This window comes from Nyctibius grandis, chromosome 18, assembly GCF_013368605.1.
Source record: "Nyctibius grandis isolate bNycGra1 chromosome 18, bNycGra1.pri, whole genome shotgun sequence".
Taxonomy (NCBI): Eukaryota; Metazoa; Chordata; class Aves; order Nyctibiiformes; family Nyctibiidae; genus Nyctibius; species Nyctibius grandis.
Genome location: NC_090675.1, coordinates 4,092,817 through 4,144,587, shown reverse-complemented (window position 1 = coordinate 4,144,587; position 51,771 = coordinate 4,092,817). Strand labels below are relative to the sequence as shown.

The 51,771-nt window shown below is 54.8% G+C and overlaps 1 protein-coding gene across 1 annotated transcript; it reads left to right on the top strand.

The window, feature by feature from the left end:
• Positions 1 to 819: 819 nt before the first annotated feature.
• Positions 820 to 51,509, top strand: ATP2A3 (ATPase sarcoplasmic/endoplasmic reticulum Ca2+ transporting 3). Its single transcript, XM_068415426.1, is given in 23 exon segments — positions 820 to 995; positions 20,337 to 20,354; positions 20,808 to 20,890; positions 21,992 to 22,096; positions 22,838 to 22,976; positions 26,441 to 26,521; positions 27,502 to 27,587; positions 28,130 to 28,594; positions 34,319 to 34,407; positions 36,608 to 36,710; positions 36,947 to 37,078; positions 39,336 to 39,461; positions 40,526 to 40,744; positions 41,219 to 41,554; positions 41,646 to 41,866; positions 42,597 to 42,799; positions 42,905 to 42,990; positions 43,615 to 43,748; positions 44,185 to 44,302; positions 44,966 to 45,083; positions 47,020 to 47,045; positions 47,048 to 47,092; positions 51,071 to 51,509. Coding segments are annotated over 23 exon segments (3,075 nt in total). The 5' UTR covers positions 820 to 877; the 3' UTR covers positions 51,095 to 51,509.
• The last annotated feature ends 262 nt before the right edge of the window (positions 51,510 to 51,771 follow it).

Genomic DNA, 51,771 nt, shown 5'->3' with positions numbered 1-51,771 from the left:
GGAGCAGCAGCGTGGAGTGCGGTGCCCCGGGATGTCCAGGACACGCACAGCGAGGCTGGTGCTCAGGTTCCACCATGCGCGACGTGCCTTGGCTCCTTCCTGCGTCTCCCTGCGGTGACATTTTACGTTTCACATCTCCGAAGGCGGCGCAGCACAGCTGCCTCTCTCCGGATACGACGCATCGGTGGGGACGGTGGCGGTTTGAACGAGTGTTAGGCAGTGATTCCTGCTTCCAGGGCTCCCGCTGCCATCAGACGCTGCCCCTCATCCCGCAGAGGGATGTGGACATGGGCAAGGGCCTGGTCTGCTGCCAGCAGGGTTGGGTCATGCCAGCGCTGGGCCACGCTCTGGTGGGAAGAGGGGTGGCAGAGGGGACCCTCCTTCCCCACACAGACCGTGCTTCGCCTGGACAGGGGCTGAACGACCCCTTCCCATATCTCCCAGCACCTGAAGGAGCAACCAGTAACCTGGGGGTGTTTCCCCTTGGGCGGGAGGATCCCCCGGCCGCCAGCACCGCTGCCGGGAAGTTCGGCGATAATTAAAATATATTATAAAGGCGGAGGGGAAAGAGGCACTTGTGGGGGGCGCCCAGCCTGGGCTGCACAGGCAGACCCTGGGATCCCCGCCCGTCCCGGCGCTGTGCCCCGGGGCTGCCCCGCGGGGGGGGGGGCGGTGGGCGCGGCGGCCCCGGGGGAGGCGGGGGGAGCGGCGGGCAGGGCGGTGCCGCGCCGCCGGCAGGGGGCGGGCCCGCGGCGGGGCGCCCCTTCCCGCGGCGGGCGGAGAGGTGCCGAGGCAGCGCCGGACGAGCGGCGCCCCCAGTGCCCTCCGTGCGCCCCCTGTGTGTTCCCCCCACCCCACCCCGGGCTGCTGCCGGGGCATGGAGGCGGCGCACAGCCTCCCGGTGCTCGACGTTCTCCGCCGCTTCGGTGTCACCGAGAGCTGCGGGCTCAGCCCGGAGCAGGTCCGCCGTAACCGGGAGAAGTACGGCCCTAATGGTTAGTGCTGCCGGTGGGGACGGGAGGGGCTGGGGAACCCCCGGTTGCGGGGGTGCCGGGATGGGGCAGCCCTGACGGGGCACCGGGGGTGGCTGGGACCCTCCCCGCCGGGACCGGGCAGGGCTGGGGTGCTGCCCGGGGGCCCCCCGCAGCATCCCCCCCGCCCCGGGACTTGCCGCGGGGCACCTGTTGGTGAGGGGAGCATTTGCCGGTGTGGGTGAAGGGGTAACGACTGCGGGTGTGGGCAATGAGCGGGGGGTTAATTCCTCCGGCAGAGTGTTTGGAAGTGGGGGGGGCCGTGGGTATGTGGCCAGGAAAGAGAGGGGGAAGTTTCCCCGTTGCTTGTTGGTGAAGGAGGGAAGCCCCAAAATGGGGGCGAGGGGTGTCGCGGCGGGGGGACCCCGCTCCCGGCTCGCCGCAGCCGTGGCTGGGCCGTGGGCGCTGGTGGGGAAGGGGAAGGGGTGGTGGGGGGAGATACGGTGAGGGGATGTGGGCCGGGGAACCCTCTGCGAGCAGCTGGGTGTCTCCTCGGGTCTGATAAGGGGAATTTTTAAACTCGTGTGTCTGAAGCACTCAGTGTGCACGGAAGGGACTTGCTGGGGTGCCTGAACCTACCCGGGTAAATAGAGATTTTGATTGTTCAGGTGTGACGGGAGGTAGGTCGTTAGCTCTGTATACGGAAACAGGCAGGTTTTAGGGTGAGTTTGCTCCGGTGCTTTGGAGTAGTAAGTCCTTTCTTGAAGTTGTGCAAGGAGATAAGTGTGTAAACTCTCTCCTGGGTTGGAGCTTGTTGCATCTGCTTTTCACTTGATCCTCATGGATGAGGCTAAGGAAAGCCCGAGCAGATGCTGGCAGGATTGCTGTCTACATCTTTATTCATGGGCAGGGCTGTGTTAGGTGGGATCTGAGAGCTGTGCCTCCTCCAGACCAGCCCTGCAAGCAGCAGTGCTGTGTGTTGGGCTGTGCTCGGGGTCCCCCTTCCTACCCTCGCTCCCCGTACCCAGCAGCTTCTGCTCCGTTCCCTAAGTCAGCGTGGTCAGGGCTGCACTTGGGAGCTCTTCCCACGGAGCACTCTGCACAAGGTGTAGGCAATGGGCCATCACACCTGCCCTTGTCTGGCCTGATTTTGGAGAAGGGGGGCAGCTGGGGACCCGTCTGGTTAGCCGTGAGGGGAGCAATCCCTCTGCTTTGGGGGGCTGAATGCAAACCTAATCCTTAACGAAGAGATGTGCCGGTCTGATTTCAAGGTGTAATTGCTCCCAATGTTTCTGCACCACGGGAACGGGGGGATGACGGGCCGTACGGGCGGTCTGCAGCAGTGTGTCACCTACAGGCATTGCCGTTGCGGGGCTCACGGTGCCTTCGTCCTCCCGTTTGCCAGGTGAATCATCCTCGCTGAGTCAGGCACATCGGCTGCTTGGCAGCACCGGGCCCTCTGCCTTGGAAAAGGTAGCTTGGACGTATGACGTAGGTGCAAAGCAAAGGGTTAGCGGTGGCAATTAGTTTATCTTTTTTTTTTTTTTTCCTTCTTCCTTCCCCCTCTTGCAAGCAATGGCTCTGTGCTCGCCTCTCTCTGCAGTTTTGCTGCCCATACAGTCTAGTCTTGGGTTTCTTGCAGGCTGTTGATCTGCAAGAGCTTCTGACTTTGGGGTGTCCCGTGGCTTTTGCCTTCAAAGCAGAGCTCTGCGTCTCCTGTACAGCACAGCTCACAGTGATGTGCACAGGTGTTGAGAGCATTAACGTGGGCAGTGCAACCGTCAGTGAAAATGTGGTTGAAGGTTTTTAGGAATTCTGAATTCTGGCAATTTTTGTGCAGTATTTATATTTTTCTCATGGCACGGATGAGATATGGACAGGTTAGCACAGCTTAAAATCATGCAGCATGGGACCCTGTGTGGTTTGTTTGATGTTTTTGGGTTTGTTTGGTTGGTTTAAAGCCTTGATATGAAGCAAATAGCCTTTTTCCCAGCGTGGCGAGAACTTGCAGGTTGTGTCACGGCAGCGATGGGGTACCCTTGGGTGCCCTGTTTGGGAGAGCCGCTGTGGGAAGCAGCGTGGGACAGTGAACTGGGCTTGTACCGGCGTGCAGGTCTTAAGGATGGCCTGTATTAAATTGCATTTTAATTTAGGCTTAAATTAAGCTCCGGCAGCAGAAACACAGGGCAGTTTGGTGACTCGCTTGAGCTCGCGCAGAAGGGGGAAGAAAATTCAAATCTTGCGTGGCTCGAAGCGCAGAGCAGACCTTCAGCTCCAGCTAGTTTCATTTTCGCACCCTCCTGTCTCACATTCATTCATTTCCTTCTAAACCTGAAATCAAACTGCCAGCGTGGTCGTGAATCGCAATCTAAAATACATCATCTTTCTTAAAAACTGCCTCCCAACGTAGAGAGCTGCTGTCTTGCTGCTTTTTTTTTTATTGTGTTGATGCATTTCAAAAATATGAGCTGCAACGAGCTCCAATGTTGAGTGAGAAACGGTGGCCAATGGCATGTTTTATATTAAAAAATATATATATATTTTGGAGGGGGTATTCTTTTGGAGCATAAGATTGCTTTTTCAGTTCCAGTGCTCACATTTACATTTGCAGGAGGAAGCAGAGAGCAATACTCATTATTTAATATCTCCAGTTTGTGGCTTGGCAGCCAAGCAGTGAGATATGGATTACTGGACTGGAAGATGATATTTCTCCATTAGGAAGAGCTCTCGTTCTAGTTTCAGATCTGTCATTGGTGCTGTCAGCGTGGCCATTTCGTTTGCCAAGGAAACTGGAGAAGCTGCAGAACGTTTAGGTCTCGCCATGGAGATTCTCAAAAGGCTCCTGAATCTCCAAAGTTGATTTTAAACTAATAAAAGCTTTGGATGCTCCACGTGGGCTGGGCGGGCGCTCCCCTGTGCCCCCTCCCATCTGCCAGCACCAGCTCCACAGGTTGCTTTTAGACCACAACACTTAAAAAAAAAAAAAAAATACAAAAGCAAAAAAATGCATATCTCTTATTTTATAATAAGCTGAGCAGGGGGAGAGAGGGGTGCAAACATTTTTCTTTCTAAATGTAAAACCAGGGGCACAATGTACCCTGAAATGATTTCAGTTTTGCCAAGGAATGACAGATGTAAACGGGAGTTGCCCCACGGACAGACAAGTGATTTTTCTGTTTTAAATATAGCTGTGATTTCTCTCCTCTAAATGGATTTCCATGTGTAAATGAGCATACATCGCAGGCAGGATATTGCCAGTGGTGATGCATATGCATAATTTTATTTGCTTCGTCGGTAACCTAAATGGACTGTGAATGTCAGTGGAGTCAAGTGCTCGGCTGTTTGCAGCATAGGGGCGTTTATCTCTCCTGGCATTTCTTCTCTTCTGACTCCGAAGCAGAAGCCCTGCTGCTGTCTGCGCTTGGAAACGCCACTGGGCAGGATCAGACCCTGCCCCTCAGCCCTGCTTGGGGTCTCGCCCATCCCCGCCTTTACCCTCACCACCCCTGGGGCTGACCCCCAGAGTGGTACCCAAAACCTCCCCGCAAGGTGCGATGATAACAGTATTTACGTGATGGATGATTTAAGTGTTATTCAAACCAACTTCAGCTCTGGGCGAGTTCAAAGCCACGAGTAAATTGGCTTTTCTTTTATAACGTGCCTCTCTACGTCTCCGTAAGCTTTATTTCAGGATCTCGGAGCCCTTGTGTGTATTTTTGCGCGTGTGTGCCCGAGCCTACCTGGGCGGGAGGAGGAGACGTCCCCGAGCCCAAATCCAGCCCCTGATGCGCTGCCGCTCTCCCGAAACCCACCGAGGCTTGTTCACGAGGAGCTTTCTGCTCTTCAGCATGAGCACGTGTTTGGGCCCCTGCTTTGCTAGAAGCAGCAGCAAAAAACACGGATATATTATTTATTTCCATCCTTTTCCCAGCCTATACCCAGCGCTGTGTGTGCGCGTGTATACACATCCATCGGCACACGCGTGTGCGTGCACACACCCCGTGCGTACTCTAATTGCGGCGCATTATTTAATGTCTGATTAGCTGCCGGCGGTTGCTAAGTCTCTCTTGACAATAAAAAAAAGAAATAAAATTTCTATTTCATGCTGAAATATTTGAGATGCCGGTAAAGAGAGGAAAAGCAGCATTTTCTGACTCATCTAACTCTGCTCTCTGTTCCTCTGCGCATCGCCCACCTTTTCCACCCCCGAAACACACGCTTAACAGTCTGATTCATAAACATGCTCCGGGGTTGTGTGTTTTTTTTTTTTTTTCTCCTCCTCCAAGTTCTTTCCCTTAGGAGAAATGCTGAGGCATTAAAACCTTGTGAGCGTCTTCAAATCTGGGGAGAGACTACACAAAATTTTTCTAATTGGACAAGAGGAAACTCAGGATGTTCATCCCTGTGCCGTCCTCTGAGGTTACCTGCTTTCGTACCTGCCTTTAAAAAAAATTGTGAATAAAGAGCAATGTTCAGAAAAACTGATGTCTGCTCTTAAAATGGTGCAGGAACCAGAGAGGGGAAGATTTCCAGGGCGAGGAGAGGCAGGGGCTGCGCTGGGGGGGAAGGGGTTTTGTGTGCAGGTCTCATGTTTACCCCTGGGGTTGGCCTCCGCTGTGGCACAAGTATTATTTCATGAATATTTTTATTTCATTGCTGGTTTTAAAGCTGGGGGTGGTGGAACCAGTGCTACGAAACGCTGATTTAGGAGGAGTTGGATGCATCGTGGATGCTGGCTTGGGATGCACCGTTTCCAGAAAGGGGCTGGAGCGAGTCCTCCAAAACCACCATCAGCAGCAAAATCCCCCCTTCCCCCAGGGTGATCCTCTTCCCCGGTATTTCGGGTGGTATTTTGTCCTCCTGAAGCCGAGCGGTTTTGGCCCACCTGGCGCAGTCAGGAGCACGGCTGCTCACTCTTTGCCTTTTTAGCAACTTTGTTTTTTCTGTGTGTTTTAAGCCTTCTCCAATCGCCAGATCCCGTTTTAAGCTATTAAGTGGCATTTCTACAGTCATCTTCCTCCAGGGTAAATATCTGAAAAATACTACTGATATTTATGTTGCAAGTATGTTGTTTTTATTTTTAAAGCTTCCCCTCAAAACTGTTTTTCTGGAGTGAACAGCATCACCCGACGCCTGGTGTTGCTTTTGCTTTCTTCCTACCAAGGGGAATTTTAATTTTTGAGAAGCATCCAAGTCACTGCCTTTCGCTCCATGTTTCATCTCCTCCTGCAAAAGGGATGATGCGAAAGCAGGAGGCTCCTGGCTGCTGCTGAATCGCCCCTGTGCTGCGGGTCGGGTCCGTCCTGGCCCATCCACAGCCCAGGCAATGCTTCTGGCACGGCCCCCCACGGGACATCCCTGCTGGGTGCCCAGAGTTGCTGGTGCTGGTGGGAAGCAGAGCTGAGCATGTCCGACTTTGGGTGACTTAAAGCAGATGGTGGTTGTTTTTTTGGTGGTGATAGCTACGAGAGGTATGGCGAGGAGGGATGCACAAAGCCGCCCCCGAGAGCGATGTTCCCATTGCCCTTCTGCTTCTGAACTGATTATCAGAAACCTGGTAGGGCTGGCGGGGATGCCCACAGCCCTGAGACGCTTTCATTTTCCTGGTCCTGGAAAATGAGGTTATTTGATGCTTTTTCACACGTTTAAACCTCTGGAGGAGCCAGCTTTGCTTTTTCTCCTACACGGAGCATTCGCAGACTCAAGTGGGATGCTGAAGCCCCTCTGAAATGTTATTTTTTTAGGGTTATTCTTTCTAAGCCACGAGCCAGACATTGAGTGTTTGCACCCTGTGCCTCTCGCCCAGCTGGTCCAACCCTGCTCCTGGGGAAGGGGCTGCTCCCTGCGAGGCATCGTGGTGTCTGGAACAGCCACAAAATCCTTCTCGTGGTCCGTCGAGCTTGCCTAGCGAGTCAGTGGATGCCTCATCCCCATTAGTGTGTTTGGGCTGTGCAAAGGAGTATTGAGAAGTTATGAGCAACACCTAAGCTGTACCCCATGGGGAATTAGGGCAGTGAAAGCAGAATGGCAAACCTCTTTCCGCAGGTAAGGCTGGGCGGCTGGGTGCTGACATCGCACAAGGGTGCTCTAAAACTCCTATTTCATGTTTTTTTTTCCCCTGAAAATCCCATTAGGACGCTTGGGCACGCAGGGCAGGCTCTGTCCTGCTGCTGCCTCCCCTCTCAGCCCACCCACAGCGGCCATGGGGTCTTCTCCTCAATCCCTCCCACCTTCCCCAGTCCTCCCAGTCTCCCAGCATGAGTTTCTCCTGCTCAAGGTGTACTGGCTTCCCAGGAGGGGCTGCCTTCCTTGCCTTCACCCCATCTGATGCAACGGGAGGTCACCCACGAATGCTGTGTGAGAACTGTCTGGGGCTCAGTCCAACACAGTGCAATATTAATACCCAGAAAGCACCAACCCTCCATCCCACCCCATTTATTATTGTGCATCTGAATTTTTTTTTTTTTTTTTTTTTTTGCCAGTATTGTGACTCGTGGTCATTTTTTATATCTCAGTGTTGGTAGTATTGGAGGTAGAAAGTATAACAGTAACCTATATTAAAAAAATAAAACCACCGGCTGCTCTGTGGAGCTGCTGTCTGTACCAATTACCTCGTTGGAAAACAGGTAGCAGAGATCTGGGCTGGTAGTGCAGAAATGTTGAAGAACCGGAGCCAAAAAGCAATAGAGAAAATTGTGGTTACTTGAGTGTTTCCATGACGTGAGCGTGCGCCGGCGGCTCCTCCGTGGGCGGTTAACCCCTCACGGGCAGGGCTGCGGGCAGCTGCCTGCTCCGCCGGTGCCCGAGCATCACCAAAGGGTGATGGGCAGTGCTGGGGCGGGAGGCTCGATATTCCTGCGGGGATTGATGCAATTAGTGCTAATAAGTCTTTTCCAAGGTGGGTGACTGGCTGTAGTCGAGCCAGTCGTCTCGTGAAAGGAGGGTCGGCTTTGAGTCCAAAGTGTTGCTCTTCTGAAGAGAAGTTGAATTAATCCTTGCTAGCAATTAACCTCCTGTCTGTAACTAGTATTTGCTGGGTTTTTTTTGTGGGAACCTCCCAGTTTTTGAGGTTTGGCTGCTCGTTATCACTCTGTAAAAGCCTTTTCTCTTCCTCACCCGCAGAGGTGGGTAAGCCCACGGTCAGGCTGAGGTTTGGTAGCAGTCCCGTCTCCCTCCTGGGACGGGGTCCGTGTCCATGCGCTGCCTGGTCTAGTGCATCCCCGGGCATCGGGGTTCTTCGGGGCACGCGATGGCATCTCTTTGTGACCCACAGCAGCTGAAATCTGCCATTTTGTACCTCTTTTTGAAGTCTAGACCTAGAGTACCCCTGAATGCAGGGGTGTCTGCTCTGATCATCAAAATCCTCCTAAAATTTGAATGTTCAGCAACCTGCTGGATGTGCCAGCGCAGGTCCTGCCTTCATCACCTGTGTTCACAGATGAACCCATATATCTCTCTCTCTCTTTAAAAATTGATATATATATCAATATATATTGTATATAATATATGCTGCATATTATAATATGTAATATGGAATATATTATAATATATAGTTATACTAATATATAATATTATATATATAAAATTTTCTTTTCCCCACAGTAACATTTTCAAGTCACCATGGGATGCCTTTGGATAAAAGATCCCTTTACGGAAGGGAAACAAACCACAGACAATAAGATGTTTTTTCCCTAGCAAGAGCTAGCAGGTCCGAGCCCACCTCGGGCTCTGCAGGGCTGAAGGGTGAAGGCACTCGAGGACGTGTGACACGGTGCTGGTGGCCTGGCCCAGCCGCACGGCAGGGTCACCGTCACCATCAGAGGTGCGATGTTTTGGGGAGGAAATCCGCTTCTTGCTCCTGCGTGTCCCCTGTGCCCCTGGGTTCCTGCCCGCAGTATTTTTGCTTTGGGTGTTTCCTGCTATTTAGCCGCTTTGTGTATTTTAAACCAGCGTCGGGGGGGAGGCGGGGAAGGGATGTGAGTTAATTCGGACTGAAGGGCAGGGTTGTGGCGGGCATCCTTGTCCGGGCGGCGGTGGGGGACGTGGTGCCGGGGACAGCCCCAGCGCTGGTGGGTTTTGCTCCGTCCTGGTGAAACCACCTCCAGCGTGTCTGTGTAGTCCCCAAAGCCACCAGCCGTGGCCATACTGGGTGGGAAAGCTGTCCCTTGCGCTGGGACCATCCCCACAGCCACTCCATGTCTTCCTGGAGGGATGGATGGCCAAAATGTCTTTTTTTTTTTTTTTTTTTCCCCCCTCCTCTTATTGAACAGGCTGCCCAGGGCAGTGGTGGAGTCCCCATCCCTGGAGGGATTTAAAAGCCGTGTAGATGTGGTGCTGAGGGCCATGGTTTAGTGGTGGCCTTGGCAGTGCTGGGTTAAGGGTTGGACTCGGTGATCTTGAAGGTCCTTTCCAACCAAAATGATTCTGTGATCCTGTGAAAATCCCTGGAGTCCTTGCAGAGCTGCCCTCCAAGCAAATGCAAGGGCTGTGTTTTGTATGTTATATATTTGCTTTATTATATGGGGTTTGTTTTTTCTTCTTCTGGTTTGGAAACAGTTTTTCTTGCATGTGTTTCTGATAACAATCGGTTATTTTTTGGGAGGGGTGTGTGGGTGGGGGAGATTCTCTCTTCTGCTTCCTTCGCCGCGGGAAGTGAAAGCGCAGAGATCCTCGAGGAGGAACTCGGTGAGCTGAGCAGTGACTCCGGCCCCGCCGGCAACGGCCGAATCCCCAGGGCTTTGCCCTCTAAAACGTCGGCTTAGCTGGATTTTGCCGAGCAGGCAGCGCGTGTCCCCGGGAGACGGGCAGCCGTGGCCGGGTAACCCTCCTTTACCTGCCTGTTTGCACTTTTTCCATTCTGCACCCTCCAAGTCAACAGAAGGTCTTAAAATAAGGAAAATGTGGGGAGTGAGTGGAAAAATAAAAGTAAAAAAGGCCGGCTCAGCGGTGTGGGGTGGGAGAGGGGAAGTGATGGAGCTGTGTCCCTGGCCACCGCAGAGGGTTCCCCTCGGAGCACCACATCCTCTGGGTTTTTGCAGGTTTTGTGGGGTTTTGCGTGCTTTGGGGGTCAGGGGCCACCTGTTGCCAGCAGGTAAATGGAAACCCATTAGAAGAGCAGCGGTGTTTTGATCCACTCCCCTCCAGAGAGGAGTCCTGTGGTGGCCCAGGAGGAGACAGGGCTGCTCTGCAGTGCCAGCTTAGGCTTGTTCTGGGGCTCCTCTCTTCTCTATAAAAGCCTAATTCAAATTATGCTTCTCTTTTTCACTGCTTTTTGACATAAATGTATATAGGTATCTGTGTATATATATAATATTTCATCCTTATAGACAAGCACATAGATATTACACATAGTTGGAAGGAGATGATGGACAAAGCCTAGATGGGACTCGTGTTTTCAGGGATCTCCAGGAAAGGAACTGCTTTGACTACACAGAGATGTGTGATCCCCAGAGAGTTCATCCATGAAAAGTATAAATTGTCCAACTCGCTCTTTTTTCCCATCCAGAAGAACAGATCTTTTCTATCCTACAGAAATTTTTTTCTTCTGATCTAATCTAAACTAAGGGCAGCGTAGACTTCATTTTCCATGAAAACCCATCCAAGAGGATGGCTGAAAATAGACCGTGTGCTGAGAACAGATACCAGAAAAAGCAAATGGGGGGGAGCCAGGTCAGCCAGGGCGAGGAGTTCTGCAAAAAAATTAATAATTATAATCTCAGTTTGAGTTAATTGAGTTGCAAAGCAGCTCATTAGTGCCCGTGTGGGCCGGGGTCAGAGAATGTGCTGCCCTGCAGATCCACTACCCGCGTTTTGTCAGCCTGGTTTTATTTACCAGCAGATGGGAGATGGGTTGAGATGCGATATCCAAACTTCCAAATTTCACAAAGGTTTGCCATGGCGGGCGCATTTCCTCCAGAAAACAAACAAATGTGAAAAAAAAACAAACCCCAACCCCACCCCCTCCAGACCTCTGTGCTTTTAGGATGGAGTCGGCTCCCATAAATACACAACCCAGCTCCTACGCTGTATCTCAGCTACAGGTGGCATCAGGATCTATTGAAATATATTTCTATCTATTGAAATATATTTCTATCTATTGAAATATCCATTGACATACCAGCTTTTGGAGCAGAGAGAGAGAGAGCAGCTTCCTCATCTTGGCAGGGAAGGGGAGAAAACGCTGCTTGGATTTAAAAGCAATATCTGGGAATTTTTTTTTTTTTTCTCCTTCTTTTTTAATTGAGGTTACTGGTTTGGGGCTTTGCTTTTGGGGGGGTTTCATCTTGCAAACCCCCGTGGGTCGGCTTTTACAGGTGTCCTGGGAGTTGGTGGTGGCCCTGGGATGGGTCCACACCAGTTGCAATTCAATCCAAAACCTGCCACGTGCAAGAAGTTGAGAGAAAAAAAAAAAAGTGGAAAAGCAAATTATTTGCTGGGTTGTGCCTTGTGTGCTGCAGAGTGAGCCCCTCTTTGGGGGAAAGAGAGGAAGTTTTATGTTGTTTTGTGGTGGCAGGGAAAGGCGGGAGGTGGGCTGGGAGGGCAGGTGTGGAGTGTGAGGGTTTGGTGTCGCACACCAAGGTGGACACCGTGGGGGAAGGTAACCCCTTCCCTGCCTTCTCCTGGAGAGGTGGGTACCGGGTGTTTAATGCTTGAGAGCCCCTGGCCGGGTGGGTCCCCTAGCCCCGGCGGTGGGAGATATGTCCTCTGAGCAGGGATACTGCCAGCCTGAGCGGCTCGGCTGCTGCTGGATGTGGTGACCAGGAGCCACCCACGCTTTCCACAGCGCTTGGCTAGTGGAATACTTTAGTTATGTTTATTCTTTATTTATTTTTTGTTTTATTTATTTTAATTTTTATTTATTTTCTTTTTTCTTTTTAAAAATTTTTTTTATTTTATTGTTTTATTTTGCATGCTAAGCAAGCGTGGTATCCTCAGTGGTTGCTTACAGCCTCATCAAAGATGCTCAGCTCAGCATAAAAACTCACAACATTCTCGAGGTGGCAGTTTTGAGGGGGGGACACTATTCCCCCCACCGAGCCGCAGCAGCCCTTTGCTGTGTGCTGAGCAGCATCTCTCCTCCACGAGCAAACACGTCCTATTTTGAAAATGCATCTTGGTCTCACTTTCTTACGGGCCTTTTCAGCACCAATATCCCCTTTTTCTATTTTTTTTTAGGGAAAAAACCACCCAAACACAGCCCCACCTTGCTCTTCCCCAAGTCTTGCAGAGCTCAGCTGAACGGCGCAGCCCAATTTTTGGCGCTGAAGTTCCTCCCCAGGGACATTTGAAGCCTCCTGGGGCCGTGCAGGGACAGGGACGGGCAGCCGAGCTGACCCGGCAGCGCGGGGCATCGCCGGGGTTCCTGGCACTGCCACCTCCGCGTGTTTGGTTTCCTAAACCGTTCCCCAGCGCTGCCAGGAAAATGTTATTAAATTTTCTGTCGCTGGGTGTTGGACTGGCTGCGAGTGGCCTATTTGTAGCTGTCCGTCGTGCCCGGAAGGGTTATGAATTAGCCGTAGCATTTTTTCCTGACCTGGATGGTGATTTTCTGTGACCGTGATGGGTCGGAGGGGTTTTGGCTCATGGTGGCATCAGGGCATCTCACTTGTGATGCAGGGAGCTGAGCGGCTGAGGGCAGGAGGCTGCAGCGGAGCCCCAAAGGGTGAAAAAAACATTACAGTGCAAAAAAAACCCGATTTAATTAACATTTACCACTTGGGTATCAATGGGAAATTAGCTGAAAAAATAGTTTTAGGGCAGTAAAGGAGGAAATGAAATGAAATCTGTAGGGTGCAAGAGAGGATGTGCTGAAATTGCAGCGTGCCCCTCGGCTGGGGTTGTGGCAGTTCTGGCAGAAGGGTCCCAAACGCAGCACAGTCGCTCCCTTGCTTTTCCCCAAGGTTACAGAAAGTGTTTTCTCCAAGCAGAGAGAAGGAGAAGCTAAAAAAACCCCAACACAACCCCAAAACTAAAAAAACCCACCCCAGCTTAAGCTTTATTTTATTCAAGCTCCTGTAGTGGTTTTATTTTATTTTTTTTCTTTTTTTCCAAAACCTGTTACTATTTAAATGCAGATTTTTAGCTTTTCCACCCGGGAGCCGGAGCTGGAAATTCTTTCCACTGCGTTGGTGCAGGAGGGAACAAACCGCTGCTTTTAGCTTGCTCAAATAATCCATCCCAGGCTGGAGCCGCGGGTTTCCTCCGCTCCCTCCCACTCCCAAAACGAGCCCGGGATCCTCTGCGGGTGCTGATGGGGACGGGGGGGGACAAGGCCACCATTTGCAGCCCCATTTCCCCAGGGTTTTTCCCCTAAATTTCCCCAAGACGCGTGGGGAAAGAAGTTTATTCTTGCAAATGCCACGTGGGCACCAGAGCTGCAAGCATGGCTGGTGGCTCATTTTTTTGGGGCAAAAGGGGTGAAATCTTTTCCCCTTATTTTCATAGCGTTAAGAAAAAGTGGGTTATCAGCAGGGAAGCAATTTGCTTTTTGCTGTGGCGTGGGTGGAGGATGCTCGGGGCCAGCCGGGCTTCGCAGCCCTGTGCCGGGACCCTCTGCGCCGTGGTGGAGGGAAGCTCGTGCTATCCAGTGTTTAGGGGATGACCCAAGGATAAAGGGAGGGAAGTTTGGGGTGGGATGGGCAGGTTTTTCCTTATTTATTTCGCTCAGCTCCTTGAACCATTGATCCAATGCCACGCTCCCATCTCCGTCCCCGTTCCCCTCTCCCCGTACAGCGGGACGTGGTGGTGGTGGCTAATCCTTCGTTACGGGGACACACTGATTTTCCAGGGGAAAAGAGATATGGCGGGGCCGGGTTTGCGTGGTGCTTTGCTGCTGTTGAGGAGCACATCCAGGATAACTGCGTTTCCTACGCCCTGACCCGCCGAGATAAGCTCAGCTGGCCAGAAAAGGAACAGATGAACCTCTTGGCTTCTCCCCCCCAACCATAACGGCGGGCCTGTGGGTGCCTGAATGCACCTATTCACCCTGTCACCGTCCTGGAGGGACCAATGGCGTTGGGCTGGGTTCAACACCGGTGGGTTTAGAAGAGCAGCGTGAGGGTAGGACGAGCGGTTGGCCCAGAGCACAGCCTGCTGTGGGAAGCCCTGGGACCCAAACCAGTCGTTTTTGGGGCTGATTTTATTGCCGGCCGTTTATGACGTCCGGGTGCCAGCCAGAAAACGGGGTTGGATCATTTCACCCTAAAGCATCGCCTGGAAAACAGCAAGGACATTTCTGCCCCTTAAACCTCTGCTCACCATCCTCATGTGCTGCACTGCCAGCACTCACCCCCCCCCCGCCAAGGCTGCTGCCATCCCCAGCGCTTCCTCTGGCCCCAAATTTGCTTATTTTTGGGGCTGTGGGTCCCCCAGCCAGGAGGGGCCCTGGGCTTTCGCCAAGCACAGGGCAGGGCTCCAGCGGGGATGAGCGCCGGGGAGTTACAGGAACAACAAAGCCCGGTGTTTGCCGTGGGAGGGGAGGTTGTATCTCGTTCCTTTTATCTTCCTGCCGCCTTTCAGAGCAGCCCCGAGCGAGCGGCTGTCGCAGGCAGCCGGAGTAACCAAAACTCTCCCGGCGCGCAGGAAAAAGCAGCTGCGAGGCGGTAAACAAATAAGGTGTCGGGGGCCGGAGGTGCTTCCCCTGCCCACGGTGCACCCGGGGCCACCACCGCCTTCACTCGGGAGGAAACACACCCATGGGTTGGGGACCGGCTCCCAGGGGATGATGGAGGACACGGGCAGGAACTGGGTCCTGTGGGAGGGGGCCGTGGTGCAAAGCAGAGCCTGGCACGAGGATGGGGATGTTCCCAGTGCCGTGCCTGCACCGGTAATTGCTGTTTTCTTGGGGTTGCAGATGCTCAGTGCAGCTGGAGATGCTGGTTGCGGCAGCTCACATGCCGCGTGCGTGGGTCCAGCTTCCCCTCCAGCCAGGCTGGGGTCCAGGGCACGTAGAGGGTGACAGCTCGGCTGAAGCCTGGCTTGTTCTGAAGAAACTGGAGCAACCTCAGAAAGTCCCTTTAGCTGCACCCTGAGGGTGCTGCTCTTCCCGAGCAGAGCCGTGTCCTGGCTCGGCGTGTGGTCGGAGCTGGGTGAGATGCGAGGTGCAGGATGGTCTCCAGGGACACAGCGGCGTTCAGGAAACCCAGGCGTGAAGCTGCACGTAAAAGCAAATCTGTGTGCGTTAATGTCAGTAATACACAGCCCAGGCACGTAGATAACTGCGCTTTGCCCCCTGTGACCATCAGGCTGCATTAGCACCGTTGGGCTCTGAGTGTTTGTCACCCCAGACAATGCTAAAACACCCGGGATTCGGTTGCCAGCGCTGTTTTTTTACACTTCTGCAGCTCAAGCGCGACCGTGCAAGGTGATGAGCAGCTTCACCCCTCCAGCCCCGGGCGGGATTTACACCGAGCAGGTGACCGGCTGAGCTTGTGTTAAAACAACCCGGCAAAGCCTTTCCTCGCCGTGCAGCCGGGGTGTGCGGCGGTGCCGGCTGTCACCGGGGTGGGTGAAGCAGAGCAGACGTCCCTCCGGGACGGATCACTTCCAGCGCAGCCGGCCCCGGGAAAGGCAGCCGGTTACAATAACAATTTATTCTGCCTGGTGTCTTGCAGGATGGTGGAAGGATCCCAGAGCAGCCCTGCCTGGGCTCCTGCTTTATGTCACGGGACGGGGGCTGCTCTCCCAGCTGGGGATATTTCAGGGTTTTTCTTACTCTTTTCACCGCTTTCTTGAGCCCTTTTTCCTGCCCGTTGGCAAAATCTGGGATCGGATGCGTGGCTCGGTTTGCCCATCCATTTCCCCTTCCCCGCGTACGGAAAGAGAAGTTAAAGGCAGGAAAAAAAAAAAAAACAAAATGAGTTTACAACGTAGAAATATGGCTTGAAGGAAGTTATTTGGAGCAGAGAGCTGGGTCCAGACATGATGCTCATCGTTATCCCCCGCGTTGGGCACCGTGCCGTTACCTTCCCGCGTCGCTTGGCAGCAGAAGTGTTTCCCGTAAGGGAAATCCGATTTTATCCTAGGGAAGCTCCTGAAATGGTGGGGAAAACGGTATTTCAGTGTTCACCTTGCAAGATATGAGCTGTTGTGGCCTGAGCATACACCAGGGTTTGCTTTGCCATGCGCTGGCCTGGGAGAAGGCGTTGCCTCGTGCCTCAGTTTCCCCGAAAGCAGGGTGGGATGCGATGCTTCAATGCACGAAGAAGAAACGCCGGCTGCTGTAGGGCTGTGCTGCTCTGGGGATTTTTGATCCTGTTACAGCAGGAGAAACTCAAACATTTCCTTAAAGCCACCCCAACGCCACCCTGGCGCATTTTATTTGTTTGCTTTGGCCCGGAAAGCGGGGCAGGGTCTCCCCGGGGACGCGGAGGCTGTCACAGTGCCCCGGGGTGGCAGCCTGCGCTCGCTCGTGGGTGGCACCCGTGTTTATTTACCTTTTCAGCACCTGATTACCGTGCCCCTGCCATGTTGCAGGCGCCAGCCCGTAGGCTGCCAGCCCTGTTTGAGTTGGCAGGAGCTGGAGAGTAACCTCCAGCTAAAATAGCCCAGCGCCAGCCCCACGTCTGTGCGGCGTGGCCGGGCTCGTTGCATGCCCTTAGAGCATCTCGTGTTGATATTTTGCAGCCCAACTTGGGCCACGGTTAGTGTGTGATGTGATGGCACAGTGAGGAAAGAAGTCATGATGTGACAAGCTCAGGGCAAGTTGCAAATCCTCAGCAGTCCCTGGAGCTTGGCGGTGTTTTGTGTCCCTGCGGGGTGGTGGAGTCGGGGCTGCCTGCGCCTCTCTGCTTGATAACTTGCTCTTCATAGAGAGCGTGTTCTTCACAGAATCACAGAATGGTTTGGGTTGGAAGGGACCTTAAAGATCATCTTGTTCCAGCCCCCCTTCCAAGGACAGGGACACCTTCCACCAGACCAGGTTGCTCCAAGCCCCATCCAACCTGGCCTTGAACACTGCCAGGGAGGGGGCAGCCACAGCTCCTCTGGGCAACCTGGGCCAGTGTCTCACCACCCTCACAGCAAAGAATTTCTTCCTGATATCTAATCTAAATCTCCCCTCTTTCAGTTTAAAATTGTTACCCCTTGTCCTGTCACTACCATGCCCTTGTAAAAAGTCCCTCTCCCGCTTTCCTGTAGCACCTTCAGGTACTGGAAGGTGCTAGAAGGTCTCCCCGGAGCCTTCTCTTCTCCAGGCTGAACAACCCCAACTCTCTCAGCCTTTCTTCTGCTGGTGGGGATGATCCTGTGGCAACCAGGCACCCATTGCCCTGTTTTGGTATCTACTTCCTTGGCTCTGCTCTCCAAAGCCGTGATGCAGGAGAGCAGGACCAGAGAAACTGCTGCGGGTCCCACACTGGGACTGCTCAGTTCAGGAAGCTGAAAATTTATGGTGCGAGCGGGTGGCCCCATTTTGGGATACTTTTAGCAACCGTTATCACTTTCTACCCTTGGTGGACTTACTGCATTTGTGTTCTGGCCATATCAGGGAGCTCGGGCACAGGGCAGGATCTCCATCCTGAGCTCTGAGCTGCCGACGGGAGAAGGGGGCTGTTCAGGTGCCGGCCGGGAGGTTCCCTTTCAGCCTGTCTGCGCTCACCGTGTTGTCCCAAGGGAACTGTGGATTCGGGGTTTCGCTGGTTCCCTGCCTGTGGTGGGTTTCCCAGCCAGGTGGGACACGGCAGTGCTGCAGCTGGGCAAGAGCTCTGCTGCCCTGCCCGGTGCCACGGGGCTGACTCGCATAAAACTGGGGGTTTGGTGAGTAGCAAACCCTCTTATTTCTAGTGAGACTTTGGCAGCGAGAGGGAGAGGCTTCAGCCCCAAACATTCCTGTTTTCTGGTGGGTTTTGATTGATTCAGACCCAAAAATGTGAGTTTATTGTGACATTCTGCACTTTTTCTCTGTGTATATTTGGTGCAAAACGGGTGCTGAGCTGCCATGTGAAGGATGGCGGAAGGAATCGCTGATGGCAGGGGAGGTGCCTGGTTCTCAGTGTGCTCAAAATTGGGGTTTTTGGGGGAGATGCCTGCAGCAGCATTGCTAATGTTTGAGGTTTGGTGACAGCGATGGCATAGTGTCACTCTGCCACCGTGGTGTTTTGGCTGGCTGCCCCGGCACACGTGTTTCCTCCTGAGTTCACGGAAACCCGTTTTCATGCTGTAATCAGGAGCTCATGCAAGGTTCCTGCTCTGCAAACGCTGCACAGGAGAAGCACCGAGAGGCCCGTGGTGTTTCAGGTGGCTGCTTGGGCTGGAAAGTCGCCCCTGGGTACCCTGGCAGAGCCAAGACTGCGAGAGCCCCAGCTGCCTCCCTCGGGGCACCCCGCCTGTCCCCAGCCCTCTCACCTCGCGTGTTCGCACCCATAAAATGGAGCCGGGATGGAAATAGCAGCAGCAGATCTCTTCTACTTTTAATTTTGGTGGCTCTCTGGGCCAGGGAGAGGAAGCCGGGGGTGGAGAGGAGCCGGCTGCAAAAGGGAGAAGAGCCACTTTCCTTCTGACACGCTCTGCAGAGTGATTGGAAATGTTGAAGCCATTCCAAGATTATATTTTTCTTTTGCTATAAGAATAATTATAGGCGTTACGTACTGGTCTGTCTGCTCCTTGCGATGGCAGGGGATCGGAGTAGCCTTATCTAGGAGGGACGTCGGTTTAAAACAACTCGTAGTAAGTGTCTCTGTGAACACTGAGGAGCTGATGCAGTTTGAAGCGTAAACACGTTCAGGCTTCTTGTTTTCACTGGTTTGTTCAGTGAAGGTGGGTTTGGTTTTGGTTTGTTTTTAATTTCTCTGAATGAAAATAGACAATGGAAAACGGCCGAGCCAGTTTCGCTTCCTGCTCTCGCTCAGGGCTCCGCGCTGGGGTGCTCGGAGGCACCCCGTGTTCGGTCCAGCGATGGGGCCTCAAGCAGGTCTGCCTTGGGGCGAGTCCTCTTGACCTTCAGCCGGTCCCTTATTCCTTCCCAGAAACACGAGGAGTTGGAGGAATGTCTTGCTTTATTATTACCTCGGGGGTGCAGAAGCGGGTGGCAGGCAGCGGAGGCTTTGGGACAGCTCTTCAGGAGGTTTCTGCTTGAGTTTTTTCCCATCAGGAGGTTTGGGGTTGGGAGTTTTCTCTCCGGTCCCCTCCTGCCCCGGAGCACTGAAGGATGGAGGCAGCGGGTGCCCTGCCCTGCTGCCGTGTCACCTCGGTGCTGGTACCCCGCTGTCCCTTGCAGCGCTGTGCGATGCCTTTGGGCCGCCAGCACAGCCCTCCGGAGGGTTTGCTGATGCATCGCCCCGGCTGTGGTTTCTCCATCTCTGGCAAGCTCTGCTGTGCTCGGCGAATCCTGGATTTCCTTTTCCGTGAGACAGCAGCAATGTCCGTATTTCCCCACCTTGGGGCAGTTGGCAGAGGTTGTGGTCATCCCTTGGGAGTTGCTCTGTGGGCAGCCAAAGGATTCACCCTGCATGCAGGAACAGTGGGTGCAAATGGAGACACCCACCCATGTCAGCACCCAAAACCGGGGCAGGGGTGTCACTTCTGAGCCCTCCCTGGGTGCAGGATCTTGCAGTTCTCAGCCAAACCCTGCCCACGGCAGGGCCAGCACATCCGTTACTTCATGGGTGAGGACGCAGGAGCGATGCCCTTGGTGGGTACCGGGGTGTGCGTTGCCCGGTGGCCACGGGACCCTTCGGTGCGCGTGGCGTGTGAAGGTAATGGCCATCCCACGGGGACGTGGGAGACTTGGGGAGACTGTGGTGGGTGTTGGGGAGCCCCTGGGGTTTCTCCAGGTTGTGCAGATGACTGGGCTCGGGTTTGGCTGGGAGCGGTGTGGGTGGAAGCTCTGCACCCACCGGCGTGGATTCGGGAGGATGGCTTGGACTGGCTGAGCCTCAGCTTTGGATTTCTTTCCTGGAGTATTGCAGGCTGTGGAGTACAATAGGAAACATGGGCTGAAAGTTACAGTCCCCAGCGGGTCCGTATTGGGTTTCTGGCAGGGCATTTTACGGGATAGCCGGACCTCTGTGTCCTGGATTTGGAGAGGGCAGCTCCTGAGGGTGCTCAGCTCTTCGGAGGGTGTTTTTTAGGCAGGCTGAGTGCAGGAATAAATGCTGCTGGAGCTGCTTGCAGCAGGGAAATGATGTTTCCCTGGTGTGCGAGGTGTCCAGTGCTGCTTACTTGGTGTCAGACTGCGAAGTTCGAGGACAAGCTGTCTCGATGCGGGAATGTGTGCAGAACAAGGTGCATTTTGGGGTACTGAATGGACTGCTGGGGTCTAAGGGGAGGGATTGCCAGTCTGGTCCCAAATCACTAATTAATAGTTTTATTTTTATCATTTTTTTTACTTTCTGTTACGCTCACTGGTGCGTTGATGGGAACCCACAGAGCTCCCTGCAGAAGAAGGTAAGTCCCGGGCTGGAGGCGAGGGTGGTTACATGCCTTGAGTCTGAGAGGGGAGTGCTGGCGCTGAGGCTGCTGGAGCAGGGGTAGTCTTTGGGGTCTTTCCATCTTGGTGTTAATCCCCGGGAAAGCTGGGCTGATAGCAGAGCTTTCCTCTGACGGCAAGGCTACCAGCTGTGAATAAAAACACAGAGGTTTTGGTTTCTGTAGTTAAAAACAGATGTAGTAAAACCAAGCCAATGCCAGAAATGAAGGTGTTTAATATTGGAGAGAGAAATCCCCTGTTGCAGTGCTGGATGTCCTCACTAGTGCCCATGGCTGATGGGCGCTGGAGCAGCTCTGCTACAAGCAGTGGACGGGGTCCTGTTGGTCTTAGTGGCCTCAGTGGTCTAAATTACCTGTCTCCTGGGGTTTTTTTGAGCACTGACTGTGTTTGGCTTCATATTTCCCCACCAGGAAAGTCCCTCTGGGAGTTGGTGCTGGAGCAGTTTGAAGATCTCCTCGTCCGCATCCTTTTGATGGCAGCTTTTCTGTCGTTCGTAAGTACCCCAGGCTCGGGGGTGGGCACCCTCGGGGCATGTACGGACCCGGGTGGCAGCCAAATAGCAAAGGAGCCAGAGGAAGGTGCACGCTGGATGAAGGAGATGTAGCAGCACTGTGGTGGTTTTCTAGGGCATAGTGGCCATACCCTTGTATCTACTTAAAAGACAAGACTGTAGGATTTTTCAGTAATGCTGATCCATCCGAAAGTGATCTCGAACAACTGCCTGGGCTTCTCTCTATTTCCCCAAGACTGTACCAGACTAAAGCAGAAAAGGGCCATGGAAACGTTCAGTTTCAGTTGGGCATGTTTTGGTGGGATGCCAGGTGGGATGGGTGTTGGCCCTGGGCAGTGTGTAGGGTTAGGGTTAGGGTTTGGGTTTGGAGAGAGCAAGCGCAGAGCCCCAGCGAGAGGGGGGCTGACAAAGGCAGGTGAGGGCTGCCCAGAGCTTTCGGTCCTGGGATGCTTTTCCCTGTGATCCATAGCTTTTTGTCATTGTTTGCAGACCCTGCCTGAGGTAGCGCAGGTTCTTTGGACGTGTCTCTATCTCATTGCAAGATTTTTATCAACAAAGTTTCTTATGTTTTTAGGTTAGAAGATACCTTTGTTACTATCTCTTTTAGCTTCCCTCTTAAATCCATTATGTGTTTTGCCTTCATCATTCTGATGCTGTCAGCTTTCCTGCCCCCCATACATGCAGCCATGGCCAGTGTCTGGACTGAAGTCTGTGCTCAGGCTCTTCACTGAGTTAGGACCCAAACTGCTTGTGGCCATGGTCTCCCCATGGGTGCACTAAATAAAAATAGATGCTTTCCTGGTGCAAATACTCATTGAGACTTTGCATGGCTGTTTGCTCCAGCCCTGCTCATCTGATGCGGTAGGTTATCCCCAGCAGAAGAGTGGAGGCACCTGAGTTAAGCAGCATCAGTGGGATATGGCAAGTCCACACTTTAACCAAGCCGTGTAGAGCTGGCCACTCTGGGTTGTCTTCTCTCCAGCAAACTCCACGTGTTGGTTGGCTCTTGTGTCCATCCTTCTTAAAGTGTTGGTGCTTGTTGTTTTAACCACATTGTGGTCCTTCTCTTCTCTTGCCTTCCAGATCCTGGCCTGGTTTGAAGAAGGAGAGGAGACCACAACGGCATTTGTGGAGCCCATCGTCATTATTATGATCCTGATCGCCAATGCCGTGGTGGGTGTGTGGCAGGTAAGTCACAGCCCCCCACTGCAGCTGCCCTGCAGGTCTGTGCTCCATATGGCTGAGATGCTTCATTTGAGGGTCTGGTTGGTCCTTGCCATTGGAAACTCATTTCTCAAAGGTTCAGTTTTGTGCTGGCCATGCTGCCCCGTGCCCCAGTGCAGATGCTCAGTTGTTGGCTGCCTCTTGGCTCATTCCTTCAGTCTGTCTTTGGCAACTTTTGCAGTTTGTAGTTCAGGATCTTGCACTTATTTGCCATCCTGGCAAACGCTGCTTGTCTCCTGGCTGTGGCCAAATGCGTTTTCCAAGGGAAGCTTTTTGCTGTGTCCACCAGAAAGCCGCGGTGGCTGCTGCCCCTCGCCTCGCTGTATCCCTCCTGGGGGACGAGCAAACGCCTCAGCCAGCGATGCTCCTCTTCTTGTGTATATTCACTTTAAGGGCATTTATTTATCTGCAGCTTGATCTGAGGTGGGGTTCCTGGATGGGGAAAAATACATCTGGGTGGAATATGCTGCTTCCCAAACCAAGAATGAGAAAATCAAGCCCAAAGGTCCACACAGCATCCAGGACCTGGTGTGATTTAAGCCAGCGGGGACCATTTCAGAGCAGCTGAAGAAGACACAGCACTTGCCCCATCCACAGTGCAAATGTAGAGCCAGGGCTGGGGTTTGGGTGCTCCTGTCTTTGCAGCAGGCGGGGAAGGAGCCTGCAACCCCACTGCCAGCAGCTCTGCTCCTCCTCTGCTTGCAGGAGAGAAACGCCGAGAGCGCCATCGAAGCCTTGAAGGAATATGAGCCCGAGATGGGGAAGGTGATCCGTGCTGACCGCAGCGGGGTGCAGCGGATCCGCGCCCGGGACATCGTCCCTGGGGACATCGTGGAGGTGGCAGGTAGGGTGCCATCGCCCCAGGGCGTGGGGTGGGATGGGGGTGCTGGCCAGGGGGGCTTCGGTGACGGGCACCCTGTGGTCCTCATGGCAAGAGGGCCCTGACACAGCGTCCGGGTGCATCTCCTGCAGAGGCACGGCTGCCAAGTCACCTCGTTGTTGTGTATTTGAGATCTTACTTTCTCTTTTCAAATCCAGAGAGGTGAAATGGTTTGAGCCAAAGTCGGAGCTCAGCCTGCTGAGGCTTTGCCCCGAGTGTAGGGTGGTAGAGAACGGCAGAAAAGAAGGAAAAAAGTGTAGTTTTCTGGGGCAGGTTTTGTGTCTCAGGAGGGTTTCCCCATTTTCTGGAAGAACATTTACTTTTCCACCAAGATTCCCCCTCTCTGGAAGCAGCTCTCCCACGCACATCCCCCAGAGAAGGTGCTGAGTGCCGCACCGGGGTGCTGGGCGAGAGGCAGAGGGGACTCTCTACAGGGTGCTTTTGCCTCCCCAGTCAGGTTTTCCCCCCTTCTGTCGGGGTTTTTCGTGCAGGGAAGGATGCCCGGGGGTCTCCTGCCTGCCCCACCAGAGCTAAAGAGGATGCATTTCAATTATCCCATTTTGTTGGTTCCTTAAACGATGCCGTAAACCCCCAGAGCCACAAAACTAATCCTCTCCTTTCCTCCTCGTGGCCCTGCGAGTGGAAACATGCTGCAATCCCTCCCGCACCCAGCCAGCTCGCTGTTATTTATGTCTTCCAGTTGGGCTTCAGCTGGAAGATGAACATAAAAATAATGCGGGGAGGATCAAGCGAAGGAGTGCCGGCCAGATCCTCAGCTGGGAGAGCTGGCGGCTCTCCCAAGCCGGCTCCGGCAATGCTCTCCAGCTGCTGACCTGGCCTTTAATTAAATTAATTAATTATTAATTGACTAAATTATGCCATCTTTCCCCAAATCAAGTGCTTGCTGCCAGCCCATCAGCGGCCGAATATTACTTTTTAATGGCACAATCAGCATCGCGGCTGGGAGGGAAAGAGCTGAACTCTCCTCTGGAGAGGTTTGCAGATTAATTAGCAAATTGTGGGTTGAGGAGGTTATAGCAAGTGGTGAGGATGCTGTAAGGCTGCCTGACAGGAAAGTGCACCGGGAGCAATAGCTTTGAATGTGCAGCGGACATCCAGGTGACATCCTGGGGACGGCAGGGACAGCGCAGGCAGGAGGGACCGGCTTCTGTTTGCATGTGCCAACGCAATGAATTTGGCAGCAGGGAGCAGAAAACCTGCTACGCTGAGGCAAGGGGAGAGCGATGGCTGCAAGTTGGCAAGCCGTGGAAACCCAGCGGGGTTTGGCCTTTTCGTAACAAGGCGATGGAGGCCGCAGCCCCTGCCCGCTCCGGCTGCACTCGGGCAGCGTTGCCCCCTGGTTTCCTCCCTTCCCCGGGCAGACCTGCGGTGCTTGGGCGATCGGCGCGTGTCTGATAGCTGGCTAACGGCAGTGCCAGGTCCCTGCGTCTGTCCCGCGCCATGCGGGTCTCTCGGGATGCTGTCGCACCATCTACCCTTGAGCACGCGCTACCCCCATGGCACCGGGGCTCGGCGCTGCCTCTGGATGCTGACACCAGATTTTTCACCTGCAGGCTGAGCTGATGTTTGCCAACCCCTCCTCACCTTTCCCAGGGGGGAAGAGGAGCTCTTTGCTCCCTTTAAGGTGCTCTGCTCCCTCAAACAGCTGCAAGGTCTGAGCCTGTGCACAAGGGGAACATTCTGGGGGGGGTCTGTGTGTCCCTGTGGTTGGCACCCCCAAAAACAGGCGTGATAGGGAGCGGGACGGGTCTGGCCGGACGGCAGATGTTGCACGCCGCATCCCAGAGCGCTCGGATCTGCAGCTGGAATAAATGGCTGGGCGGTGGAGCGGTGCCAGCCCCCCTCCCGCCGCGCTCGGGGCGGGGGGGGTTTTACGAGCCCCGGGAGGAAAAGCTCGTTAAAGTCTGGGATTTGAGGTGATGGTGAGCGGCCAAGCCCATGTAACATGAGGTAAGGCGCCGTGAGCCAGGGCTTTCCCTGCCTCAATATTTCCGAAGCGGCGGAGCGCGGTTGCGTCCAGCCGATAAGGGAGCGGGAGGAAGAGCCGGGAGGAAGGAACCCAGCAGGAAAAGCAGCTTTAAATGGGTTTTTGAAGGAAGCACATGCGCCTCGGTGGGTGGTGATTGGTGGCTGTCAGCTGGTGGGGCTGCTTTCACCGGTAACCGCCGTTCTGTGCCAGGAGACCCGTGGACAGCTGCTTGTCTTGGCCACGAAAGGTCTTCCAGCGTCAACAGCTTCCAGTTGGTCCACGGAGCCCTGAAAAGAGTGGTGTTGGGAGGCTGGGGCTGCTCCAGGATGGGGTTGTGTGGGGGTTTGTCCAGGGAAGAGGCAAGGTGGGGGTGCTCTGGGGGTTCTGCAGGGAAGTGGAGAGATGGGGACGTGGTGGGGTGGCAGGCAGGGCCACGCCGGGATTTGGCTGGGGTGCGGAGGGTGCGATGCTGCTGCCCTGAGGACCACACGCCTGCGCCTCTAACTGTGGCAGCTCTGCTCCAAAGAGAAGAGGAAAGGTTCCTGCCCTCCTGTCTGCTCGCTGGCGGGAGGAGGGGTGCGGGCGCTGGCTGCCTGCGATGGTTAGGGGAGCCCCAGCCGTGGCAGAGGAACCCTTGTCACTGGGGAGGTGCGGGTGGGACATGAGGGCTTGCTGGGAGCCCCTTCGGGTCCTCTGCTCACCCAGAGCTCCCACCTTTGCTTTTTGGCAAACCTGGCTCAAACCATTTAGTTTTGCTCAGGTGGCAGCCGGGGTGGCAGGGCTGGCAGGCAGGTCACTGCCCCAGCAGCGTCCCTGTGCAGCAGGGACAGGGCAGTGCTTGCTCGTGCTGAATTTTGCAGTGGGAGGTGATGCTTGAAACGTGCGGTCGGTCCATGGGAGAGAGCGGAGGGTGCCTGGCACGGCACGAGTAACCCCCTCAGCACCTCTGCCTGCCCCCTGGGCTGACTGCTTTTGAGCAAGGTAACCCCCTAAAATTAGAAGTTCCTCAAGGTCCCATCACTGCGCTGCCCGATGTCTGATTGCAGCTGATGGCGCCTCTTCCCAGCTTTCTTTTTTTGACTTTTAAATTATAGACATACAAAATTAAGCTTTAAATGCAGAAAGGAGGCACCTCAGGGCAGGACCCTGGTGTACCACGGTCCGGACCCCTCCCTGCTGCAGGCTGGGTGCTGCCATGCACTTGCACCGTGCAGGGACATGGGGATTCTCAGCAAAAGCCAGTCCCTGCCCTGGAGACCGGACAGTTGAAATAGAAAACGAGGGGAGACAGCAGGCAGCGAGGTGCGAAGCGGTGGCCCCAAGCCGTGGGGCAGAGCCCAGCTGTGCTGGCATGTTCAGGGTTTGCCATCGCCCTTCCCCGGGGCGGCGGGTGCTGCCAGTCCCGTCTGACGGAGCTGCTCTGCTCTCGCCCTTGTAGTTGGTGACAAGGTGCCGGCGGACATCCGCGTCATCGAAATCCGGTCCACCACCCTGCGGGTTGACCAGTCCATCCTCACAGGTGCGTGCAGGCGTGACGGGGCGGAGGCGGCTGCTGGAGCCAAAGTTTGGGACTGATACTGGGCGAAGCGCTTTGCTGGGTTGGGAAACGGGTGGGAGAACAAGACTGAGGACCTAGGGAGGTCCCAGCATCACCTAAAAGTCATGGCATAGGCAAGATGCGCCCGGTGCTTGAGCATCCCTCCTGCAAACACGAAGCACAGGGCTTTCCCGTGCAACACGTGGGAGTTCACAAGGGGCTGCTCAGTCCATGCCCACGCTCCCCCTGTGCAGCCGTTGCGTGATGACCACTGCTGCATGAGGCCTCGTGACTTCGGGGAGAGGGGACAATATTTGGGGTTGTTTTTTTTAACCACTGGAAAAGCCCTTAAAGCTGATTATCTATGATATTTAAAAATTCTCTCTGCTGTCAGGGAAAGCCAGTGAATGATCAGATGGCAAAAAGGGCTTCTGGTATTTCAGCTCTCTTACATGATTGTGTGAATGTGTTGAGTTAGGAGATGAGAGCACGGAAGGAAAAGCGATCAGAAAAAAATGTTAAAAACATGGGGAAACATGGAGAAAGGAGCCCAGTGTCCTTGAACCGTGGCTTTGCATTAACTTAGTTCTCCAAGGGCAAAGGGAGATGCATCAAAAGGGCGAATCTGCAAAGGGCAAAATGTAAACCTTGAGCAGAACTGCCTTGGGCACCTTTCCTGTTGTGCTGCCCTACAAACCCCATCTGACCGTGAGGGGATTCGGCCCCATCCCGTAGGGCTGTGGGGGAGCTCACGGCTGCTAGTGATCCACACGGGTCGTTCTTCTGCAGCCCTCATCTTCAGAGCACCTTGGTCCAGCTCTGACATCCCCGTGATGGATGTTTTGATGGTTTGGTAGCAACGTGCTGCTTTAAAAAGCCACAGTGGTTGTGGTGCAGGCTCGTAACAGCGGAGGCTGAAGAGGGAATACGGGTGGTTCATCTCCCCCCTCTTGTCTTGGCAGGGGAGTCTGTGTCGGTGATCAAACATGCTGACCCCATCCCTGACCCCCGGGCTGTCAACCAGGACAAGAAGAACATGCTTTTCTCTGTAAGTCCCGTACACGTGTCCCCACTTCTCCTGGGGTTTTGCAAAGAGCCACCAAGTGAAGAGGCTGGTGGACGCAGGAGGTCTCTGAGCAGGGAGCAGTGAATGCATGCATGAGAAAGACCCAAATCCATAAAAAGAGTCCCAAATGCATAAAAATGGAGACCTGCTTCCATGGGATTTCATCTGGGCTGTGGCACATGACATCCTTAAATATCTTGGGTGATCTCAGATGGTTTTCCATCAAGTAGGATGCATTACAGACAGGGAGAAGGTTCGTGGTTGAGCCCAGAGCGATTATAAGTTTGGGTTTCCTCGTTGCTCGTGCCCCTCTCAGACAGAAGTCAAGTCCTTGAGGGGCAAGAGAGCTCTCAGGAGGGGTCTCCTCCTGCTTTAGAGGGGGTTTATATAAAATCCTAGGATGTCTCATTTTCCCCTTAACCAAGATGTCACGTTCTCCTTTCACAACAAGCAACCCATTTCCCCGCTCAGTCTGAGAGGTTTCATGCCCACATATCTACTCTGGCCCTTTTCTTCCCTCCCAGGGCACCAACATCGCAGCTGGGAAGGCCGTAGGGGTCGTCATTGCAACAGGGGTGTACACCGAGATCGGGAAGATCCGAAACCAGATGGTGGAGACCGAGCCTGAGAAAACGCCCTTGCAGCAGAAGCTGGATGAGTTCAGCCAGCAGCTCTCCAAAGTGATCTTCCTGGTGTGCATCGCTGTCTGGGTCATCAACGTCAGCCATTTCAGCGACCCTGTCCATGGGGGCTCTTGGTTTCGGGGGGCCATCTACTATTTCAAGATTTCGGTGGCGCTGGCGGTGGCCGCCATTCCCGAGGGCCTCCCAGCCGTCATCACCACCTGCCTGGCGCTGGGCACGCGCCGCATGGCCAAGAAGAATGCCATCGTCCGGAGCCTGCCCTCGGTGGAGACCCTGGGCTGCACCTCCGTCATCTGCTCCGACAAGACCGGCACCCTCACCACCAACCAGATGTCCGTCTGCCGGGTGAGTGCTGGGGGTGTTTTGGGTTTGAGGTGCAGGGGGGACGCTCTGCAAGGCCCTGAGCGCTCTGCATCGCTCCAATCCCATCCTGGGGAGATGGGCTTTGCTGTCCTCACCAGACTTGTTTCCTACTAGGAATTTCAAGGTGAGCATGGAAGATGGTTTATAGGAGGCCCTGAGCTTGCTCTCTGCCTGCCCAGGGTCAGTAAGGTTTGTGGCTTCTCTTGGCATGGTTGTAATTAGAAAACTCACTTTTATGAGCACACCGGTTTGGAGGTGGCATGTTGCAGACTTATTTCAGGGCTCCCTCTCCAGAGACCATTTCTTCCTCTTGAGATAGAGCTCCTGAAGACATCAAAGCAATTGGCCTCCTCTGCTCTCTTGATTATTTTTCACTTATTTTTAACCAAACCAGTGAGAAATCCTGGACCATGCAAAATTACAAAGCCTGGACCTGTGAGGCCAAAACTTGGAGGGTCAGTACAATGCATGGGTCCAGCTGACCATGACAAACTCTTGCAGAAATCCAGGGGTTAAGAGAAGATGCTCGTGACCTGGGTGCTTTGGTTACCCATCCTGGCCTGGCAGAAGGTCTGCCATCCACAGTTGGGTGCATCTAGGCTTGAATCGAAAAGGTCTTCTGATGGAGGGAGCCCGGGGTGGTTTGGCGAAGAGGTCAAAGGCTCCTGGTCTACCAGAGCGGTTTGCTCCCATGTGCCTGGCTGTATGGGGAGGTGACTTGTTAGGAAAGCCTGGACCATCTGAGTACTTCTCAGTTTCCCCATTAATCCTCAAGTCTCAGGAAAGCTTTTTTTTCATGGCCTTGGCGCATGGGTTTTATAGGACAACCTTGGAAAATGTGTTGCTGTGGGGAAAAATGGACCTGGCTGCTGTCCCTCCTCTCTGACACCTGGGTAGCGTGGTGGGAAGCTGTGACCGTGCTGCAAGCTGGCCACGAGCTTTGGCCACTCGTTTGCTCAGCACAAACTACAAATGTCTGGAAACGTCTGGTATTTCTGCCCTGTAAACGATTTAAAACGAGACACCGCTGGGACAAGGCAGTGACCAAGCTGCCTGCATCTCGCACAAGGTGGAGGTTCCCACCAGCCCATTTTCTGCCCCAGTGGCGCAGGGAAGCGAGTAAAGGGCAACCCCAGTGTCTGAGGTCTCTTTAGCTCTGCAGGCTGCAGAAGGAGAGGTAGGACATGACTGTGCCTTCCCCAACCCACGTCCTACCAGAGTTCTGCTCCTTGAACTTGTAGCAGGAGTGCCACTGTCTCCTGAGATGTGGCACGGTCTGGAGAGGCAGGATTAGTGATGCTGAGACAGGGAGAGGGCGGGAGGGGGACGGAGTGGGGCAGTCGCACACGAGGGTTTTTGCATCAATTATCATTTGCAGAACGAACTCAGCAACTTTGCAAACAAAAAATTAAATTCAAAATTCAGCGTATCCTTCGCCTCGTCTCCTCAGGAGCCTTTTCCCATATCCGTGTTGTTCACTTGGCTGAATGCTGGCTCCTGGGGCACGATGCCAAGGGCCAGGCTGGCCTCGGGACACGCAGACGTGGCCGTTAATGTTTAACGGACGGGGATCCCCGCGCTGACGCAGGCGGTGCAGAGGCTGCTGGTGGCTTTGCCGAGCGGCCGGTGGGTCAATATTTGTGCTGGGCGGCTGCTGGTGTGTCCTGGTTGTGCTCCTGCGCCAAGCAGCCGGCTCAGCTGTGCCGCAGGGGAAAAAGCCACGAAAGCCTATCGATAACCTGGGAAAATGTATTAATTGAGTGCAATTTAATTAATCCACACATTTAATTTGGGTGAGTGCAGCTGCTCAGCCGCAGGGTATGCTGCCGAGCGGTGCTTGCCCCTTAGGTCTCGCTGCCTGCGTCAGGTCTGTAGAGCTGTGAAGTGACTCTTGAAAGGCTTCGAGTCTGTTTTAAAACCCTCGGCTGATCTTTAGGGGCTGCACCGCCGGCTCCAGGTCCCGCGCGGTGCCTGGGACGCGTGGCTGGGGCGCCGGCTCACTGGGATGCGTACGGATGCCAGGCGGAGCCGTGCCCCCCAGTGCCGCTGAAGGGCTTTGTGCCTGGGGTGTCATCCCTCTGGGGTGGCCGAGTTTGGTGCTTTTGCTTTGGCCTCGAGTCTATAATGTGGCAATAAAGCCGCAAACCCACTTAGTAAATCAAGTTAAACCTGTGGTTCGTGTCGCTCACCTTACGGTCGTCTGGGGGTCTCCGAGACCACCACCTTGCCCAGCGCACAGTGCTGGGAGAGCCTTCTCCCAGCCGTCAAATAACCGTGCGGCTGGGAGCGATGAGAGTCTGGTAGGGGGAGAAGGGGGCAGAGAGGCATTGCAGCTCTGCTCTGGCACGTTTAAACCAGTCCCCTAAAAGTTGTGGCACCCTTTTACGCGCCGTGACTTAATTTTCCAGGAGCACGAGGGTGGCGTTTGAAAGTCGGGACCTGAAGTGGAGACATGAGTGTGGCCGTGCAGACTCGGCACTGCTGCTGCGTGGGGCAGAGCAGGACGGGGCTGGAGGGGGGAGATGCTGGTGCCCCATGCCCAGGGGAAGAGGGGGGTGGCTGGTGACGTCTGGCTGTCTCCGAGCTGGCTGGTGTTTTGGGGGACAACGGCAGAAAGCGGTTTATTGTCAATAAACCTTGTAGTAGAGCCTGGACGTGCAAACTCCTGTCCCCGGTGCAGGAGCTGTGCAGGCGCTGTTTGCGCTGATCTGCAGGTCACTGTGCCTCGATTTGGCAGTTTTGTCTGTCTAAACCAGTCACTAATTAACGGGAGACCTGGCTGGGGCTTTCCCGGGGGCTGTGGGCGCCCATCGGCCGGGGCTGCTTCCAACATAGGAGGAAAACGCTGCTGATCCATGGGCTGATCAATGGGTAAATGACTGATGATTATAGCCTCTTGCTGTTCCAGACAGCAATCCTGTCTTGTCTGCCTTTTGACGAGTAGTTTTTTAAAGATATTAGAGAAAATACAGAACTGTGGATCTGTATCCTTCACATCTCTCTTCCCGGCAAGCCTGCAGCCATGCTGCTCTGTGATGGTGCATCTGTGAGTGCCCTTTGCTTTCTAAAAATACGTGCTGGCAGCGTCTGGGGCCAGGCAAGATCTGTTGGGCAGGAGGAGCGATGGCTGAAACCCTTTTGGAGCAGGGTGCGCTCTTCGTAAGCACGTAGTAAAGTTTTCCTTTCCCTCTCCTTGTTGCAGTAAACCCCCAAATTGGTGGCATGGTTTTGAAAGGGTTAAGGGCAGAGAGTGAGCAGGGGGAAGCCCTGGGGGGTGCTGGCTGGGTTCCCCTTGCTGGATGCTGGAGCTGGTGCTCACCGTGGCCGTGCAGGGGGTCAGGCAGCCCCTCTGCGAGCATCCCTCCTTGGCAGCCTCCCCACACCGCCCAGCCAAGCCGTGGTGTGCAGCTTTGCCACCTCCTTCTATTGCTCCTGTTATCATTTTTTATTATTTTCAGGACAGTAACCTTACTTTACGGGTTAAGACACAGCTATTTCCTTGGGACCGTTCCCACTGCCTGCAAACCTGCCCCCTTCTCAGCCTGGCAATCTGCCGAAACATCATGCCAAAAAACCCGCAAACACCTTCGCGATGCCCCGGCCGCCCCCTCGCTCTGCCAGTCACACAGGCAGGAAATTTGCTATCGCCTCTGGTTGCTGAGAGTTACGCAGCACCTTTTGAAATAGACGTGGAAAAATAAAGGGCCTGGAGTGATTTTTTTTTTTTTTCTTTCCCTTTTTTAATAAGAAAGTTGCTGTTGTGAAAGCAGCAATTGTTTTGTAGCCATGAGCGTTTGAAAACAAACAAGCCCGTATCAGGCAAAACCACCGGTGGCTGGGGTGGATGCTTTCAGATTTTTTTAATAAATGAGAGTCTGGTCAGTGTTTCTGAGCACAGGAGTCCATTTTCTGAAGGGACCAGGAGATTTTGGGTTTCTGGAAGGCCAGTGGCATTGGACATCTCAAAAAGGGATGAAGGATGCTCACCCTTCAAAGGTCCCTTCTGGCGTTGCAGAAGCCTCTGCTTTGGGAATTTCAGCCACGCTTCACCTCTGTTCCTGGAGTCCGTCATCTCAGGGTGATTCAGTAGCTGAAGGAGATGATAGGATGTGTTTTGGCTCTTTTTCTTGAGGTTCTTCATGCGTTAGTGTCTGCACCTCCTGCCAGAGGAGCTCGGTGCCTCGACGGAGGGCCCAGAATAATGTCCTGAGTCTCTTCTGCAACCCTTTGGTTCTTGATTTTCTCTAAACCCTTCAGAGATGCTGAGGGACCCTTAGGATGGGCTCTGGGAAAGGAGCTGAGGGCAATAGCCCAGCAAATGGGGTATCTGCAAATAGACATACGCTTTGAACCTCCTGCTTTGGTTTGCCCAAACCTGTAAAACCAGGAGGTGAGAAAACCCACCGAGGTGTCCTGGTGCTAAACCTGCCATGAACGTGCTTCCCTGAGCTTGACCTTTTCTGCTTGGCTTGGCCCTAAGCCTGCGCCTGGGGATACCGGGCTGTGTGAGCAGGTCTCACACCCACCAGCCAAGGCAGCTGCACTGCTAAGGTGTCCTTGTAATATTAACAATAATTAATAGTTAATTAACCTTTGTTAGTTGCCAGAGGAAGCGTGGAGGGGTGAGGAATGGATGGTACCCAGAGCCGTTGCATCTCTGGTGCTGAGCGATGCCTCCCAATTTCTCCAACATCTATTGCTTCCCTCTCTGGGGAAATATCTCAAATTAATAGAGGAAAATAAATAGGGAAAATAAATTATTTGAGACAGGGTGGAGGGGGACATTTGCCCCCACACCCCCTTTCTGGAGCTGCTGAGCAGGTTCATGGAGCTGAGGAGAGCATCACTTTCCTGCAGCCATCCTCCCTCCTGGCTGCTCCCCGCAGGCAGTCCCGGCTGAGGAAACGCATTTGTCAAGCCAGTTTTCTTTATTTATTTATTATGTTACTTTTTGGCTTCGGTGTGGGTCATAAATAATGATTAAGCAGAAATGAGCATGGCCGAACTGTCGCCCTGGCTGGACTCGAGCGCTGCTGAGGCTGTCCCGAAGAGTGGGCTGTGCAAGGGGGGACTGGGAGACCTTGGGGAGATTTTGCTGTATTTTCATTTTTTTTGGTTTTGTTGCTCTCACTATAGCAGCAAGAGAGAAGCTGGAAGGAGTTTGAAAGGCAAAAATCACTGCGAATAGAGCATGTGGGACTTTTGATGTTCCCCGGGGCTTTATTACCGAGCTGCCGGTGCCTGGAGCCGAGCTGCGATCCCAGTAACACGGCAGGCGAGCTGGTGGCCGAGAGCTGGCTGGAAAAGGGCTGGAAAGGGGCGTCGGGGGCAGCCCCTTCCCGCAGCTCCTGGCTGGTCAGATCCTGCCCTGCAGAGGCTTTCCAGGACGGCCAGGGCAGGAGCGGAAACACGGACCTGGCTCCTTGTCTGCTCCAAGAAAAACACAGGCAGCTTCTTAGGAACTGGCTCGGCATCGCTCCTCTCCGATGGAAAGAAAGAGCTGGAGGAGGCGAACATGAAAAAGGCAGGGGAGAGCTGGAAGGATTTGGGGATGGCCAGGAGCAATGGGCGACCAGGGAGGAGGCCGAGCCCAGTGTGGCGGGGCCATCACTGGGACGGTGCTGGCTGGAGGGTCTCCAGGCTGGGCACATGGGTTGTACCAAAAATCGCTGCCTAATGCTCTGTCTCCATCTTTCCCCCTTGCAGATGTTCATCATGGAGAAGGTGGAGGGCGCCCAGTGCAGCCTGCACGAGTTCAGCATCACCGGCTCCACCTACGCTCCCGAGGGACAGATGTGAGTGCGGGCCCCCTCCGCTTCGGGGGTGACACGGGGTGGCCCTGGGCTGGCAGCGTGGTCGGGGGGTGGCAGGAGGGTCCAGCTCGTGGCCATGGCTGGGGGACCCCAGGCTCACCTTGCGAGCTGGAGAGAAAGGGAGGTTTTTCACACTGCGCCCTGCCTGTGGAGATACCTGCTGGGTGCTGGGGTTTGGCTGCATTGGGCTTGCCAGCGTCGGATGGCGGGGAGTGGAGCCCGGGCTTTTCTCTGCTGCATTCTTATGTACGTGGGGTTTTCTGCTGTTGTGTTTGTTGATTCCCCCTCCTTGGAAGGGAGGTGATGCTCCCCAGCGTGGGGAAGGTCTGGGAAGGAGGAAGATGAGGAGCTCAGCTGGTGGTTGGAGTGCTCTGCGCTCCCCTTCGGTTTGGTGTGTGATCCCGGGCACGTTCTTCCCTGCGGTCCCTTCTGCTCATCTGTGGAGCGACTATAATTCATCCCAGCCTCAGACTTAATTTCATGAATATTTATAGAGCAAATTTGGTCTTTGGCTAGGAATCTCCATTAAAAAGTGAGCCAGGTCATAAGCTCGTATCAATCAGTGTGCTTCAATTAAATGGGGAGGACTGAGGGGCTGAACTCGTGGCTGCTAACTTCTGGAGCTGCAATGTCCCCTCTTCTCCAGGGACTGCCTGCAGGGGAGGCTCTGTGTCAGTCTGCAGCAATTCATGTTATTTTGAGTTTGGCTTCAGCCCCGTGCTCGCCTTTGCACACTGAGGGGGGTGCAAGGGCTCGCTTAGGTGTCACGGAGAGAAACCCCTCCGCCATTCCCCCGGATGGTGGGACTGAAATGCTCGTTTTGCTTTAACCTGGCCTCAGCGTGGGGGATATTACGTGCCTGACCCTGGGTTTGCTCACGTCCCCACGCAGCACCCACCCAGCAGCGCCTTTGCTGACACCGATGGGGACAAACCCCCCCATCCCTTCCCAGCTCTCTCCAGGGGATCACACGCTGCCAAAGCCATCCCGGCTATTTCCACCTTCCCAAACATCAAAGCCCAACCCGGAGTGTCTGCAGGCTCCCTCCTCCACCGCTGCCTTCCCCCTGCCTGTGGGCCCGGGGCTGGGCAGCATCCTCTGGGCAGAGGCAGCCCAGCCCCTGCCCGCTCGCAGCCCCGCGCAGCTTCTTGTTCCTCAGCAAAGGGATTTTTCAGATTTTCTTGGCCGCTCCCTGTTTTCCGCTCCTGAGCTGTAACAAGGGCTCCAAAATGTTCTTTCCATTGGGAAGCAGCAGTGGAATAAACTGATCCTAATAAATGCCTGACAAATTATTTTTCCAGCCAGCAGATGACCGGCTGGGTTTATACAGCTCTAACCTGCAGTTGCCTCTCCTGGAACCAGGATAATTTTTTTATTTCCCCTGAAAACCACCGCTGCTGTTTCTGCTGCTGGGCGAGAAGCAGCGTCCGGCTTCCCTGGTGTGTTCAGGGCTGCTCCTTTCCAGCCACGTTTGTGCTCCTTTATGTAGCAAAGAGCTGCTATTTAGGAAGCAAAGGCCACAGTTCACCGCTTGCTTAGGAACAGCCTCAGCAATGCAGTTGTTAAATTTGTCTGCAGCTCTTAAACGCTCCCTTGGGTGCCCTCCGGCTCTCCAGAGCACGAAGCAGCATCACAGGGAGGAGAAGGGACTTGCTGCTGGTCCTACAGGACCCAAGAGGGTTGCAGAGGAGCTCGAAAGAGCGTTGGACCTGAAAGCGGGGGCTGCCAAAAGGCTGATTATGAAGATGATGGATGAGAAAAGGGGCAAAAATGCAAGTTAATGTCTTCTGGATCCCCAGCAGCTGGGAAACCCTGGGTGAGTGGACATTAACTTGCATCTCTTTGCCCCTTTTCTCATCCATCATCGTCATAATCAGCCTTTTGGCAGCCCCTGCTTTCAGGTCCAATGCTCTTTTGAGCTCTTCTGCAGCCTTCTTTATTCTGGGCCGCTTCCAGAGATTTTTTTGCCTCCTGTGATATTTTATTTGCAAATGGTCCTGCCCCGTTTGGTAAAGCACAAAATGTGAACCCAAGTGTTAATCACCAAGCCCAGGGCTTTAACTGGGCTCTTTCTCCCTCTTTTCAGAAAATTTTACAAGGGATGTATAGGAGAAGCTAAGTCTTATTTGAACGTGTAAGCTGGTGAAGTGTAAGGCTTTGGGGGGTTGCTTTCTCCCCGCAGCCTGAAGGACGAGCAGCCGGTGCAGTGCGGGCAGTACGACGGGCTGGTGGAGCTGGCCACCATCTGCGCCCTCTGCAACGACTCCTCGCTGGACTACAACGAGGTGCGGGGGGCACCGGGGCGGTGGGGGGCACCAGCCATGCTCTTCCCTTCGCTGTGGGCCCCTTTGCAGCAGAGGTTTGTCCCTTGGGATCCCCTGCCCTGAGCTTCAACCCATCCAAGGGCGATGCTCTGGGAGCCCTGGGTTGGTGCAGTGGTACAGCATCCTCGGTCGGAGCAGCAGGCAGAGGATGTGCTCTAAAGCTTAAACTCCTTTTTTTTTTTTTTTCTGTCCTCTAGTCCAAAAAAGTCTATGAGAAGGTGGGGGAAGCCACTGAAACAGCCCTGACGTGCCTGGTGGAGAAGATGAACGTCTTCAACACTGACACCAGCAAACTGTCCAAGGTGGAGCGAGCCAACGCCTGCAATTCAGTGAGTGGGGGGAGGCCCCTGGGTGCTCCGGTGCCAGGAGACGGGAGGGAGAGGAGGGCTTTGGGACGACTGTTACTTGAGCAATAACGGCTTGTGATGACCTAAGGGACTGATCTGCCACAAGGATGCAATTTCCTGGCTTGCAGTGGGCTGAGCTGTGTTTGGAGCAGGTAGTGCAATGGCCCTGGGGGGCTGATACTGGGGCTGCGGGGACTAACAGAGTGGGTGATCCCCCAGGGTCAGACTCAGCCCAGTCCCTGCTCAGCTGGGACAGACCCCTCGGTGATGTCCAGAAGCTCCAGCTGCAGACAAGGAGCTCTGTAGTTTTGTAGCTCCGCAGCAAATCTTTAGGCTCCTGGGTTGCCCTGAGCAGCCGTCCTCCATGGCGGGGAGCAAACCCCGTTCCCCAGAGCCTGAGCAAGGTTTGCTCTTCGGAAACATCTATTTCTGATGTGAAAATACCCCGTGCTGGCTATTCCCCTGCTACTCTGGCTCTCCAGTGTCTCCCTGTCCTCTTGGTGAAAACACACTTTATTTCACATCTGGATTTACTCAGCTTTGCTATCGTGCCGTTAGATCTTTTAATAGCTGAAAGGAAGGGCCCTCTGTTCTGGCGTTTCTTCCCCAGATAGGTCCGAGCACGTCGCAATAAATCCCCTGACTCCTTACTGATAAGGGGAATGGGATTTCCCAGCCATCCATCAGTCCGGCAGCTGCTGCGTTACGCGTGCCCATCACTGCCCTCCCACTCGGATGCCAGGCTGGCTTCGGTCACCGGTGCTGCTCTCCTTACTCTTGAGTTTAAGCGGGGACAAAAAACCCTTCCTGGCAGCATTTCTTCACTACTTCTTAATTTTGCCTCTAGTCTCTCTGTGTTTTGAAGTCTCCAGGGGATTCGGGGGTCTCCGCAGTGGCTGGCTGCTCCCGTGCTGCGCTGAGCAATGCCCGGTGGGGACAGCACTGCTTTTGTGGGCACAACACTTCCCGCCTGCGTGTAGTCACTGCGCTCATACCCTGTGCTGGCTTTGGCCTCCAAGAGCCGCTTGGTGTTTGCCTGGTGTATCCACAGATGTGCCTGTGTTTTGCACGGGCAAATCCCTTTTGCACGACTCTCCTCCTCCCCAGCTCCTGCGGGCAGTTTCGCTGCAGTAGGAGCATCCTTTTAACTTTGAACTTGCAAAGTTTTACCACAAAAGGAGGTTTTCTTTTCCTTTGCCCCCTTTGCTGATTTATTTAGATTTAAGTTGGTGTAAAAGCCCTGTGCAAAAAGCTGGTTGTGTCCCCGTCACATTCGGCACCCTCCTGGCAACAAAAAATAATCAAATAAGTGGTTGAGCCCTGCAACGACTCTGTTGAGCAAGACTGGCATCGACATCCCTGCTGCCCTCTCTGGAAGATACTTTAGGTCAGCCCCAGGTGCCCCCTGCTCATTAAATGGTTTTTTGGGACAGGACATGTCCTCCCAGGAGCCGGGCTCAGCCACCGTGATGTTGATGTGGGTGTGGGAGAGGGGGATCCGGCCCGAGGAGGACTGGCTGCTGTCTTGCTGGGTGTTTGGCTCCTTCAATTATTAATTAGTAGCAATAGGAGAGCCTGGTTTGTGGTGGAGTTTTGGGGTATTGGCGTGCAGGAGCCTGTCTGCAGGCACTGCCCGAGGGTCCGTGCGCTGGCCCTCGCCCTGCAAACCTGCAGGTACTGTTGGAGTGAGCGATCATTCCTGCCTCACTGGCAGTCCTCGGGGTAGTTAACATGTCCTGAAATGAGCCCAATTAGTGTCTCAGCTGCAGAGGTGGTTAATCTGATGGGAACCAGTCCAGCCTCAGGTGATGTTGGTGCTCCCACTGGCCTCTGCGGGTGCAGGATTGGGGCAAACTCCTCGGCTGTACTGAGCGGGATGCGATTCCACCTTCCTGCAGCGCAGCTGGAGCCCAACGGGGTGAATTTCTCCCCCTCCTCTCTGGCAAATGGGGCTTTATCGTGGGCTACAGCAGCTGTTTGGCATCCCGTGTGGGGTCAGTAAAATAACCGTCTGGCACACGCTGGCATGTGCTGTGGGCTGGGCAGCAATGCTGTAGTTGGGGGGTTCAAATTCTCCGCAGGAATTGTGTAGGGAAAGCTCCTGCTGCTTTTTGCACTGTCCCATCCCTCCTGGCTCCTGTGTTTGCCTTTCTCCCCCCATCCCCGGCGCTGTGCCGGCTCGGCAGGGCTGTTAGCCAAGGCTGCTGTGTCCCTGCTCAGCCCCGCGCTGTCCCCACAGGTGATCAAGCAGCTGATGAGGAAGGAGTGCACCCTGGAGTTCTCCCGCGACCGCAAGTCCATGTCGGTGTACTGCACACCCACCGGCCCTGGCCACAACTCTGCCGGCAGCAAGATGTTCGTCAAGGTAGGGGAGAAGGTCCTCAGCACCCTGCAGGATCGCCCTTCCCCATGCACGCCCCAGCAGGATGTGGCCCTTACTGCAGCGGGCAGCAATGCTGTGCAGTTTGGCTCCTCCCTTAGCTGCCTGGGGGTCCAGGAGCCAGCAGGTAGGCTGGGGTGGGCAGGGAGGAGGTGAGTCTTTGCAGAAAAAAGAAAAAGGAGGTGAAATGATTCAGAGGGAGGAAAAGGCACTGAGTGTGCTGGGGCTGGAGGGGAACTGCCCCTGTGCAGAACGGGGGCACTTGCCTTTGTTAAAGGCTTGGACCCTCCAGACACCAGCGATGCCCAAACGGTGATGCCCAGCCTTCCACTGTAACCAGAAATAAAATAGTGCTTTAACGGGCATTTTCTTCCCAAGAGAAGAGAAGCGGCAAGAATTTCACCCCGCTGGCTCTGAGAAGATTTGTATATTGTTGTTCCCACTGGGAGATCTTCTGGGTGGGTGAACTCTGTCCTCAGGTCGGGTCAGGACCCTCTGGAGCCACGGCATCTGTGGCCCTGGCAGTCCTGGGTGAGCTTTTTTAAGAAGAGCAATAGAAGGTTTGCAAGTTTTATATAAAAAAGCAACGTTGGGGGTCCTTTGTAAGGTCAGAAGAGATGGGGAGAGATGCTGTGACGCTAAAGGACGTGTTTTCCCAAAATGCAAAGGCATCACAAGCAGCCGCTGAGCATCCCGCAGGCAGCGTGCTTTTTCAGCAGAGATTTACAGCCCCAATTCCCTCCAGGCCTGAGGGGGGATCTGCGGTGCAGGGGTATCTTGGGCAGACGTGTAGGTTTTGCAGGAGTCAGGCAGATCCCCCACAGAGCAGGTCCTGCTGTCTGGTGACCTGACGTGGGTTCATCCTTCCTGTCCACGGTGCCATTGAGCGTGCTGAGCCGCGTGCCGGGGCGGGCAGGCTGGAGTTTGGGGGAGATTCCCTTCTCCTTTGCCCAAACTTGGTGCCTTCCCTCCCTCCGGCACTTCCTTCGGTGCTGGCAAGAGATGCTCATCCTCCAAGTTCATCCCCTAAGCCCTCCGCTCCTCCGCAGGGTGCCCCAGAAAGCGTGATTGAGCGCTGCACCCACGTCCGCGTGGGCACGGCCAGGGTCCCGCTGACGGCCCCGGTGCGGGAGAAGATCCTGGGCAGGATCCGGGACTGGGGCATGGGCATCGACACGCTGCGCTGCCTGGCCCTGGCCACCCACGACGCGCCTGTCCGCAGGGAGACCATGCAGCTGCACGACTCCGCCGCCTTCGTGCACTATGAGGTACGGCACCGGGGGCTGCTTTCTCCAGGAGCTTTTTTCCTTATTCTTAAAGTTTCCCCCCACTCTTCCAGCTGCCTCAGCAGTATTTTCTCCCTGGTTTCTCCGCGGGCAGTGCAATGGCTCAGCTCTTCCTCTGCAAACCCTGGTGCAGAGCTGCACACAGCAGGGCCGACAGCCCCGTCCCACTGGGCATCCATCCCTGTGGGGTGACCACCAAGAGAGGTCCAGGGACCACCAAGAGGGACAGGGAGGAGGGAAGCAAAGTGGAAAGGTGTGAGGAGCAGCAGAGGGGATGGGAACATCCCATGGTAGTGGGGCTGTAGGGTGCATCCATGGGGTTCACGGTCGGAAACCTACTGAAAATTTCCTCCCAGGGGAAATCCCCGTGGCCAGGGTGGTTTCACGACGGGGAGGGAAGCAGCTGCATCCCCAGGGCTTAATGTGGATCTGGGGATGTGTCATCCCCCTCCCCAGAACAACCTGACCTTCGTGGGCTGCGTGGGGATGCTGGACCCTCCCCGCAAGGAGGTCACCTCCTCCATCGAGATGTGCCGCAAAGCCGGCATCCGCGTCATCATGATCACCGGCGACAACAAGGGCACGGCGGTGGCCATCTGCCGCAGGATCGGCATCTTCTCGGAGAGCGAGGATGTGGCTGGCAAAGCCTACACGGGCCGGGAGTTCGACGAGCTGCCCCCCGAGGCGCAGCGGCAGGCGTGCCGTGGTGCCCGGTGCTTCGCCCGCGTGGAGCCGGCGCACAAGTCCCGCATTGTCGAGTACCTCCAGTCCTTCCATGAGATTACTGCCATGGTAAGTCCCCCGGGATGTCCCACCAGCCCCCGGTCCCCTCCTCTCCTCCCAGCCCAATCCCTTGCACCCCGTTAATCATGGCTTCGTGCAGACAGGCGATGGTGTCAACGATGCCCCAGCTCTGAAGAAAGCCGAGATTGGCATCGCCATGGGGTCGGGCACGGCCGTCGCCAAGTCGGCCGCCGAGATGGTTCTCTCTGACGACAATTTCTCCACCATCGTGTCGGCCGTCGAGGAGGGCAGGGCCATTTACAACAACATGAAGCAGTTCATCCGCTATCTCATCTCCTCCAACGTCGGGGAGGTCGTTTGGTGAGAGCCCCCCGCACCGGGCACCATGCTGGGGAGGGAGCGTTGGATGTGTCCCCTGGGGCAGGTGACTTGGTCGTGTCCCCTGCCCCTGGCAGCATGTGGTGCCCAAAGTTACAACCCCGGGTACCAAACCGGGCAGCTCTGCGTTGTCCCCCAGGGAGAGGGGGATTTTTCTTTTGTGGTTTTATAAACCCACCACCGCCCAGGAGCTGTTTGGTTGATGCGTTGCCTGTTTAAGCCCATGCCAGCATCTAAGAGGGGTGCAGGTATTTCTGCACAGGTTGTTGTCACCAGGTTGCGCCGATGCATTTTGCATCAGGTCCTGGGCAGCTTTCCCTGTCCCTGGCCATCCTTCCCAGTAAACTGGTGCTGTCCTCAGCAACGTGGGCACAGCCTTGGGATCTCTTGGGCATCCTTTGCCCTAGCATTTCAGCAGGGATGTTTGTGCTGCGAATGGGAACCAACAGGGCCGTGGGGATGTCAGTGGTTGGGTTTCAACTGCAAAGCAAATTTCAATAGCAACAGGACCAAATTTTCGTGGCAAATTCAGTGTTGGACTTCAGGTTCCTGACTCAGGGGCTTGCACGTTCATCAGCAGGACTTTGGGTGAATTCAGTTTGGGGTATCTGGAACCAGGGTGCCTGCTTGCTCTCCCCTTGCACCACACAGACACTTTCTCTGGCTGCCCTGGAGCTCATCTAATTCGGCATCTCCGGGTTTTTCCCTGCAGCATCTTCCTGACAGCCATCCTGGGCTTGCCCGAGGCCCTCATCCCTGTGCAGCTGCTGTGGGTGAACCTGGTGACGGACGGGCTGCCGGCCACCGCGCTGGGCTTCAACCCCCCCGACCTCGATATCATGGACAAGCTGCCCCGCAACCCCAAGGAGCCTCTCATCAGTGGCTGGCTCTTCTTCCGCTACCTGGCCATCGGAGGTGAGCCCCCACGGGCACCAGTGGGCAGAGGATGGGCATGGGGTGCCATGGGGTAGGGGACCCCTTGCTGAGTGCTGGGGGTAAGGGTGTCTCTCTCGGCTGCAGTGTACGTGGGCCTGGCCACGGTGGGTGCAGCGACCTGGTGGTTCTTGTACGACGCCGAGGGACCGCAGGTCTCCTTCCATCAGCTGGTGAGTCGGGAGGGGAACGGGACGAGGTGTTGAACCGGTGGGTGAGGGCGTGGATTCAGGTGTTGGGGTCTTCCCTCTACTTTTCTTCTGTGGTTATTGTAGTGTTCCCAAGTTACGGGTGAAGAAGACACTAATTTAAAAAGAAAAGCAAATTCTCTCCCTCAGGCTCATGTTTCCAGCCTTGCTTCTGCCTGCAACCCACTTGATCCAAAGAAGCTGAAAGTAGCTCGTGTACCTGATCCCACATTGAAAGGGATCGATTTTTACATTACTGTAGGTCTGAACAAGGTGATGGGGAGGCGGGTACCATCGCACCCCAATGTCACATGCGATGGAAGATGTGGTCTTGGTGGAGATGCGTGTGTGCTCAAACACCTTATTAACTGCGCATGAAAATCTCGAAGCCACTATCCAGCCATAACTGCCCAAAGCCCCAACTGCAGCAGAAGCTGGGTGACTTTAGACAGCTGTATCGGTTGTTCTGAACTGTGGGATGTTTAACAGCACCCCTAATAATCAAGGTTCACCATATGCCCCCAACCAGTCGACCTCTTCCTCCTCTTTCCTGCCGTTCCTACACTGCTGCTCTGCCGTGTATTTACCAGCGGTTTGCTGTGCCGACAGAGGAACTTCATGAGGTGCACTGAGGACAACCCCATCTTTGAAGGAATCGACTGTGAGATCTTCGAGTCCCGATACCCAACCACGATGGCTCTGTCTGTGCTGGTGACAATCGAAATGTGCAATGCTCTGAACAGGTGAGGTGGCCACAGGATTGCTCTGTGTGCTCTCCGTGTGACTGATTACGTGTAGGATCTCCTTGAGCATCCGTTGGTGGGCTGAGGGCTTTGCTTTGACTCAGTAGAGCCATTTGGAGCATCCTCGTAGGGGGATGCCATAAATAAGCTCCTCCAAGCCAGGGTGCTGCTGTCGGTAGTGGTGGAGGAAGGACTGGATCCGCATCCATTAGCATTTTGGCCTTGTTAACAACCAGTCCTAATCCACGCGTGGCTGATTGCGTTGTGATGGGTGTCCAGATCCGAACTGTGGCAAAGCCTGAAGCTAAACCATCTGGAAGAGAAGGGCTATGGCACCTACAGCCCTGCACCTTGGAGAGGAGTGGGAACCCCCAGCTTGGGCAGGTGCACGGAGCAGGAGGTTATTGGGGCTAACGCTGTCCTCTCGCTTTTGCAGTGTCTCTGAGAACCAGTCGCTGCTGCGGATGCCACCATGGCTCAACATCTGGCTGCTGGGGGCCATTGTCATGTCCATGGCTCTGCACTTCCTCATCCTCTATGTCAAGCCCATGCCTGTGAGTGCCTTCTGCCACCTCCGCACGCAGCCCAGGGGTCTCGTCCCATGGGCAAGGACATCCCCTGGTGCAATCTTTGGGTCTGGAAGCTTCTGGGATGGTTGTCCCCAGCATGTGCCCTCAGGACCAGGTCCTGTGACTTGAACCAACATGGGGACCAGGAGTCACTCTGCCCAAACGAGCCTTTACTTAAGTCAGAAGCTCTCCTTATAGGCAATGCAAAGGGTGTAGATATCTCCAGAAGGTGGTTCAGTCCCTTTTGGAAGCATCACCACCCTTTGCAGTTCAAGGCTGGTGATGCCTCCTGTTGATACCTAAGGGTGCTTAAGATGGAGTGGGTCACTGTGCCCAGGAGGTTACATTGTCCCTTGACCCCTGCTAAGTGCCTGTGAGCACATGAACTTACAGTCCTCGCTGGTGTCTCACTTTCCCCATCTGCAGGACGTAAGGGGACATAATTTTTGACTCATCTTGGCCAAGAGCCACCTTGGGATCATGACAGACCTTGAAGAAATCCTGCTTTTTGGGCTGTCTGGATCCTCCCTCCTTGTACCTGGGGTGACCCTTTCTCAACCTGTGCCATACAACGAGTTGACCTTTAAAACAAACAAAAACATCCCACCTCCTTCCCTACTGACGTGTCCAATCCTTTCCACCTTGCAGCTCATCTTCCAGGTAACCCCCCTGAGCTGGCCACAGTGGGTGGTTGTAATGAAAATCTCCCTGCCTGTTATCCTGCTGGACGAAGGACTCAAGTACCTTTCCCGCAACCACCTGGATGGTGAGCATGGTCTGCAGCACGCTGCGTTATGTTTGTTCCGTGGCACTTTGCCTGGGGTTCGTGGTGGCTTCTGGGACACCTCGCTCATCTCCTCTGCTTATGTGCTGTCTGCACCTGCATGTTCATCCACCATCGCTGTGAAAAAGGGACTTTTTCTCCTACCCCCTTCCTTGCCGTGTGCCACGCCAGGCAGAGCAGTTGATACTTACCTCTGCTTGAAATACTCCCGTAGGAGCTGGAGCACTGGATAAACCTGCCACGTGTGTTTATCCAGCTCCTCTCAGACCTTTGGGAACTGGATCCCTTCTCTTATAACGCAAAACAAATCAAACACTGTTTCTAACAGGAATCCTTCCTTTTTTTCCCCTCAATCTTCCACCCCTTTATGGCTGCCCTTATCTTGGCTGTTTTTAATGGGCTTGCTCTTGGCCAGCTCCTCTCAGGGTCCGTCCTGTGGCACACGCAGAGGAGAAGCAGCTTCTGTGACCCCAGGGCAGGGGTTCCCGTGTGCTCCTGGGCTGCGTGCTGTAAATCACAGCCCGTGTTTAGGCAGCCCTCCAAAGAGATGATATCATCTTTTCTTTCCTTTCTTGCAAAAGATGTTCCTGCGGGTGGTATCTTGGTGCTGAGTTGAACCTGCAGGTTCTCCCAGCAGTGGCTGCGGGGCCGTGGCTGCCAAGCAGCCGCTGTGCATCCCACGGGGCTGGCCCCTCTCCAGGCAAACAGATTTTATTCATTTTTTAGGGTGTGTTTGCCCTGACAGTGGTGGCAGGGAGAAGAAGGGCAGGAGAGATGCTGTCTTTGCCTGAGGAAGATGTGGTGGCCCTGGGGGGGCAGATGAGCAACCCGAGTGGGGTCTGGATGTCATTCCACAGCACCACCTTGCTCAAACCCTTTTTCCCCCCCTTAGGCAACCAGCATCCTAGCAAACCCTCCTTTGTCCGTCACCCTTTAGTAATGACCCAGGAAAACTGTGCAAAGCCACTCTTGCCATTCAGGGCTGAAGGCAGGTGTGTCCAGCCCTGACGGGGTGGGATCTGGGGCATTGTAACAGCCCTGTTTGGTTTCTCATGGAGCAGAACCATGCAGAAAGCTGGAAATACAGGATGGGAGATTATTGCAAGCAGGGAACGGTCACAAGCTGGTTGCACTCTCCATCGCCGGGGGTGCTCACGTCAGCTTCCTGCGGCGAGCTGATGCGTAACCACAGCGATGGCTCAGTGAAGCCTTTGGTGAGAAACGGAGGTGCAGGGGCTCCTGTTTTTACAGACCACATAGAAATCATTTCTAGCTTATTTTTATTTAATCATTGCATCTCTCAACAGCCTGATAGGTGCTTTGCATCCCCCGGGGCTGTTTTATCTACGATTACAAGCCTGTAGCAACAATTTTATGGCACAGCACTGGGCTGGGGCGTAGGAGAACTGGTTTAATTCTTGGCTGTTGCATCCCATGCGTGCCCTCGGTCTTCGCTTCACCATCTGCGATCTGGGGATGAGTCTGTCTTTCTCCCACACTTTGCATTTCTCTGTAAAAGCTCAGCGCTGTTGGAGGAAGGGCTTTTCTTCGGCTCTGCCAGCGCAGCTCTGAGCACGGCAGGGTTTCTGGCAGGCGTGTGATCCGTTTGAGTCCCATCACACCAGCTCAGAGTGTTTCCCCCTCCCATGCCCTGCTCCTGACATGCCGGGTCCTCTGAGGTCCTCGTCCCCGCGGTCACGATGCTGCTAATGCGCACGGGTCGCTCTGTGTCTCATCCAGCAAGGGTTTCCCATGCAGCTATTCAATCACAGCTACGGGCCAAAATCATGCTTAAATCATCACATTTGAAAGAAATAATTGAAATCCTGCATCTTCCTAATTCCTCCAGGCTTTGAAAAGCAAACAAAAAAACCTCAAAAAGCCACTTTTAAATGCGGTATTGTGATTTTTTTACCAGGCATTCTCAGGACAGTAAGACACACATGGAGCAGAGAGCACCAGCTGAAAACCTGCAGGACTCCAGAGCTCGGGTTGGCTTTCTTACGTGTCTCATCCCCGAATGCCGTATTCCCGTGCTTCCTCCAAAGGCTTGCTTGTGTGTGGTGGAGACCTGCTTGGACCATGTCTGGGTGAACGTGGCTTGGAAAATCAGCTGATAACAGAGCCCAGGGACCCCGTGCCCAGACAGGATCTCCTTTCCCACACTGGCCTCTATGTTTTGCTTCAAAATAAGGTCTAAAAAGCCAGTGAAGTGGCCGTTTGCATGGCAGTTTGGGCCAGGGGCCAGGCTACCGCTTGGCCTCTGCAAGGTAGTGTTTGGGGATGGTCATCCAGCCTGGGGATGGTCTCTGAGGCCAAAGACTGAGGGATGGCCAAGGGTGTTCAGTTGAGAGATGCAAATGTCTAGCTGTGAGTTCTGCTGATTCAGGTTTTGCATGGAAAACTTTCTCATCTGATCAGATTTAGATAAGTCGTGTTTCCATTACGCTGGATTTTCCTTGTCCTTGAAGCAGCAGAAAGCTGAGACTCTTCAGTTTTCACCATGGTCTGTGCTTTACATTCCCCATCATCCCGCTCACTCCTAGCCCCTCATCTTGCATGCCTTGCGTGTATCGCTGCCTTCATCCAGCTCTGGTCCCTCTGAGGTTTCTGCTCTCTCCATTTTGGGATGCAATGCAAGTTGCACAGCTGAGCTGGGTTGGCTTGGTGGGACCTGCAGATGTTCTGGAGATGTTCTCCAAGACCCCCTCAGGTGTCCATCACGCAGATACATGCTGGCAGGCTCGCAAGGGCTGACCACCCTCAAGGACCTCTTGCCCTGGTATTTTTAATATTTGCCATCCTCTATACATTGAGTTGTATTGCTTTCTGAGCCCTGTGGCGTGCAGGAGGAAGGTTTCCAGGCATCTGTGCCAAGACCTTGAAGAAGTCTCCTTTGTGAGTTGTTCTCAAAAGGTACAAAATCCAGACAGGACACTGAGATAACCCTGGTGCTCGTGCCCCTCTGTGCGCTGTCAGCCCGCTGCCGCGGCCACCTCGCTCCCGTCCAGCCTTTCTGCACCATCCCTGGGACTCCTCATCTTCACTGTCTTGAAGCAAACCCATTGCAGGTGTTGGTGTTCCCACTGCGGTGTCCTCACTTGTTTTCAGCACGTTAAGCAGCAGGCCCTGCCTGGGTGCTCGGGCTTTGCCGTGTCTCCAGGGGAGGTTCAGGTTGGACATTAGGAAGCATTTTTTCTCAGCAAGGGTCATTAGCCATTGGAAGGGGCTGCCCAGGGAGGTGGTGGAGTCACCATCTCTGGAGGGGTTTAAGAAAAGACTGGACATGGCACTTAGTGCCAGGGTCTAGTTGACATGGTGGTGTCAGGGCAATGGTTGGACTCGATGATCCCAGACAGCTCTTCCAACCTCATTGATTCTGTGATTCTGTCTCACCTGGGCCGTGGTGAAAGCAGGGGCAAGTCAAGGAGCGAGTGCTTTCTGCAGCGTGGCTGCGCAGCTGCCCCGGCAGCAGCAGCGTCCCTGAAAATCAGCAGCTCTGATGCACAGGCAGTGGCTTGGCGTGTTTTGTGGCAGATTAGCGTTTATGCAGCCGTTTGTCCTTACGCCTGGTGAGGACGGCAGCCCCCGGGTGACTTTGTGGGAGCTGCAAGGTGGTGGCCATGCCGCTGGGTACCTGTCCCCTCCCTGGCGGGCAGCACCACGCTCTGCAGCCTCCTGCTGCCGCGGCTGCTGTCAGGCGAGATCACACCCTCGGGTGAGCATCTCCACCGCCGAGGGAGATTTGGCCTCTTATCTGCAAAGTCGGTGTCAGCTTTATGCTTTTAACATCCTCCCAGAGGAGAGCAGCTGGCAGAGGTGGCTGTGCGGTGACACGTGTGTCACGCTCCCTACCAGTGCCAGCCAGGGACTCTCCGAGACAGCCCGGAATCTGCAGGGACCAAAATCTCCACGTCCCATCACAAAAAATCCTCCAGCACGTAGCGCAGAGGAGCTGCTCGCCCCACACGCCTGCACCTGGGGCCGAGGGCAGCCCCCAACCCCCGCGGGGAGCGCAGGGGCCGCGGCAGCCGCCCGCCTTCCCTGTGGAGGAGGCAGGGATCCCTCTCCCCGGCACGGCAGAGAGCCGGGCGAGCGGCTGCGGCTGCCCTTGTAGGGTAATCTCTGCGCGGAGCTACCTTGGCTGGGTGCTGGCGCGGGGGAGGGATGCGTCCCCGTGGGCCAAGTCCTTCGCTGGAGCCGTGGGATGCTCTGGAGGCGAGCGGCACCGCACCTTCCATCGTCGGGATCTCTCCAGACGGGATCTCACGGCTCTGCTGCGCTCGGTGCTGCTGCCCTGGCATTGCACGGGGATGGGAGGAGGGTTTCCCTTTCGGCTTTCTCCTGGGGTGTTGGCTGAAGCTCAGGGTGCCCTGGTGCAGTGGGGAGGTGTGCAATTTTCAGTACTACCAGGGCTGCAGCGTTTCCCTCGATGGAGGGAGTGATCCGGGCTGGCAGCTGGAGCCTGCATCCCTCCAGCATCACCTTTTACAGGAACCCGTTAAGAGGAAAGTCAGAAACAATAAGGGAAAGCCTCCCCCAAAGCCTCGTCTGTGCTGGTGAGGAGCAAGTCTTGTAGGAGATGAGCTCGTGTCGTTGGGTTGCAGGTTTGTAAGAGTGGAAGGGCTGTGACGACCCTGAGAAACTCGGTGTGGGGCAGGATCCGGATGGATCGCGACCGCCCCATCATTCCTGCAACTCGGAGGAGATGAGCTGTGATCGTCGCAGTGAGATGTGGTACAGCGTGGTCCCCATCATCCCTGCTGTGCTCTGAAGCCCGCGGTGATGCCCAGAGGGATGCTGCCCTTGCAGCAGCCAGTTTGTATCTCAGCACACGAGGGCTGGGCTCTCCAGCCAGCGCTGGAAAGAAATTTTGGCAGAAGTTGCACAAAAGTTGTGTGGGTTTTTTTTTTTTCCCCCTCTCTCTCCCTTGTTATTTATTAATTCCCCTGGAAGCTTGTCAGCACCAGGGCTGGCAGCGGGCGCGGAGCCTTGCTGGTAACCCCAGGCAGGACCCCTATTTATCAGGAGTAACAGCGGTCCTCTGCGAGATGTGTTTGGTGATACGTGCGGCGATGAAAGAGAGAAATACGGTCGAAAGATTCATGATAAGTGATTTTTTTGTAACTCTTCTCAGGAAGTGCTGCCTCGTGGGTGTTTTTTTTAAGGAAAAAAAAAAAAAAACAACAAACCCTGTTCTGGGCAGACTGAGCTGCCGGCAGGGTCTCTCCCAGCCCCGAGCTGCTGCCTTGGGGCACTCAGGGATGCTGCTGTTGACTCCTTGAAAACTGGGGCTCTGGTTGGTGTGGGTGAAGCTCTGGCAGGGATTTCAAGGCTGCCCACACCGAGTTCAAGCTGAACACTGCAGCTTTCCTTTGGGCCATGTGTTGCCTGTTACCTTCTGTGTCCAACGCCATCCATGAGCAGGGTGGGAGAAGGGAGGAGGGCAGCCCTGGGGCTGGGATGGCGACTGCAGTGGGTAGATTGGTCCTTGCTAGTTGTTCTGGAGGTATATATGGATGTAAATATATTATATAGAGTGTGTGTAAGTGGTGTCACCCGTGGAGCAGTACCCATCTATCTGGCTGCAGCAGAGACGGGGCTTTGGGATCGGCGGTGGGATGCGGTGAGGTTCCTCCTCTCTGCGCCGCTGCCTGATGCCCTCGTTAGGAGCACTAACGAGGGATCCCTGCCCGCTCGCCTTCCCGCTGTGCCTGCCTGCATGGATCCAACTCATCCCTTCTCCCTCCTGCAGGCTGAGCGTGCCGAGCCCTTCCTCACCCCAGGACTGGCATCCTCCTCCTCGTGCTGCCGCGGCTGCGGCGGGGCCAGCTCTGTGCAGAGGGGATCCCAGGTCCCTTCTGTGCTCAACCCAGGAGCAGCCTCTCTTGATAACACAAACAGGGAGCTGGTTTGCTTTTGAACCCTCACCAATACTTTTTCTTCTCTTTTTTTCTCCTTTGTTTCAGGAGCAGAGGACAAGAAATGAATGACACAAAGGAAACTCTCCTCACTAAAGGATCCCTAACTTGTAACTCGGACTGAAGTCTTGCATGCGTGACCATCGCTCGAAGCCAGCAGGACATGCATGTGTCCGACTATCAGACAAATGCGGGTGAATCGTCGAAAAGAAAAATACTGATTTTTGTTTTGTTTTGTAGCTTTCTTTTTCCTGTACATAAGAGTGCAATTACTGGACAGCTGGCGTAGGGTTTGGGGACGGAGCTGTGTGGACCTGGGTCGTCGTAACGCGGTTCCTTGGGGATTTGTTCCTGCAAAATTTGAGACCCTCTTTCCAATTTTCACCCTGACTGGGTGAGCTCAGGCAAGGTGTCCTTCACGGGAGATCAAGGGGAGGGAGCTGGGATTTTAGGCAATACCCTGAGCACAGGCAGGAGACTGCGTCCCCCAGCCGGGTGGGATGTACGAGGGGAGCTCGTGGGGCCGGGAAGGGCTTGGCAGTGGGTGAGGGCAGGGGAGGGAGGCAGGGGGCCATGGGCTGGGGTCGCCGACCCTCAATGATGTCCATGGTGTCGGTGCATGGCTGCGGCTGCTGCGCTCTGCTCCGGTAGCCGCAGTGCCTGCGGGCTGCAGCAGCTGGACACAGCTTCACAGTGTGACCACGGGTGGGGTGGATCTCAAGGTCGCGTGTTTATACGTCGAGGTCGGG